This window comes from Chiloscyllium punctatum, chromosome 11 (assembly GCF_047496795.1).
Source record: "Chiloscyllium punctatum isolate Juve2018m chromosome 11, sChiPun1.3, whole genome shotgun sequence".
In the NCBI taxonomy this organism is placed as follows: Eukaryota; Metazoa; Chordata; class Chondrichthyes; order Orectolobiformes; family Hemiscylliidae; genus Chiloscyllium; species Chiloscyllium punctatum.
Window position 1 is genome coordinate 11,300,844 of NC_092749.1, and position 72,089 is coordinate 11,372,932.

At 43.9% G+C, this 72,089-nt stretch overlaps 1 long non-coding RNA gene across 1 annotated transcript; it reads right to left on the minus strand.

The window, feature by feature from the left end:
- Positions 1 to 5,536: 5,536 nt before the first annotated feature.
- Positions 5,537 to 21,188, minus strand: LOC140482732 (uncharacterized). The gene is made up of 4 exons (XR_011961782.1): positions 20,943 to 21,188; positions 16,999 to 17,071; positions 13,069 to 13,497; positions 5,537 to 6,729 (listed from the first exon to the last, which is right to left on the minus strand). It is a non-coding gene; the product is annotated as an uncharacterized lncRNA (long non-coding RNA).
- Positions 21,189 to 72,089: the final 50,901 nt, after the last annotated feature.

Genomic DNA, 72,089 nt, shown 5'->3' on the forward strand with positions numbered 1-72,089 from the left:
ACTCCTTGCTCCCTGCAGATTATGCTCCCTATTACAGGTACGTTTTACCTTTTACCCGTCAAAATATACATAAGAACAGAGGTTAAAGGGAGGGTTGTGGGATAGAGGTTCTTCTGTATACCTACATGTCAAGATACCTGTGTGTTCCAGCCTTTGATGTCACCATCAAAGAACTATCCCAAGTCACCCCTGCACTGCAGGTAAAGTGATTCCATCACTCTGAGTGTTAGAAGCCAACCAACTAGGAACTAGAGTCAAAGAATTTTCATTAGCTCTGAACCAAGCTGTAAAAGTAAAAATCTTGAAATAGCTCTCAATTCCAGACATCAAAGCTACTGCTAACTTCCACTGCAATGACTACAATGTTCAACTGTCTCCTCTTTGTGAACAATTTAGGGCCCAAGCCATATATTGTGCTTTTTCAACTTTTACTTTCTTGGACTCACCTCTCACTTCTCATCTGATTGTATGTCTGTTGCGCTATTAATTCTTCTTTTGTTCAATCGTGAATAAATTCACTCATTGTCAAGTCGAGAAAGTCTGGTTAAATTGATTCTTTTTATTTTGCATGCTTATTTGTACCTAGGAGAATGTTATCCACGAGGCAAAGAATCTGGTTTGAAATTAATCTTGTTACAACCAACTGAGTGGCTGGCTGGATAACGAAGTGGAACCAGTTCACCCTCCTGAGAGATTAATGGTTTGGAATACCCCATTTGAAACCTGTTAAATGGGGAGAATATTGCTTAGGTTCTGATAAAACAAGTATCAGGCCTATCTTCATGTTAAGACTACTTGATCAGCTGATACAGCCATAACCGATTTCCTTTTGGAAAATTCCTATGCATTTGCACTCAATGCTATTTTCTTCAGTTAAGCTGTCTCCCTGAGACCCGTAAAAACAGCTGTTAAATTAGTTCACATATTATATAACATGATGCCTTAAATGCATAGCTTCAATAGCCTGAATAATGTCCCTTCTACCTCCAGCCTTCTGTTTCTGGACTTAAGACCATAAGACCATAAGAAATAAGAGTGGAAGTAAGGCCATTCAGCCCATCGAGTCCACTCCGCCGTTCAATCATGGCTGATGGGCATTTCAACGCCATTTACCCACACTTACCCACAAGACATTTAGCATCCCAGCTTCCACTGCGTTCCGTGGCAGTGAGTTCTACAGGCCCAACACTTTCTGGTGAAAAAATGCCTCGTCATTTCCATTCAAAATTGACACCCTCTAATTCTAAGGTTGTGCTCACGAGTCCAAGAAGGCCTGCCTGACAGAAACAATTTCCTAGCGCCCACACTTTGTAAACCAAGTTTTCTTTTTACTGACCGCTTCTTTTTCTATTGCAAAAGATTTTTATTTTTTACAAAATTATAAAATTATAATAAAAATAGTATAACAATCTGATACTATAACAACAACAACAATAACTAGCTGCTACTCTATAAAACAAGTCAGAAAAACAGAAAAAAAATCTACCCATACTGTAATTCAATAAATGATTAAGCAAATTAAATTAAATGAGGTTAAATTAAATTACGCCACTCAGTGCCATCCCACCGAAGCTCCCATCATCGGGAGCATCAGTTATCATACCTGTATTTATTCAGGATTCTTCCTCTCAGGCACGCGGCCTGTCAGTGACCCCTCCTAAGTTTCCCAGGGTTTCTCCTCAGCCTTGTCTGTTTGGAGACAATTAATAACAGAACCTCTGCTGTAACGGATCGCTTCTCTCTGTGTGAACATGCTTTTCACCCTGATCTCTGTCTCTGACTCTCAGGTTGGTGTAAAGCTCCAGTCAGTAAACATGCTCGCAACTATCTCTCATTTGGATTGTTGACCATTTAGTTTCTCTCTGTAATGCAGTTTTGAATTCACTGATCAAAACAATTTTCCGATCTTGGAAATGAAAGCTAGACCTTCACAGAACAGCAAATTACAATAAATTTCCCTCCACTTTAGAATCCAAGGTAACAAATAACATTAATTTATTGTGAACCATCATCAAACAACAATGGAGAGATGAGGAGGATTGTGACGTTAATGCTCAGTAGTTGAATGAATTCTGGTTTGAATTCATAGAATCTCTACAGAGTGGAAACAGGCCATTTGGCCCAACAAGTCCACACTGACCCTCTGAAGAGTAACTCTCCCAGACCCATTCCCTATTACTCTACACTTACCCCTGACTAATGAACCTAACCTCCACATCCCTGAGCACTATGTGCAATTTAGTACAGCCAATTCACCTAATCTGCACATCTCTGGGTTGGGGGAGGAAATAGGAGGAAACCAACACAGACACGGGGAGAATGTGCAAACTCCACACAGTCACTTGAGGCGGGAAGCAAACCTGGGTCCCTGGCACAGTGAGACAGCAGTGCTAACCACTGAGCCACCAAGTTAGACAATGATTTGATCACAAAAGGTGTCACGGGTTATGGCAGCCTTGGAAAGTGGATATTAGATCACAATTAGATCAGGCAGATAGACTTGAGGGGCTGAATGGCCTTCATATGTTCTTTATTCCTGTGTTTTTGTATGATGATGTTACTTTCAGCCTCGGAAGCCCCGGCCTCAGCATAGGCCTGGCGTGGTGGCATAGCGATGTCTTGGTCCTGGTGGCAGTGTCTTTGCCTGGCGTGGGAACTCTTGGACTGGCATTGTCGTGTCTTGGCCCAGTTTGTCGGTGTCTTGTCCTGGCATAGTGGTGTCTGGGCCCGGTGTGATGGTGTCTCAGCCGGTGTGATGATTGTCTTGGTCCTGCGTGGCATCCTCTAGGACTGGCATAGTGGTGGCTCGGCCCGATGTGGCGGTATCTTGGCCCAGTGTGGCCATGTCTTTGCCTGGCATAGCAGTGTCTCAGCATGGTATGGCAGTCTGCTGGACTGGCATGGTGATCTCCCAGCAGCCCAGCATGGTGGTCTTCTGGTGCTACATGCCAGTCCCTTCACCTGGCATGACCTCGGCGTGGAGCTCTGGTCTCGAAGTGATACCAGAGCAATTTCTGGGCCTCCTGAACTCCCAGGCGCTTCCGGAGCCAAGACCCAGAGGTTAGGTGGGTCTGGGTCTGGACGACTTTTAGACTGAACCTTTCTTCTCTCCATTTTCTAATCTATTCCTAAAATCTGAAATGCTGGATTTTTTTTTACTTCGCTATTTTGCCAGTAACTGTAACTGAAGAACCTGTCCTTAGGGCCTCTCTACCTAAGTTGGCATCGTAAGCTTTGACCTGTACATTTTCTCACTGCACTCTTTTGAGTACATGTGACAATAAAACTCATCCTAAATCGAATTCTAATTGATGGAATGGATGCAATGTCAAGTGATAACAAAGTGATCAGTCAGACTGTTGCCCAGTTATCTTGTTGATGGGCCTGGTGTGAAACTCTATGCCATGTAACGGGAGAGAATTGTTACTCTCGCAGTCAGCATCATTGCAACTTGAAATGCGACAAAGCACAGGAGAACATACAATAGCTACTACCATCTGGAAACATCATCTCATCCAGCCTTGCAGGGAAAAGAATTTCTATTTTGTTTCTAAGTGATGTCTGAATTCCATCCAATTCCTGACCTGAACTGGAGCAGTGTGGTAGCTCAGTGGTTAACACTGTTGCCTCACAGCACCAGGGACCTGGGTTTGATCCTGGCCTCCGGGGACTGTCTGTGTGGAGTTTGCACATTCTCCCCGTGTCTGGTGGGTTTCCTCCCACAATCCAAAGATGTGTAGGTCAGGTGAATTGGCCGTGCTAAATTGCCCATTGTGTTATGTGCATTAGTTGGGGGTAAATATGGGGGTGGGTTACTCTGCGGAGGGCCGTGTGTGGACTTGTTGGGCCTAAGGGCCTGTTTCTATGCTGTAGGGAATCTAATCTCTGAGTAAGATAGGGGTAAGGAATCATTTAGCAGGTTATTAACCAGGCCAAGCTGGTGCTAGTTCAGTTTCAAAATCTATTCCCGGGTATCAGCCGAGAGCATTAGTCCCTCAATTATATCAACTAGCAGCATGTAACATTAAATGGACCACAATGTGTTTTGCTTCAGTAACATGTTCACTGTTTTCAAATTATCCACTTACAAATTTCCTATTTCCCCTACAGCACCACTTTGCAATTCCGGGGATGATATTTCCTCTCAATTATATTTCACAATTGGTTGCTGTGTTCAGTTTCAGATACTGCCCGTCAGGAATGAAACGTTGGCCTGAGGAGCAGGTGAAATGTTGGTTCACCAGGACCTAAAGCATTGAATGATCTGAACTGAAAGCATGAACCTGGCTGGTGTACATTGTGGCTTACAGGGTTGAGGAGCAATCGAAATCAAGATATTTATAATGATTAATGTATTCAACAAGATAAATGCAGATAATTATTTCCTCTGGTGGGAAATCAAGAATGAAAAGACATCATGATCAATTAAAACCAGAACCAAGAGCAGTTCAGGAATTGGACGGAATTCAGACATCACTTAGAAACAAAGTAGAAATTCTTTTCTCCTACAATTGATGTTTCCAAATTACTGAACAGTCATTAGATATATAGCAAAATAAGTTAGATAAAATGTTATTATAAATATAATTCTATTTTATTATAAACATAAATCTCTATCATCCTATATATTCTATTCATAATTCTATTAAGTTTCACTGGGATGATCCCTAGTATGGAGGGTTTGTCTTCTGAGTTAAGGGTAAACAGGTTAGGATTCTACTCACTGAAGTTTGGAAGAATGTGAGGTAATCTCATTAAAACATACAGGATTCTTCAGGGGCTTGACAGGGTCAATACTGAGAGGGTCTTTCCCCTCATGGGAGAAACTCAGACCAGAGGGTACAGTCTCTGAATAAAGGGGAGTCAATTTAAGACTGAGGTTGGGAGGAATTTCTTCTCTCGGAGGGTTGTGAGTCTTTGGAATTCCTTGTCACAGGGAGAGTCGTGGGGGTACAGTCCTGACGTACGTTTAAAGCTGAGATAGAGAGATTCTTGATCAGTCGGGGAAAGGGCAGGAAAGTGGATGTAAGGAGTGTCGAATCGGCCACAATCCTATAGAAAGACAGATCAGAGTCGATGGGCCAAATGGCCTACTCCTGTTCCAACTTCTTTTGGTTCTTATAAAGAGTCTGACCTGATTTAGTTCATCAGTTCAAGGAAATGAATGACTTTGACCTTTTCTGATTTTCTTACAACCTTCCATTCATTCGACTTCCAGGGATGGCTCCTAGCTCCTGCTTGCATTTTGATCAATTCTGTTTGGTAGTACTTCAGAGACCCTTACAGAGAAAATAGGAGTGGGAATAGGTCATTTGGCCCTTTGAGTCTGCTTTGCCATTCAATATCCTCATGGCTGGTCATCACCCGCTTTCTTCCCATAACATTTGACCTGCTGAGATGTTGTCATTATTTTATAAGTGTCAGCCTCAATACCATGGGACTACGTATCCTGGTATGGGTCCTTACTCAACATGGGCAGTGCCCAACAAAAACAAATTGAGCATTGTCAGCCAAGAGAATATGCTTAATTCACCACTGTGCCAACTTTCTGCTTGGCAAATTTAATTACCAGAAAATCAATAGCAGTAACTTAAACTAGAGTTACTAATGGTTTTGTGAGAAAAAGAGAGAGCAAGAGCATTGTTTGTTTTCCAAATTGTAATTTGGCCAGAAGGTACCCAGGAGTGCACTCTCGATCACAAGTTGAGAAAAATTGGTAGAGTTATGGATCTTACAATTGAATTGATTTAGATTGAATTGAAATTATTGTCATGTGTGCCGAGGCACAGTGAAAAGCTTTGTCTTGCGAGCAATACAGGCAGATCACAGAGTTAAGTAGCTTAAATAGTAAATAATAGATAAACAGAGGCAAAAGCAAAAACACAGGTACAGGCGAATGTTAAGAGTTTGTGAGTCCATTCAGTATTCTAACAAAAGGAGGGTAGAAACTGTTTTGAAACCGGCTGGTGCATGTGTTCAGGCTTCTGTACCTTCTCCCTGATGGTAGAGGTTGTAGAAAAACATTGCCAGGGTGGGATGGATCTTTGAGAATGCTGGCGGCCTTTCCTTGACAGCGGGCCTGGTAGATGGATTCTATAAATGGGAGGTTGGCCTTTGTGATTGTCCAGGCCGAGTTCACCACTCTCTGTAACCGTCTCTGATCTTGAATGGTACAGTTGCCATACCAGGTAGTGATACATCCAGACAGAATGCTCTTGATGGCGCACCTATAAAAGTTGGCAAGGGTACTCACTGCCATGCCAAATGTCCTCAGCTGCCCGAGGAAGAAGAGACATTGTTGGGTCTTTGTAACCAGTGCTGTCCACATGAAGAGTCCAGGAAAGCTTGTTGTGGATGACCACTCCCAGGAGCTTGACACTCTCCACTCGTTCCACCTCTGTGCTGTTAGTGTGTAGGAAGGGGCATGAGTAACATCCTGCTGAAAGTCAGTAATGAGTGCTTTGATTTTCTGACATTGACAGCTCGGTGATTACAAATGGCGATTGCTGGTTATTTAGGATAGTGGAGAGAACAATAAAGGCAATTTAACTACTCAATGATTAGTTGGTATTTCTTCTATCAGTACAGGAAGAAACACAACTTCAGACTCCCCTGGATCTTTGACGTTGATGGTGTGTTGAAGTCACCAAACTGCTTGTGTATGGCAGATTAAGGGTTGATTTGAATGTGGTGTTTTCTCTGTTGGGGTAGTCACAATTGGGGGTGATGCTGAGGATAAAAACACATATTGTGTTTATTGTAAATATGGAATTGTCTCACAAAACATAGATGAATCTGAGGGTTTAATTGAAAATATCAACATTGAGATTGACCGATCTTTAATCAGGTATGAGTGTTAAAGAAAAGAGTTGGTAAAGTAGAATTCAGCTGTGGATTGTCTATGATCTAATAAGGTCGAGAATGGTCTGATTACCCAACCCCTGTTCCAATGTCACTATAAGGAAGGATAGTTACTTTGAAACTCAGCTCTATTTCCATTTAGTTAAGGTCAACAAGATGAGCTCATTCTAGCAGTATCCAGCTGAACTATGCTCCTACAAACAGTTGCCAGCAGACACAATGTACATTAGAATAAATGCTGTAAACTTGAGAAGGATCCCACCATGCAAGCTATTCTGAAAACAAACAATTCAACATTCCTGGGAACATAAAACATTTCATGCATAACGTTACTTCATTAAAAGAACACAAGAAAAGAGAGACTTTGATGACCTGGATTCTGTTTAGAGAAGAACCACAAAGCAAAATCCTTGATGAAAGATACCAGGAAAAAGTGAGTAAGTGTTTCTTTCAGTCTTCTCGCTAGATTTCTGAGCTGCCTAAGCCTGGCTCTGGAAATGAAGAAGCTGTCTTCGGAAGAGAGTTAAGGCCTATACTCACTGTGTTTTGAAGATTGAGGTCTATAAGATGTTAAAGGGGATTGACAAAATAGATGTAGAGACAATGTTTCCTCACGTTGGGCATTCTAGAATGAGAGATCACAGTTTTCGGATAAAGGGTATTAAAAGTAGAGATGAGGAGAAATTATTTCTCTCAAAGGTTTGTAAATCTGTGGAATTCACTCCCCCAGAATATGGCGGATGCTGGGACATTGAGTAAATTTAAAAAGCCGATGGACAGATTTTGAACTAGTAACAGGTTAAAGGGTTATGGAAAGCAGGCAGGAAAGTGAAGTTGAGGCTGAGACAAGATCAGCCATGATTGTAATAAACAGTGGAACAGGCTGGACGGGCTGAATGACACACTCTTGCTCCTAGTTCTTATGTTCTTATGAGCTTTTGAGGTACTTTATGTTCAAATGCAAGTGGGAATATGGGGGATGAGGTTCAAACCAGTTCCAAATTGAGGACCGACATCAGGACATTCTTCATGGCTTGATGGGTAGTTTTAATTTTTACACAATGGCATATTTAAATACAGGGCGAAAGTGAGTACTGCAGATGCTGGAGATTAGAGTCAAGAGAGTGGTGCTGGAAAAGCACAGCAGGTCAGGCAGCATCCAAGGAAGAAAATAATGAAGGGCTTTTGCCCGAAACGTCGATTTCCTGCCCCTCGGAAGCTGCCTGATGTGCCGTGCTTTTCCAGCACCACACTCTTGACTCATACTTAAATATATTTCTATCTCCATTTCTACCACCCCCCATCTTTTCCGCCGCTACATCGATGACTGTACCGGCGCTGCCTCGTGCTCCCACGATGAGATTGAACAGTTCATCCACTTTACCAACACCTTCCACCCTGACCTCAAATTTACCTGGACCATCTAAGACTCCTCCCTCCCCCTCCTAGACCTTTCCATTCTATCTTGGGCGACCGAATCAACACGGATATTTACTATAAACCGACCGACTCCCACAGCTACCTAGACTACACCTCCTCCCACCCTGCCCCCTGTAAAAACGCCATCCCATATTCCCAATTCCTTCGTCTCCACCGCATCTGCTCCCAGGAGGACTAGTTCCAATACCGAACAACCCAGATGGCCTCCATCTTCAAAGACCACAATTTCCCCCCTGACGTGATCGACGATGCTCTCCACCGCATCTCCTCCACTTCCCGCTCCTCCGCCCTTGAACCCCGCCCCTCCAATCGCCACCAGAACAGAACCCCACTGGTCCTCACCTACCACCCCACCAATCTCCATATACATCGTATCATCCGTCGTCATTTCCGCCAACTCCAAACGGACCCCACCACCAGGGATATATTTCCCTCCCCTCCCCTATCAGCATTCCAAAAAGACCACTCCCTCCATGACTCCCTCGAGAGATCCACACCCCCCACCAACCCAACCTCCACTCCCGGCACCTTCCCCTGCAACCGCAAGAAATACAAAATTTGCGCCCACACCTCCCCCCTTACTTCCCTCCAAGACCCCAAGGGATCCTTCCATATCTGCCACAAATTCACCTGCACCTCCACACACATCATCTGTTGCATCCGCTGCACCCGATGTGGCCTCCTCTATATTGGGGAGACAGGCCGCCTACTTGTGGAACATTTCAGGGAACACCTTTGGGACACCCGGACCAACCAACCCAAACCACCCCGTGGCTCAACACTTCAACTCCCCCTCCCACTCCACCAAGGACATGCAGGTCCTTGAACTCCTCTATCGCCAGACCATAGCAACATGACGGCTGGAGGAAGAGCGTCTCATCTTCCGCCTAGGAACCCTCCAACCACAAGGGATGAACTCAGATTTCTCCAGTTTCCTCATTTCCCCTCCCCCCACCTTGTCTCAGTCAAATCCCTCGAACTCAGCACCTCCTTCCTAACCTGCAATCTTCTTCCTGACCTCTCTGCCCCCACCCCCACTCTGGCCTATCACCCTCACCTTGACCTCCTTCCACCTATCACATTTCCAACGCCCCTCCCCCAAGTCCCTCCTCCTTACATTTTATCTTAGCCTGCTGGACACACTTTCCTCATTCCTGAAGAAGGGCTCATGCCCGAAACGTCGATTCTCCTGTTCCTTGGATGCTGCCTGACCTGCTGTGCTTTTCCAACAACACATTTTCAGTTATCTCCACTAAAGTCAATGTAAGAGTGAAATCAGGCAGAGTGAAATCTGGGTAGTTAATTCACATTGCACCATTGTCTAACAGCAAAGTTACCTCAGATCTGTGAGTGACAAATGGAATAACATTCAATAAACATAGTAGAAGCCAAACTGAGAAATATTTAAGGAACAATGGAAAGCTGCAATGAAACAGTAAAGTTTTGGATCTCTCTGGACAGGTGAATGGAAATGAGCTGAATGGTTATTCTTTTCAGTCATTGTTTTGTTGCCATAGATTCATTGAGTCATAGGGCATAGAAATAGGCCGTTCGGCCCACCATGTGTATGTTGACCAAACTACACCAAAGTAGGGCAACGCGGTGGCTCAGTGGTTAACACTGCTGCCTCACAGCACCAGGACACAGGGTCAATTCCAACCTCAGGTGACCATCAGTGTGGAGTTTGCATGGTTTCCTTATGTCTGCGTAGATGTGCTCTGGTTTCCTCCCACAATCCAAAGATGTGTAGATTAAGTGAATTGGCCATGCTAAGTTGCCCATAGTGTTCAAGGATATGTAGGTTCGGGGTAAGTGTAGGGGAATGGGTCTGGATGGGTTACTCTTTGGAGGAGAAAGTGAGGACTGCCGATGCTGGAGATCAGAGCTGAAAATGTGTTGCTGGAAAAGCGCAGTCTGTGTGGACATGTTGGACCCAATAGCCTGTTTCCACACTGCAGGAATTCTAATTCTACACTAATCCCATTTATCTGCACTTGGTCCATAGCCCACTGTGCCCTGACATTTTAAGTGCTTCTTCAATGTTGACAGAATACCTGCCTCCACCACCCTCTCAGGTACTACTTTCCATTTTTCTACCAAATTTTGGGTGAACGTTATTTCTCAGATCCCCGTAAACTTATGGCCTGTGGGTTTAGACACATCTGCCATGGGGAAGAGAGTCTCATAATCTACTTAGTCTATAGCTTTTATAATTTTGTGTATCTCAATCTGATCCACCCACAGGCTCCTCTGCTCCAGGGAAAACAAACCCAACCTATCCAGTTCCACCTCATAACTGAAACCTTTCATCCAGGCAACATCCTGGTGAATCTCCTCTGCATCTTCTTCAGTGCAGTCACATCCTTCCGATAGCATGACCACCAGAACTGCACACAGGATGTTTTAGAATGTTGTAACAAGAATTCCTTGCTCCTACATTCTACATCCATGTTAATGAAGGCAAGCATTCCATATACCTTCTTCCCTGTCTACTTGTGCTGACAACCTTCAGGTGTCTATAGACTTGTATATCAAGGTCCCCTTGTTCCTCAGTACTCCCTCGTGACCTGTCATTCACTGTGTTTATCATGCCCTTTTGGACCTCCTAAAATGCATCACCTCACACTTATCAGGATTAAACTCCATCTACCATTGCTTTGCCCAATTTGCCAGCTGATTAATATGAGACTGCAGGTGAGATCATTCTCCTCATCATTAAAAACAGCACCAACTTTTGTATCCATTCCTGTGGTAACAGCTCTCACAGACTTCCAGTTACAAAAACAACCCTCCACCATCACCCTTACCTCCTGTTTGCCAGCTAAATTGGATTCCATTTGATAACTTGCCATAGATCCCACAAGCTCTTACATATTGGACCAGCCTTCCATGTGGGACCTTGTGAAAGGCCTTCCTGACGTTCATTTACACAACACCAACAGCACTATCCTCATCAATGTAGTTTGTGGCATTTTCTAAAAAAGTAATCATGTCAGCCACTGCACAAATATTGTGCATTGGTTGCTATTTCCAGCATCACGATTTTCCTCACCTAATAATAATTAAAATTCCTTTATCACTACTTTTAAAAAATGTTCGATTTTGGGACATTGTGGTTTTTGAACAGTTGGATTTGAGTCAGTATAAATGTACTCAGATGAGGAAATTTATGACAAGACTCATTCAGTTCTGCCAGGATTGAATAGAAATGTGATTGTTTTTCAAGAAGAAAGTTTAAAAAAAGCATCCGTGGGGTTTATTGCAACACAACTCAAAAAGCAGAAGACTTTTAAATCATCTGAACTGCAGACAGAGTTGTAAACTCCAGAGATAGAAAGGAGGAACTTAATGTCCTAATTGTAATATTTCCCTTATGCAAGCAATCTTGTAGAGAAAATGGGTTATAAGTTCCATTATTTTCGGCAAATGCATGCCCTATACATTACAAGAGGATGTGGGCTAAGTGATTTACTCAAACGAGTGAAAAGATGGAGGATTGAATTCCCAGTGGGAGTAATTGAGTGGAGTATATGAAGTTATTGCATTATGGCTTCACACTCAGACCCAGAAAGCCAGAATTTCACAATTTCTGGCACTGAACACAAAGATATAATTTAATCAAGGTGTTCAGATGCTGTCTATTACTCGGATTCAAACTGAAATAGGTTCCACATTTGAACAACACTTGAATTTTTTTATTTGTGCAGTGTTGCTAATTCCCTGCTTACCTCAGCCAAGTGACATACATGTAGGCATAGCCAGTGAATACAGACTGATAGATAATGTATTGCATCATATGTCACTCACACTCTGTCATTCATCGACCAGCCCACCGAAGAACATCCTTCAACAAAAACAGAAACTCAGCAGGATCTGTGGAGGGATTATAACTAGTATAGTATAGTATAGTATAACTCTTCAAGTCTAGTATAACTCTTTGGAACTCGCTTTCACCGTAAAACATCCGACTATGCTTTATATCCCTTTAGGCAGCCTGGCAAAGTTCATCATTCTATTCACATCACAAAGCTCATCCTTCATTTGCACTTGTCCCGTGCTCACAAAACTGAAAATCCTTTCCTTCAATGGCTCACTAAAGATCATCCAAGTTCATTTTTGCATTCGTCTATCAAACATCAGCCTTCATTAAATTCCATCCTGGTAGCTGGTCGTCAGACCTAGTGCTTTTCCTTTTGCTATCCTACAAGTATGCCTAGGTTTCAGACACACTTATTTGACTGTGGAGCAAGAGAGTATCCTGAAGCCATGAAAGATACTACATAAATCCAGTCTTTTTTAACTGACTACTCATCTTTCTATTTATTATGATAAGGATTTTCCTCTAAGCAACTTAACAAAGCTTGTCCCTCTGTCAGACAGGATAAGGTTTAATTATGAAATTCTAATTTGCCAGCTACTATAGGGACACCATTTTTATAGAATTGTCATTGTCAAATTCTGATTCCTTTCTGGAAGGAAACGAGCCACATTGGTGTTTAGCTCTTGGTAGTGGCAATTCATGTGATCCAATGAGAATACCATTAAGTGTTACTTTTGTAAAGGTATAAATGGAGGCTTACCAAACCACCTTTGGAGAAGTAGTCCCTTCTTAACCATGGACAATTGGGGAAACAGGAACAATTCTCAAACCTCTGAGAGGAATTGTATGGCATGGATAATGGCAAGATATTGCCATTGCCTGTTGGCAACTTCCTGAGAGGAAGATTTGGATTTAAAAAATTTGAAGTTTCTTACAATGTAGATTACCTTAAGCTGAATAGCCTTCGTTTGCTCGCAGTTAATTTTCTGCTGATTCCTGAGATTGCTAATGATTAGATTGTGGTCACCAATGAATTATTAGCGAGTATGATTGCCTGCTGAGGAAATTCCATGTCACTGGCCATGGGTTCTGTGGGACCTTGTGTGGCAGATGAGCCCAATTCTAGAGCCACATTTCCAACCACACATTTAGCAGGTGTTTCTGTGAGGTGAGAATGGCCTTGAGATCGCAGACATTCCTTTCCCCAGTTCGTTTTCCACACTTCATTGGAGCAACTAACAGCGCCAGCATTGGGGTCATGATCATCCAAAACCAATTCGAATGGGTCAGGCATGTGCTGAAGATTGCTGAGTTCTGACTGGCAAAGCAAATTGTACCAGCCCTCCACCACTTCCTCTGACAGCTCAAAGAAGGCCCTGAAACAAGAGGAGGGCAAAGGAAGTGGCTTAAAGACTCCCTGAATGTTACCGTCAAGAAATACAACATAGAAGTCTACATGTGGAAGACCCTCATTCAAGAAACCTTCAGCATGAAGGGACACAATCAGATATTATACACAGAATTGAAAGTAGCTTTTTTTCTTTTTCATAACCACTATTACCATGATATTTGAGTAGAAATAAATTCTAACTTAATAAGTTCTATAAGTGAATGTAACTATTTATTAAATACAGTTTATCAGTTGGCCTGATTGACCGTTACCCTACTGTTAGTTCAATTGTTGCCCAATGTCACATGCTTTGGGAATATCGTGATGAATTTGTCTTCAGTCCTGATCAGTCTCCCAGTTCTAACCTTATAACAACGAGGTCATCGTTAGAAGTTGTCTGTGTTTGAACTTGTGACAAATTCTGTTTAGCCATCACTTCTGTGCTCACTGGCCTACACTGCTTCCAGGTTAAGCAATGTCGATTTTAAAATTCTCTTCCTTGTTTCCACATCTCTTCATGGTGTTTGGTATGCTTTCCTTTATTGGACAGAGCATTAAATATAATAGTTGGGAGGTCATGTTGCGGCACTACAGGACATTGGTTAGGCCACTATTGGAATACTGCGTGAAATTTTGGTCTCCCTCCTGTAGGAAGAATGTTGTGAAACTTGAAAGGGTTCAGAAAAGATTTACAAGGATGCTGACAGAGTTGGAGGGTTTGAGCTATAGGGAGAGGCTGAATAGGCTGGGGCTGTTTTCCCTGGAGTGTCGGAGACTGAGGGGTGACTTCATCGAGGTTTATAAAATCATGAGGGGCATGGATAGGGTAAATAGACAAGGTCTTTTCTCTAGGTTGAGGAGTCCAGAACTAGAGGGCATAGGTTTAAGGTGAGTGGGGAAAGATTTAACAGGGACCTAAGGGGCAGCTTTTTCACACAGAGGGTGGCGCATGTGTGGAATGAGCTGTCAGAGGAAGTGGTGGAGGCTGGTACAATGACAACATTTAAGAGGCCATCTGGATGGGTACATGAATAGGAAGGGTTTAGTGGGATATGGACTAAATGCTGGCAAATGGGACTGCATTAATTAAGGATATCTGGTTGGCATGGACGAGTTGAACCAAAGGGTCTGTTTCTGTGCTGTCCATCTCTGTGACTCTATGACCTCACCCCTCCTGATCTCTGTAATCTTCTCTAGCCACACATCTGTCCAAGATATCTGTGTTCCTCTAATTCTGGCCTTCTAGTTTGAACATCTCCACAATTGGCTATGCCTTTAGTTGCCTGGGTTCCACAGTCATGGAATCACTGCATCCCTACAGTGTGGAAGCAGGCCATTCAGCCCATCGACACCTTGAAGATCATTCCACCAAGACCCAGCTCCCCTACCATATCACTGTAAACCTGCATTTCCCATGGCTAATCCATCTAGCCTGCACACTATTAAACAATTTCGCATGGCCAACCCACCTTACCTGCACATGTTTGGACTGTGGGAGGAAACTGGAGCACCTGGAGGAAACCCACACAGACATGGGGAGAACGTGCAAGTTCCACACAGACAGTCGCCCAAGGCAGGAATTGAACCCAGGTCTCTGGCGCTGTGAGGCAGCAGTGCTAATCACTGAGCCACCGTGCTGCCCCCAATCATGTAGTCCCTCCCTGAAGCTGACCATCTCTGCCTCTTAACTTTCTCTCTTCGCATATTCCTTAAAACCATTTGACTAAGCTAATATTCTTTCAAGTGACTGTGTCTCATATTTTATTTTTTAATTGCGTTTGGGACACCTTATTACATTAGAGGTGCTATATATGAATACAAGTTGTTGTTGTAGCATTTTAATGCAGGGATACTTTGTTAAGATACTTGACAGCAGCCAAGAGTTGACCAGAACTTGGAGTAATGTATTATTCAGACTTGTGGACAGTAGGTTTCATTCCCTAAATGTCATTGGTTAGGATTTTACTGAGTGGCAATTGATTTTTCAAGTTATCAGCTGGTGTAATGGAATTTGAATTCATATTTTTATGAATTTTAAGTCTACTATTCTGGATTACTAATCATATATCATAGCAGCAACTTCACCATTACATTTGGCTTAAGTCTAAGTATCATTTCACTGGTGTATTGAAGAGATTGCAAAACTCAAATTTTGGCTTTACAACAAAAAAGTCATAGTTATTTCAAGCTGGAGACGGCTGCCTTGGACTGGCATCCCGTTTATTTCTCTTGTGTTTTAAGCCACATTGAACTCAGATGAAGCGGGTCATAGCTCTTGCTGTCGACTGGCAAACCTTACCTCGGAAGCTCATAGCTGAATGCAAAGCCCTTGGAAAATTTGATGTAGTGCTGTAACTAAAATTTTAAAAAAACGTAAATGAATACATGGAGATGAAGCAATCAAAAGGCTACACAACCCAATCACAGAGCCAATGTGAAAAAACGTGAGGCGCTGCTCCAGGGTCAACTTCCAACAGAACAATCCACAGAGAAGATGTGGATTGTTTCTTTTGTTCGTGGTATGCGGGTGTCATTGACTGGGCCAGTGTTTATTCCATGCCCCTATTAACTCTAAAGAAGATGGCGGCGGGAACCCATTCAAATACTTAACAGCCATTGAAGTGTGTTCATTACATTCACATTGGTGAATGACCCTTTGGTTTCACTGATAAATTCTATTTCCAATATATCCTCCTTCACGAGCGCTGAAGAAGGAACTGGGCTCCGAGAGGTTGTGTTTTCAAATAAACGATTGGACTATAACCCGGTGTCATGTGATTTTTGACTTTGTTCACCCCAGTCCAACTCTTCCACGTGGCTCTGAAACTGCTGCAGTCCATGTGCTATAAATAGACCCACAATGCTGTTGGGAGGGAATTCTGAGATTTTTGACTCAGTGACAGTGAAGTAACAGTGATATATTTCCAAGTCAGGATGGTGAGTGGCTTGGAGGGAAACTTGCAAGGGGTGGTGCTGCCATGTATCTGCTGCCCTTGTCCTACGAGATGTTAACGGAAAATTGTCAAACCCGTTATCAATGTAAGACCCAGCTCTCATTCGCCTCTTGAACATCTGTATATATTAACATTAATGATTAAAATCACACTGTAGATACTTTCTAATGTGCCTTTCTAAAAAAATCATTCATGGGGGATGAGGGCATTGCTGGCCAGGTCTGCATTTATTGCTCATTCCAGAGGGCAGCTAAGAGTCAATCACACTACTGCAGATCTGGAGTCACATATAAGCCAGACCAAGTAAGGATGGCAGTTTCCTTTCCTAAAGGACATCAGAGATTTAGTTGGGTTTTTCCAATAATGGTCATCATTAGATTCTTAATTCCAGATTTTTATTGAATTCAAATTCCACCATCTGGCATGGCAGGATTCAAACCTGGGTCCCCAACATTAGATGAGTTTCTGGATTTACAGTCCAGTGATAATAACTCTCGGCCATTCCCTCCCCCTTCAGAAATGTTATTACTCACCTCACGAGCAGGTGGGACTTGAATGTTAGTTGAAAAACAAACAAAAGCAGAAACTCTGCAGGTCTGACAGCATCTAAGGAGAGAAAACAGAGTTGACATTTTGAGTTGAGTGACCCTTCTTCTGTACATTGCTAGGGACACCAGCAGTGCTCCACAAGAGCTCTTAAGATAGCATGATATTCACTTGCCACTGGTAATGGCTCTGAAATTGAAGGCCAAATTCCTTACATTGCAGTAATCTAATTTCTGAATGTAGATCAGTTGTAAAATCTCCTCCAAAGAAAAAAAATCTATCAATACTGCAGATGGCAGTGAGAAGCATGTTAGTTCTTCCTGATCAGCTTCTCACACCAATCTGTACTTCCCAAACCAGATGAAACTGGCAATCATTGCACTTTTTTCAGTAGGAATGAAAGTCAATCCTAATAATTATGATTTGGAGGAGCTGACATTGGACTGGGGTGGACAAAGTTAAAAATCACATGACACCAGGTTAGAGTACAACAGATTTACTTGGAAACACTAGCTTTTGGAGCATCGCTCCTTCATCAGGTGGAGCAGCGTATCAAAAGCCTTCACTTCCAAATAAACCTATTGGACTATAACCTGGTGTTGTGTGATTTTTAACTAATAATTATGTTTAGTCATTCATCACAGTTAGTCATGGGGAAGTCAACTGGGTGAGTCTGCTTGTAATTGTAAAGAATCATTTATTATATAGAGTGTAGCACCTATATGCTTTTTCCTTCTGTTTCTGTTTGTTTGTCTGTGTGTGTGTATGTGTAAAGGGGAGTTCATAAGATGTTTAGAGTTTTAATTTGTAAGGTTGCTGAATTTTAGTTAATTGTTTATCAGAATTTAATAACCTGCGATGAATAGTGATTCTTGTTAGATACAGACACCTGATCCGTACTCACAATGAACCTGAGTCTGAAAATCAGCTACTTTGGGGATTTTGAGGATTTCCTTCTAAAAAAAAACTTTGACTTTTGTGACTACTTCGGGACCAGCAGGGCTTGACTTCCAGGTCTGCCCAGTGAATTGTAACACTAACTGCTATCGGAATTCTTTGACAGTGGATCTTATGTGAGAATTGGTCCAGGTTTCTCTCGGATATTATTTGTGGCAGAAGATAATGGAACAAATTGCTGTAAAGAAATAATGCAGAGAAGACCAGCACCTTTGTAAGATGTGAAAGCACAAGGAGAGGAGAGAGTGAATGACAACTGTAGGACAAGAGAAAAAGCATGATTATGGGCGGCACGGTGGCACAGTGGTTAGCACTGCTGCCTCACAGTGCCAGAGACCCGGGTTCAATTCCGCCTCAGGCAACTAACTGTGTGGAGTTTGCATGTCCTCCCTGTGTCTGCGTGGGTTTCCTCCGGGTGCTCCAGCTTCCTCCCACAGTGCCATGTTTCCTCCCATGCTAAAAAATTGCCCGTAGTGTTAAGTAAGGGGTAAATGTTGGGGTATGGGTGGGTTGCCTTCGGCGTGGCGGTGTGGACTTGTTGGGCCGAAGGGCCTGTTTCCACACTGTAAGTAATCTAAAAAAAAAGATACAGAACTGTATATAGACTGCCAAGTGTATCTGTCAAGTAAGTCATTAAACTGTGATGTCTATTTGTTCAATGATAGTTCGAGATTCAATTTGCATTTATCAAAAAACAACAGCAACAGTGATAGAGAAAGGGGAGGAGTGTAGAGAAACCATCACAGTTACACATTTCACCAGCTATGCGATCTTCCAAAAGAAAATCGGATAAATACTTGAAGGAATAAAATGTGCTGTGGGGCAAAGATGGGAGACTGAGCAACACTTCAAAAGTGCAGGCAGAAACATGAGTGGCCAGAGAGAGTTTTTCTGTACCGCAGGATTCAACATTCTGATAAAATGATAAACTCCACTCAGTCAGTTATAAAGATGAAATATGTTATCGCTTGCGTGAGGGGAATTATTTCTGGGCTTCTTGGGCAACACAAAATGAATAATTTGTTAGCTCTCTTTGGCAATTATTACTTTTTTAAAAAAAAATTGATTTGGGATTTCCAAAGTCTGAAACTTCATCATCCATTGTTCGGTCTGAAGTCCACTGATACTTCTATACTTCTGTTGTATTTTGGATTCAATTGAAAGTGACAGTGGAAATGATTTCGATATGCCTATTCGTTCTGCATGCATCCATAAACTGACCAATTAGCAAGGGCTTGCCCATCTGTTGTAGATAATACTTGCCACCCTGGATGAATACAAACCTGATTGACGTATAAATACTTTCAATCTATTCTGTAAACAAAGAACCTGTTATTATAAATATTTGGATACATTTCTGGTTTTCTTTTGCTGTCCCTGTTCCCATAGCAACAATTGCAAAAAGAATCCCCATTGTTTTCTTAGTAATTAACGTTAAAGAGCATTTTTCAGTTGATTCATGGTTTGTTTTTGCTCCAACTGGCATTAAGAAGTAAAACTTTGACCAATTCTGGGACCTCTAGGCTCACATAGTTGATCTAATGGACAAGAGGTTAATTTAGCTAATTGCCCGCTCCCAGTTGAGAGCGCTCATTGGTTGGAGTGACAATCAGTCACCTAGAACCATAGCGTCATAGAAATGTATAGGAAGGAAACAGACCCTTCGGTCCAATTTGTCCATGCCTACCAGATATCCGAAATTAATCTAGTCCTATTTGCCAGCGGTTGGCTCATGTCCCTCTCAACCCTTCTTATTCATCTAGATGACTTTTAAATGTCGTTATTGTTGATCTTTTTCTACACAAGGTTCCAAAATAATGCAACAACTTATAAAACAGTAATGAGTGCTCCTGGAATTCGAGGAAATCGGCTGTGAAAATATCTCAAAAAAAGGAGCAGCTCTTACAGCCGCAATTTTTGCCCGTACTCCATCTTGGATTACCCAAAATCCACTCCACTCAGTCTCCACAGAGATTAGCAGAAAATTAGCAGAAGATGCAAGCTCATAAAAGTTCATCCAATTTGGGTGAAATTCTCAGTCATTATTCAACTTTTAATAAGCATTCTCTGTAAAGTTCATTCTCTGAATGTGGGCATCACCGATGAGGCAGGTTTTGAAAATCAATTCCTACTTGACCTTGAGAAGGTGTTGGTAATGATGGTGGTGATGAACCACCTCCATGAACCAGTGTGTACACACCATAAAAGACCATTAGGAAAAGGAACAAGAGTACGCTGTTCAGGCCATCGAGCCTGCTCTAGCATTCAATGGGATCATGAGTGGTCAGACATTCCTCATGTCCATTTCCCTGCCCTTTTCCCATAACCATTGCTTCCCCGATAGTGCGGTACAGTGGCTCAGTGGTTGGCATTTCCACCTCACGGCATTAAGGTCTCATGTTCGATTCCAACCTTGAGCGACTCTCTGTGTGGAGTTTGCATATTCTCCCCGCGTCTGCGTGGGTTCCTCCGGGTGCTCCGGTTTCCTCCCACATCAAAAGATATGCAGGTTTGGTGGATTGGCCATGGAAAATGCAAGGCTCTGAGGATTGAGTGGGTCTAGGTGGGATACTCTTCAGAGGGTCAGTGTGGACTTGATGGACCGAATGGCTTGCTTCCACACTATAGGGATTCTATGATTGTACGACTGATCAAGAATCTATCTCCCTCAGTCTTAAATATACACAAGAACTCTGCCCCATGGCTCCTGTGGCCAAGAATTCCAAAGAATAACAATCCTTGTGAGAAGACATTCCTCCTCACCTCTGTCTGAAATTGGTGCCCCTTTATGCTGAGACTATACTGTCTGGTCCTGGATGCTCCCATGAGGGTAAACATCCACTCAGTTTTCACCTTGTCAAGCCTTTAGAAATCTTACATGCTCCCACATCTGCTATTAAATAAGAAGCTTCAGGATTCTGACCCTGAAGTTAACTTATCAACAAGGGATTATCATCCCGGTATAGAGCCTTACCTGGTGAGAATTCCAATTAGAGAATGGGGCACATTTTAATGCAGTTGATTTTCTGGTGGATTACATTTGCCTGTTAGAGAATTGGCCCGGTGGCGGATTCAGCATATTCCCTCTGGTCCCAATGCCTGACTTTTCTTTGAGAGCAGTCCACATTGAGTGAGGGCCCAGGCCGAGGCACAGAGTCCCATGCTATTTTACATGAACCATTGAAGGCAGGAGAAATCAGTGCTGTAGCAATACCAGCTCTGTAACTGTTCGCAAACAAAAGAGAGGAAAGAGATACGGACAAACTGTGAAATTGAGAGGGAGCGTCAGCAAATGCATTGACCAGATGTACAGGGATCGAGGGAGTAATTGTAGTCACGGTCATCCCAAGATAATTCCTTAACATCATGAGTCTCTAGAGAGTCAGCATTCTCACATTATGATCTGATGCTTCCTGTGGACTACATTTAGTTTTTCCATGAAGGGGGTTTCTGGAATTCATTTCCTATGTGCTCACTAAAGTGAAAATACATCAGGAAGGGTCTGAGCTCAATGTAAGTGATATATTCTGGTCGCAACAAAGGAATAGAGCAGTTCCAAGTGTCACATTCGCAGTTCAAAACCTGCTCATTCAATTAAAAGCAAACTACTGCGGTTGCTGGAAATCAGAAACGAGATTGCTGGAGAAACTCAGCAGGTCTGGCAACACCTGCAGAGAGAGAAAGAGGAAGAGACTTAACGTCTCAAGTCCAATTGGAATTCTTCAGATTGGAAAAGTGTTGAAAACTGCCCTCAACAGAGAGGACACCTTCTCTCCCTTTCACATTTCACACACTTTTTACATCTATTTCTTCTCTTTCACCACTATTACCAATCACTCTGTCTTTTACACTGGGCCTCAATTTCAGCTTGTTCCTTGTCTGCTTTAGTTTGAAATAATTCCATTCTGCAAACCCTTTCAGTTCTGAGGAAATGTCGTACTGGACTCAACGCTTTATCTCTGTCTCTCTCTCCACAGATGCTGCCAGACCTGTTGAGTTCCTGCAGTGGTCTTTGTATTTCTTTCTGCTCATTCACTGTCTGGCTGTGGAGGATGTAATTTGTGAGTTCCATTTCACAAATTCTGTTAAACCTTGGCTTTAAAATCACCAAAGTCTCTACATATTATTACTCCGAAGTCACATGAGCCAAGCCTGACCTTCATTTTTAGGCAAGTGTTGGATCAAAATGCCTCTCTCCTTCCTGGCCAATCCCATAAATTAACTGCACGTGCACGCTTATTAAATGTTTCTTTAAATAACTTATATGGTGATACAATGACTTTAAGAAATATATTTAGTCTGTTTTTTGTATGAAGAAAGGTTGCGATCAGAGGTGGAAAGCAGTTTCTTCAATGCCTCTAAAGTGAACAGCTTGTGACACCTTGTTTTTTTCCCCTCCTAAGGTTGGAACAATAGAAGCAACCTGAATGGGTGGGGTTAAGCTCCGCTAGAGTACATCTCTCCCTGCTACTCTCTCTCTCTCTGAGTTTTCTTTCAATGTTTTTGTCTCCTGCATTGGAGAATTGCCTGTGATACAACCTATTTTACTGAATTTTGCCAAGGATGTATTTACGGGGTGTTACTATATTGAAACAGCTAATAAGTAGTAATTAATATCTCTATTATTTGCTTAAGCACTTTGATAGAGTTGCAATTAAGTCAATTATTTTATTGCATTTATAAGAGCGGCACGGTGGCACAGTGGTTAGCACTGCTGCCTCATAGCACCAGTGACCCGGGTTCAATTCCCGCCTCAGGCGACTGACTGTGTGGAGTTTGCACGTTCTCCCTGTGTCAGCATGGGTTTCCTCTCACACTCCAGAAAAAATGTGCAGGTTAGGTGAATTGGCCATGCTAAATTGCCTGTAGTGTTAGGTAAAGGGGTAAATGTAGGGGAATGGGTGTGGGTTGGTGTGGACTTGTTGGGCCTAAGGGCCTGTTTCTACACTGCAAGTAATCTAATCTAATCTATTCTAATCCTACAGCGGAGAACTGAACCTATGTCCCCTTGATGTCCAAGGGTGCTATCACCACTGTAACCCCTGCGATTAACACCACAGTCATCATTGACCAGAGTATCCTCCATCACATTATAAGAAAGCTGTGATTGCACTGATGAGGGTGCAGAGGAGATTCATCAGGATGTTGTCTGAGGTGAAAAGCCCTGGTTATAGAACATAGAACATAGAAAAATACAGCGCAGTACAGGCCCTTCGGCCCTCGATGTTCCGCCGACCGAAGCCTACCTAACCTACACTAGCCCAATAACCTCCATATGCTTGTCTAATGCCCGCTTAAATGACCATAAAGAGGGAGAGTCCACTACTGCTACTGGCAGGGTATTCCATGAACTCACAACCCGCTGAGTAAAAAATCTACCCCTAACATCTGTCCTATACCTACCACCCCTTGATTTAAAGGTGTGTCCCCTAGTAACAGCTGACTCCATACGCGGAAAAAGGTTCTCACTGTCAACCCTATCTAAACCCCTAATCATCTTGTACACCTCTATCAAATCTCCCCTAAACCTTCTTTTCTCCAATGAGAAAAGCCCCAAGTGCCTCAGCCTTTCCTCATACGATCTTCCTACCATGCCAGGCAACATCCTGGTAAACCTCCTCTGCACTCGTTCCAATGCCTCCACATCCTTCCTATAGTATGGTGACCAAAACTGCACACAATACTCCAGATGAGGCCGCACTAGAGTCTTATACAACTGCAACATGACCTCAGGACTCCAGAACTCAATTCCTTTACCAATAAAGCCCACTACACCATATGCCTTCTTCACAGCACTATTTACCTGGGTGGCAACTTTCAAAGATCTGTGTACATGGACACCAAGATCCCTCTGCTCATCCACACTACCAAGTAGTCTACCATTAGCCCAGTAATCCATGATGAGGAGAGACTGGGTAAGCTGGGTTTGTTTTCCCTGGAGCGGAGGAGACTGAGGGAGGCTCTGATCGAGGTGTACAAAATTATGAATTGGGGACATTGTTTCTAAATCGCAAACCTTTTTAAAGCTTGTATTGGTTATAATGCAATTCTGACCCCATTAGTTTAAATAGTGCTGCTATTAGGCGACTTTCTTATAACACGGGATTGCACAAGAACGGAACTACCATGTTATAGCAGAACCGACTATATCTCGTTCTGAAAAGGAAAGGATTGATTTCCTCTTGAGCCGAATCTACTCATAGTGATGCCTGTTTATAAACAATACCTAACTCCTTCTTGAAAATGTTCAATATCTTAGCCTCAACCAGTTTTTGTGGCAGAGAATTCCTGCTTCAATTTCCTATGGCATTATGTTTATATACAGTAGTTAACGCACACCTTAACATGGCTTGGTTTAACATCTCATGCCATGGATGGTACCTACAGTGATGAACTGCCTACTCCACCGCTACCATCTCACCCCACGTCCAGCCTCCCAGCCCCATCTCCTTTTCAGTCCCACACTAGAGTATCCAATGATCAGCCTAGACTGTAGTGAAAAAGCAGACCATTCAGAGAGATTTATCTTTGAACTTAGGCACAGAGACATTACCTCGACTCTGCCTGCCCAACTCTTGACCTCGTCCAAGACAATAAACAGGTTTTCCAAATCCATCTCCAACTGATTGAATACTGCATCTCAAAAACACTGTCATCTGCCACCAACTCTGGCCATTTACTCACGTAAGATTTTGATTACATTGTGTGTTTATCATTTCCCTTTCCTACCATGGGGTCTACGCAGGGATGGGGCTATTGGCGTGGAAGTAAAAGATCCCAAGGGAACAGTGACCATAACATGATAAAGTTTAGCATTCAGGTCAAGACTGAGAAACTTGGGTTGGAAACAGCATTGCTAAAGGTTAGTTACAGAGGAATTAGGCTGGAGTGGGCTGGGAAAAGAGTTTAACAAAGAGATAGTTGAGGAATGAGGGCAGACATTTGAAAAAAACTTAATGACTCACAATTAAAGTGCTTCCAAGTGAGGAAGAAGGGCTCCAGAAAGGGAATAAAACAACTGTGGCTAACCAAGGAAGTGAAGTAGCAGAATAAATTGAAAGAAAAAAAATGTGGCAAAGATTGGTGGCAAACCAGAGTTGTGGGAACATTTTAAAAGACAATTAAAGATGACTGAAAAAACAAAGAAAGAAAAAAAACCCACAAAGGTAAACTAATGAGGCATAAAAAAATGTGTTTCTGGAAGTGTGCAGCAGGTCAGGCAGCATCAAAGCAGAAGGCGAATCGACGTTTCGGGCATAAGCCCTTCCTCAGGAAATAAAAAAAATGCATAGAAGGAGTTTCTGTAAACATATATATCAGCATAAGAGGCCAAAGTGAATATATTCCTCCGAGAGAAATGGACAAGGAAAATGATAATGGGGAAGCATTAAATAGAAGGAATGAATAAATACTTTGCATCAGTCTTCATGAGAGAAGACATTAGTAATATTCCAATAATACTAAACAATGAATGGGCTAAATCATGGAATCCCCACATTGTAGACAAGGCCATTCAGCCCATCAAATCCACACCAATGTGCAGCTTACCCAGACCCATCCCATAACTTTGCACTTTCCATGGCTAATCCACCGAACCTGCACACTATCAGTAATTTTGAGTGACCAATCTATTCAACGTATCTTTTAAATGTGGAAGGAAACCAGAGGAAACCCACACTGTTGCCTGAGGGTGAAATTGAACCCAGGTCCCTGGCACTGTGAGACAGCAGTGCTTACCATGGAGCCACCGTGCCAACCCAGGGTGAGGAAATAAATATGAACATCACAAGAGGAAAAGCATTAGTGTACCATTAATCCAGGCGATTCAGTGTTTTCTTATGAGGGGAGGTTGAGTAGATGAGGATTGTATTTTTTAGAGTTGAGAACAGTGAGAGGTTGCCTTATTGGAATACATAATATTATTAAGGAACTTGACAGCATGGATGCATTGAGATGGTTTCCCCTTGTGGGAGAGTCTGTGACCAAAGGGAATAATCTCAGAGTAAGGAGTCACACATTTAAAACAGATGAGGCAGAAACTCTTCTCTCACTACGTCTGTTGAATTCTTTACTGCAGATTCTGGTTAGTTAAACATATTCAAAGCAAAGTTAGATTTTGAATCAGTAAGGGAACAAAGGTTTATGGGATAAGGCAGGAAAATGGAGTTGAGGATTATCAGATCAGACATGATCTCATGAATAGTGAGCACTCGATGGGCTGAATGGTCTACTTCTGTGCCTTCATTTTATGGTCTTATAGCTTTACTTTATTCAATTAAAATTTCACCCTGTTTTTACCCACTTGTTTAACCTGTCCATATCCCGGTACAGACTCTGTGTGTCATCCTCACCACTTGCCTTTCTACCTGTCGTTACGTCAACCACAAACTCAACGATAATACATTCACGTTCCTCATCCAAGTCACTGACATAGATTGTAACTAAATATGGCCTCCTCACTAATCACAGGTTGCCTAACACTGGAAGAATCTGGAATGGCTTTTAATTTTCTGGACACACTTCCAGTCACAGCTGACAATATCAGACTTTGGATGTAGAAAGATCCGATCCTGGACAAACTGAATCAGCTGGAATGAGGAGGGTAACCAAATGGCTGTCACAATCAGATTTGAAACCTTTTCAGACCTGGAGAGACCAGATTAATATAAAGGATGGAATTTTATTGTAGGGAGCAAGAGTGATTGTCCTGAGCAAAAGTTTCCTCAGGTACTGGCTGAACTCCACCAGGAACTTCCAAAATGTACTTGCTGTATGGGGAGGCATCGGATGTCAATACCAGATCTCGCTTGGGATCATAGTGTGCCACCACCTTCAGGAATGATAGCTGTTTCTTCAATTCCCTGAAAGTTATAGCTCAGCTATGTGACCATTTCCAAGGCTGATCCTTTTTGCGGAGTCAATGCAAAGGTACCAGGATGGAGGCCAGGTTATGTATGAACTTTCTGTAATAATTCACCAGCTCGAGGACAGACCTAAACTGTGGTACTGACGTGGGAGCCGGGACACATTTGATTGCCATTGGTTTATCTTCCAATGGGCGTAACCTGGTCTGGTTGACTCTGTAGCCCATGTAGGTCACTTGGGGAGCCTGGAACACACATATTTTCCTTTTAAGACAAATGCCTGCCTCGGAAAAATACCTAAGAACTATGTTCAAGCTCTCGACGTGCTCCTAATTGGTCTTCCCTGTTATCAGAACCTCACCTAGATAAATGGTGACCTGGGGGTAGACCTTGTAAAAGGTTCTCCATTGTCCAATGAAAACTTGCACAGGTTGACGATACCCCAAATGACAATCTCGAATATTGGTACAAACCCTGATGGGCATTAATTGCAGCATACTTCTGGGAATCCTCGTCTAACCACAATTGCAAGTACACATGGCTCATGTTCAGATTCCTGAAGGACAGCTCCCCTTGCCAACTCTGTGTATAAGTCCTCTCTGTGAGGGACTGGGTATTTATCCAGCTGCAAAAGGTCAGTTACTGCTTATGGAAAATCCCCAAAAAGGCAAACCGATCCACCAGGCTTCGCAATTGGCACAACTGGTTCTGCCCAGCCCATAAACTGGCCTGGTTTGATGATTCCTTCACTTTCCAACCTCCTGATTTTTACCCCTTCTTTTGCCTGTAAGGCAAATGACATTGGGTGGGCCTGGCAGAATCGTGGAATTGCTTCCTGGGCAACATGCAAATAACCGCATGATGTTACTCATGCCCCCCTACACATTAACAGCACAGAGGTGGAATGAGTGCAGATTGTCAAGCTCCTGGGAGTGGTCATCCACAACAAGCTTTCTTGGTCTCTCCATGTGGACGCACTGGTTACAAAGGCCCAATAACATCTCTTCTTTCTCAGGTAGCTGAGGAAATTTGGCATGACGGTGAATAACCTTGCCAACTTTTATAGGTGCGCCATTGAGAGCATTCTGTCTGGTATCACTACCTGGTATGGCAACTGTACCAGGAGAAAGTGAGGACTGCAGATGCTGGAGATCAGAGCTGAAAATGTGTTGCTGGAAAAGCGCAGCAGATTATGCAGCATCCAAGGGACAGGAGAATCAATGTCTCAGGCATTCTTCATTCCTGAAGAAGGGCTTATGCCCGAAACATTGATTCTCCTGTTCCTTGGATGCTGCCTGACCTGCTGCGCTTTTCCAGCAACACATTTTCAGCACTGGCAACTGTACTCAAGATTGGAGATGGTTACAGAGAGTAGTGAACTTGGCCCGGACAATCACAAAGGCCAAACTCCCATCTATAGAATCCATCTCCCAGGCCCGCTGTCAAGGAAAGGCCGCCAGCATTCTCAAAGATCCATCCCACCCTGGCAATGTTTTTCTACAACCTCTATCACTGGGGAGAAGGTACAGAAGCCTGAACACACACAAAAGCCGGTTTCATAACAGTTTTTACCCTACTGTTGTTAGAATACTGAATGGACTCACAAACTCTTGACAATCGCCTGTACCTGTGTTTTGTTTTTGCCTATTATTTACTTATCTATTCTATTTAACTCTGTGATCTGCCTGGATTGCTCACAAGACAAAGCTTTTCACTGTGCCTCGGTACACGTGACAATAAATTCAATTCAATTCAATTCAATGATGTCAGAAATGTTTACCCCAAGTCAAAGATGATAGTTGAGAATGAATTTCTTCTGGAGCGTGCTTTTGAGAGTTTGAGTTATAGAGAGAGGTTGAATAGGCTGGGGCGTTTTTCCCTGGAGTTTTGGAGGCTGAGGGGTGACATTATAGAGGTTTATAAAATCATGAGGGGCATGGATAGGGTGAATAGCCAAGGTCTTTTTCCAAGGATAGGGAAGTCCAAGGCTGGAGGTCATAGGTTTAGGGAAATGATTTAAAAAGGACTGGAAAAGTAACTTTTTCTCAAGAGGGTGGTGCGTGTATGGAATGAGCTCCAGAGGAAGTGGCAGAGGCTGGTACAATTACAGCATTTAAGAGGCATCTGAGTGGGTAAATGAATAGAAAGGGTTTAGAGGGATATCGGCCATGTGTTGGCAAATGGGATGAGTCCATTTTCAGATGTCTGGTCGGTATGGACGATTTGGACTGAAGGGTCTGATTCTATGCTGCATGACTGTATGACTGTAGGTCTGAGCTTGTTTCCTGTAACAATTTCTCTCCTAATTCACCTCAACAAACTAGTCAGACCAGGGCATATAAGCACCATGCAGAATAGAACAACAACGTGTCACAGAAGTCACACGGATGATATTACATAGTACGGTGACAAAACATGTGCATAACAACCCACCAGCTCAGCAAACCAACCTGCATCCTCAACGTTAGGCAGGTCAATGATATTTAATTCCTGCTGCCTTGACACTTTTTCTGCTCTACTGATAGTCTTTTTCTTGGTTGGTCAAGGAGTTTAATGATCTTATCAATGTGAAAGAATTAAAAAAAAAACAACATGGCAAAAATTATTGGTAAGCCAGAGAATTGACAACATTCTAAAAACCAACAAAAGATGACCAAAAGCATGAGAAATTAAATTTTGAGGGTAAATGAGACTTTCCACATGTAAATAAAGGGAGACTTGGTGATGGGATTTATTTCACCTGCTATGAGCTGTTCCAGTGCTGTCCTGATTTGCCTTACCAAAACGCAATACATCACATTTATTTAAATTAAACCCCAAATTAAACTCCTTGGCCCATTGGCCCATCTGATCAAGATCCCTTTATACTCTGAGATAATCTTTTTTTCACTGCCAACTAGAACACTTATTTTGGTGTCATCTGCAAACTTGATAACTATGCCTCCTATATTCACATCCAAACTATTTATATAAATGAGGAAAAGCAGTGGACCCAGCATCGATCCTTGTGGCACACCGCTGGTCTCAGGCGTCCAGTCTGGAAAGCAAATCTTGACCACCACCACCCCTTGTCTCCTATTTTCAAGCCAATTATATTTAATTGGTTATCTCCCTCTAAAAGGGCTTATGCCTAAAACATCAACTTGCCTGCTCCTCAGCTGCTGCCTGACCTGTTGTGCTTTTCCAGCACCACACTCTCAACCCCACTATCTCCCTCGGAAACCCATGTGATCCAACCTTACTAACCAATCTAACATGCGGAACCTGATTGAATGCTTGGCTAGTCCACACAGACAATGTCCACCGCTCGGCTTTCATTATCTTGAGGGTTTCATGGGAATGGTGGAACGTATAGGCATCTGAAAGAATGTCTTCAATATTTGATATGGAACCTTATGAGCTCATTACTCCTGTGTGAGGTAATGAGTCAGAAGGAATTGAAATGAATGCCCAGTTGTAATGGGTCAGAGGTGGGAGCAGGCTCAGGTGAATATCTTAAGATGATTTTTGACAATGAGGGAAAAACACTGAAGTTTTTTCTTTTACTCACACGTATGATCCTGGAGTAGTGAGTAGTTTTGGCAAAGGACTCAATTTGTGCTTAACGTCATTCAAGCAGATCTAATGATGGATGGAAATGTTCCCTGCCAGACATATTCAAATCTGTACTCTTTGCGTTGGAGGGAGGAAACATGGAAGTCATACAAGGGAATGGCTGGGATTGGATGGAGTCAATGTTCCACCGGGACTAATGTTCAGCCAAATGACAAGATTGATAGCTGCCAAAATATAATGGAGAGCGGACAGCCAAAAATTGAAAGTTTGGAACTGAAGGCAAGAAGTGACTTGTATTCTAGTTCAAAAGGCCAGGACGCAAAGGGTGGAACTGGAGCTAAAACCTTACTCAATTGTATTTAACTTATAGAGATGCATCTTAAACACATGAATCTCCTGACTAAGTAAGCATAATTTCAGTCTGCCCTTTAATATCACAGCACAAGTGAATTTCCAGTTAATGTCCATTACCCTTACACAAAACTGTTTGACAATTGATGACTTGGGAGCGTGTTTAGGTAAACATTACATCAATTGTGAGTTGAAAAATGTGTTGCTGGAAAAGCGCAGCAGGTCAGGCAGCATCCAAGGAGCAGGAGAATCGATGTTTTGGGCTTAAGCCCTTCTTCAGGAATGGAGATTCCTGAAGAAGGGCTTCTGCCGGAAACATCGATTTTCCTGCTCCTTGGATGCTGCCTGACCTGCTGCGCTTTTCCAGCAACACATTTTTCAGCTCTGATCTCCAGCATCTGCAGTCCTCACTTTCTCCCATTAATCAATTGTATATGTTTAGAGTGAAACTGACTGAATAAATGCTGTTATGTTTCTTCGCTTAGCTGGAAAATGCCCAGCGTTGTCATATTACAATGGCATCAACTATCAGTGACTAGGGGCTCCAACAAAGAGATGTCTTCAAGTTCAAAGGAATTGAAATGGATGCCCAGTTGGAACCTATTTATCAAAACATGGCTAAGAAACTCAGTTGAAAATGGTATAATTTTCAGGCGATAAATAGATTTCTCGCTCACTCCCAGATGACAGAAAATGGAAAGCAATTGCTATTTGGAAAGGCAGCCTCTATCTTGTGACAACAAAAAGGCTTCAGTTCCCTATATCTAAACAAATGTTAAATCATTTTTGTATACAAAGGAAGTTTCTGATGTCTTTTTGAGTTCCTGCTGTAATATTATTTTACTGTGAGGCAACCGACACCAGTGAAGATTGTATTTGTGATACTGTCATCAAACAACTGATGTTTGCATGGCTGCCAGTGACAAGGTAAGGTTGTTAACTATACCTGGCTGCATGAGGAATCAGGGGCACTACAAGTTTTCTTTCTAGTCCTGAAATCACAGCTCCTCTGCCCATCCCTGTAGATATCCTTTAATCATTGCCAGTGATGTCCTTTTCCCAGTGTCTCTGAAGGACTTACCTGAGGACTACTGCCAATCTCAGTGGCTCCTTTCTATGGTAAATGACCCAGGGAAGTCCTTTGGTGTTCACAGCTCCTTCACTCACTAATGATGAAGCTTGGAGTCCAATACAATATGAGCCTCAGAGCTGTCCATTCAGGAGTTCATCTATTTTCACCTGGCTTCAATTTGTAGGTTCCTTCCATTCATATTAGACTCTCAGATCCCATCAGACAAATCGTAGCAAACAGGTAGCAAGAGGAATAACTGGGTAATCTGCTATTGGCTGATGGAAGAAACACAGCCACACTGTAAGCAAACTCCTTCAATGAGTCAAAACTCTGATATTCATCTTTACACTGGCCCTAACGATGCAGCATATCTTTGAGGTGGGGAACGAGCCATGGAAAGGCTTAAGTCTATTCAAAGGAAAAAGTCTGATTTCAATCTGTATCTGTGGCTCTGCTTATTGTCTTGAACCAAATTGCAGTACTTCTGTTTTGATCTTTAATGTGCTTGCAATTAGTTAATGGCATTAGTCACCAGGTGCCAGGGAACCAATGCTCTATTTTTGCCTCAGGGTCTCATGCAGATATTTTGGAATGATTCTGCTGAGGTTGCCGTGGGAATGGGGAATTAGAATGAATCAGATCGAGCAAACTGGGACTAGCCGTGATGCATGCGAAGTCATGATCATTCCCAGCATTGGTCACTGGGTGTGTTTGAGGAATGGAATCTCAAGCGAACTTTTGGATGTTGGTGTGGAAAAGGTGGATTAGAATCAGAGGGTACAAGTTCACATGGCTCACTTCGCTTGGAGCCAGGGTGATGGAAGTCCAAGAGAACAGTGAGGACCTCAGGGGAAGAAGGAAAGAGCTATCCAGCTGGCTGACCCACATGACCTCAACCTGCACATTGGTTTCTTTCACAATGAATTGACTACTTTGATTTTTTGGGCGAGGTGGAGGGTGGAGTTAAGGCATCAGAAGTCTAAGTTATCCCAGAGGATGGTGTGGAATTGAACATTCAGATGTTCGTGGGTGAGGCTCACAAAAACCAATTAACAGCCATTTAAACGGCCATAAGCAAGATATTTGCACCCCACCCCAGCCCCCCACCAACTCCACTTTGCTGCTTTCTCATCGACTTGCACAGGAAAATCCACTCAGTAGGGAAACCCGATCTATAACGATTTTAATCAACCTGATCGCAATGTTATGACACACCTCCAGGGCATTGGAATCCGGATCCTCTGGCCTGGAGGGAGGGACAAAACCACTACAACACAACGGCCTTAAGGCAAAACTTCACCATCATCAATGTGACCCATTTTGAACAGGATGGAAAGTACATATAGGCCACTACAAAATGGGCCAATCCCTTTGATAAACTGTTATCAGGCTATTGATGCTAACCTTTCAGCCAGGATTAACCCAAAAACATTTGTATCACCGCTCGGTGTTGGATATACGTTGTTTTTTTTCTTCTCTTTCCTCCTTACACATGCAGACACAGATGCTTACCCCAGAAGGTAACCGAAAAAGTAAAATAAAGGCAATAATACTTGGAAGTGAAAGAACTGATGGTACCTAAGTTTCCCTTTGACTGGTCAGACCAGTAGGTCTCATTCATAGGTTTAACTGGCTATACTGGCTGTATAATAGGTATTATGTTCACTTGTTACCTTTTTCAGTGATGTACAGTTTCCATATTAACTATTTTTCCTTTCAAAGCCCATGATGACGTGTATCAGGGGAAAAGTTAAGCTATTGCTTTGATCAGCTGTTTTTAGTTTGGCTTGCTGATGCAGGCCTTACACATGTTCATGTTCCAGCATAATATTCAGCCTGGGTGGCATGATTGACAACTGACTTCCCTGGGTCTGCTTTTATTTCACCCAAACGTGACTAGTATTCCATCCAAACATGGCAACGTAAGAGGGAATCATGTCGAATCCCTGCTGTCTCTCTGCATTTTCTCAGTGAATAGTCCACAGAGCAGGGAGGATGTAGGACCTAGCTACTGCTCCATCATCTGACATTAATTTGATTAGAGATCACCCTGGGATTAAGAAGGTGAACAAACACGGAGACTGCTGCAGAAACTTAACAGCTCTGTTAGCATCGGTGCGGAGAGAAAAAACATAGTTAACATTTCAAGTTCTATTTTAATTCAAGGTCAGAAGTCACATGACACTGGGTCATAGGCCAACAGGTCTATTTGAAATCATAAGCTTTCGGAGCACTACCCCTTCATCAGGTAGAGTGAAAGGAAGTACACAGACTCAGAATTTATAGCCAGAGAGATCTAAAGATGGTACTAATGGTTTGAGTGGAGTGTCAATAGGCTGAATAATAGATCTCTGCAGGTGATCAAGAGTGTCAGACCGTGTGAGTAAAGTGTCAACACCTGAATAGCCAGTGAAGGGATAATATATAATCCGATTAATTAAAGCAGAGAGATAATTACACAAAATTAAAAATAAGGTGGTGCTGGAGACAAACCATCAGAATTGATATGGTTTTATGAAGGACCAATCATGCTTGATGAATTTGCTAAAGTTCTTTGAAGAAGTAACAAGCAAAATAGATAATGAAGATCAAATAGATATAATTTATCCAGACTACTGGAAGGCATTTGATAAGGTGCTGCACAAAAGATTAATCCACAAGATTGGATCACATGAGATTATTAGCTTGGGTTAATGACTGGCTGACAAACAGAAGACAGAGAGTTGAGATAAATTTTTTTTCTGGATGGCAAGATATAATTAGTGGGGTGCCACAGGGTTCAGTCCTTGGACCCCATCTACTTGCAATCCACATTAATGGCTTGGACACACGAATAGAAGGCTCTATAGCAGATGCCACAAAACAAGGCAGGATGGCAAATTGCAATGAGGAAATAAGAGCCTTACAAATGGTTATAGATAGGTGAGGAGAGTTTGTCAAAATGTGGCAGATGGAGTTTAACGTGGATAAGTGTGAGGCATGCGTTTGGGTTGGAAAAACGGGAAGGCAACCTATTGTCTAAATGGAGAGAGACTTCGGGGTCCTCTGGTGCAAAGGGATCTGGGTGTCCTCATTCATGAGTCACAGAAAACTAGCATGAAGGTACAACAGATAATACAGAAAGCAAATGGAATGTCGGCTTTTATAGCTAAAGGAATACAATATAAAATAAAGAAGTATTGCTGCAACTATACAAGTTATTGGTGAGAACATGCTGGAGTATTGTGGACAGTTTTGGTCCCCTTATTTGAGGAAAGAACTGCATTGCAGGCAGTTCAGGGGAGATTCACTAGATTGACCCCAGAAATGAGGGTATTGTCATATGAAGAGAGATTGTACAGTTTAGGTCCGTATTCTTGGGAATTTATAAGAATCAGGGGAGATCAAATTGAGGTATTCAAGATGATAAAACGTGTGGACAAAAGAGACATGGAATGGATGCTTCCTCTTGTCGGACATTCTAGAATAAGAGACCATAGCCGTAGGATGAGGGGCAGCAAATTTCAAACAGAGTTGAGGAGAAAATACTTCTCCCAAAAGGATGTGAATTTGTGGGAATTCACTGCCCCAAGGTGCGGTGAATGCTGGGACAGTGAGTACACTTAAGGAGCAGCTGGACTGATTTTTAATTGGCAATGGGTTGAAGGGATATGAGAAGAGGGCAGGAAAATGGCGGTGAGGAGCACATCAGCCATGATTGAATGGTGGAGCAGACTTGATGGGCTGAATGGTCTAATTCTGTTCCTATATCTTATGAACTTAAAAATGGCTGGTAAAACATGATAGGTATAAGAGTCACATGCTGAGGGTCTAACCAAAGTAATAAGTAATCCAAACTGTACAAACAAATCAAGTTAGAGAGATCATAACAATTTATCAAGGTGATGGTGTCAAATCAGGACAGTGAGGAAGATTTTACAGATACAGAATAGTGCACTGGGGTTACATGCAATGGGAAATGAACCCATGATCATAGTTGAGACCTTCATGGGAACAGAACTTGGCTATCAGCTTCTGCTCGGTGATTCGGCGTTGTGTATCTCGAAGGCCGCCTTGGAGGATGCTTACCTGAAGATCGGAGGCTGAAGGTCCTTGAGTGCCGAAGTGCTCCCCCACTGGGAGGGAACATTCCTGACTGGAAATTGTTGGGCAGTGTCCATTCATCCGTAGCGTCTGCTTGGTGTCACCAATGTACCATGCCTTGGGGCATTCTTGCCTGTAGTGTATGAAATAGACAACATTGACCAAGTCCAATTAGCACCTGCCATGCACATGGTGGGTGGTATCCTCACGTGTGATGTTCTTTTGATCTCTCTGCCTATAAATTCAGTGTCTGTGCCCTTCCCTTCACTACCCCTGATGAAGGGGTAGTGCTCCGAAAGCTTGTGATTTCAAATAAACCTGTTGGACTATAACCTGGTGTCATGTGACTCATGACCTCGTCCACCCCAGTCAAACACAGGCACCTCCACATCTATTTTAATTAAATCACAGATGAGGGTGTCGCTGGCTTGGTCGGCATTTATTACCCTTCCTAGACGGTAGTTAAGAGTCAACCCCACTGCTGTGGGTCTGAGTCACATGTAGGCCAGACCAGATAAGGATGGCAGTCTCCTTACCTAAAGGGCATTAGTGAACCAGATGGGTGTTTCCGACAATGGATTCATGGTCATCATTAGACTCTTATTTCCAGGTTTTTATTGAATTCAGGATTTGAACCCAGGCCCCAGAACATCGCCTGTGTCTCTGGATTAACAGTCCATCGATAATCCATCACTTCCACTGCTCAGTTTGACTCTTCTTCAGGGTTCAATCAATTTTCTCTTTTCAAGCTCTAATAAACTGACACTTGTCTTCAATGATCATTGTTTTTTTTAACTTACTTTCAAGAGGTACCGCAATGTCATCCCTTCATCAAGATGGAGGGCAGGCTTGGCACATGTGAATGCAGAACCATGTCGTGAATAAGCTTTGGTGATGTTAAAATCAAGGTTTTACAGCATATATGAAACAAAACTCACAATCCATACCCTCCACAGCCAGGCACTGAATGAGTAGAAGGAAACACAGGGAAATTCAGCAAGTCTGGCAGCGTCTGTGGAGAGGGAAACAAAGTTAACATTTTGAATCTAGTTTGATTCCTCCTCAGAACTGAAGGGGATTAGAACGTTGTTTTAACATGGATAGTTCTTCTACAATGCAATGGTTGTGTTCTTTGTGTAACCCCGCATTGTAGAAAAATCGCATTTTAGAAACAGTGCTTAATGTTAGCAGGTTTTGAGAAGATTTGTAGCTCAGGTTGAGGTTCTGGAACTCTATCAATAAACAGATTGACTTGGACCCCATTTACCACCCCCTGAGAAAAAGAACAGGAAAGGACATCACCATAGGAAATGACATCACCACAGGAAATGACATCACCAACCCAAAGAAACCCAAAAATATAAATAGAAAGCAGGAATCATCAGCAGTGCTTTGTCCAGAAGCTCACTGATGATGGTGATGAAACGTCTGAAAATGAACCTTCCAGTTCAGGGAGCAAACCTACATCCAGTGCTTAATGTATTGACGATGTAATTGCGTTGCAGCCAACACATGCTTTAAAAGTTTGCACTTTCGAAACAGTGTATTCAATTCCTCAATTGTGTTACAGCATTATAGCAGAACGACCTGTACCTTTGACAGGGACACTCGAATTGTTAGTTGTGGAGAAACAGAAAAATAGATGTAAAATTGCTGTTAATGAGGCTCCAAGAGGGAGGAAATGAGTCTATTAAATAAGAGGAAAGTAAACAAGACACAAACAAGTGACAAAGAACTTGAAATGTTGACTCTGTTTCTTTTCCACAGATGCTGTCAGAGCTGCTCAATTTGTCCAACATTTTCTGTGTTTTGTGACAAACAAGAGGAGGTTGTGGTGCCAGGGCAAGAATGGGAGCAAAATGCAGAACAGGCATAACATGGTCTGTTTCTGAAGACAGTGAACTGAATATCTAATTTCCACTTATTGATCTTGCTGTGGCCTACCTGTAATATAGTGCTGACAGTCCCTCCAGGTCTCTGTTTGCTCTATCTGTAGCTGTCACATTTGATGTAATTCACACCTCAACCTGTCACCATGAGCTCAGTTTCACTGAAACTAGGGGTTCTGTCCAATGGCTGTTTCAGAAAGAGGTCAAAAGCTCCACACAAGGGCTGGGTGGGATAGATGGCAGGGGTTTTAGGAACAGGTCCCCCTGGGAGCAGGCATGCAGACAATCAAGGGTGAACACCAACATGGACAAACTCAAGAAACATCCCCATACCGCTGACCCAGTGTACAGTGTAGTGTCGCAGTGAAGAATGATGTGGAGGTGCCAGTGTTGGGAGGGAGTAAAGTCAGAAGTCACACAACACCAGGTTATAGTCCAACAGGTTCATTTGAAATCACGCAAGCTTTCGGAGCGCTGTCCCTTCGTCAGGTGTGCTTTCAAATAAACCTGTTGGACCATAACCTGATGTCATGTGATTTTGGAGGTGAAGAATGGAACAGGGAGGAAAAGTAGAACATATTAAAGTAATGCAGCAAATTTGCCAGTCTGGATGCATCATCAGAATTTTATAAGCCCTTCCTGATGAAAGGCTTTTGCTCAAAACGTCGATTCTCCTGCTCCTCAGATGCTGCCTGACTGGCTGTGCTTTTCCAGCACCACTCTCATCTTGACTCAGATCTCCAACATCTTCAGTCCTCACTTTCACCTGGAATTTTATAAGTATCTCTCAATGAATTTATTTTTGAAATGCACCCACTGATGTTTTGTAGGTCGAATCTGAACGACGCTGAAATCAGCCTTAGTTCAGTTTGTTAAATTTTGTTTCTATTTTAGAAAATTGTGTGTTAACTCTTCGGTCCAAGAATTGCAAAATAAAATCCAGTCTATCGCTGTTGCTAATACAGTATAATATCTTAGATCAGGGTTTAAACTAAGGCCATACCCAGTTGTTCAGGTGAATATAAAAGTCTCCCTTATATTAATCGATGAAGATTAAGGTACTTTTTCTCTGATCTGCTAGCCAACATTTATTCATCAATTTATGCCTCTGAAAAAAGTAGAATTAACTCTTGGCTGTTCTGTGAGATCTTGCTTTGTGACAATTTGTCCATGTTATGCCAATGTCTAGACTTGAAAATTGGTTAGAAGTGCTTTGGGGTGTCTAAGGATCTGAAAGGTAATATAGAAATATAAAATATAAACTTGTAGATAAATACTCTTGGAGCTTCTCCCAATCCACACCATAAATTTGGCAGACATTTGGCAGAGACCCTGGTGAGATGGATTGTGTCAGCCATTTCTTGAGCTTGACCCCAACTCAATTAACCATACATCTGTTACTGTAAATACTGCATTCAGCTGTAAGCTCGAGTATCACAAGAAGATTAAGAATGTTCTGGAACCTGCCCAAAAAAGAGAAAAACCACGATAAACTGCTGGGCTCAAATTCAAGAGCTAGTGGAGAGACAGAGGAAGTCTGCAACTAGTTTCCTTTGAAGGAAAGGTCAAATAGGGATATGTTCAAGCATTTACGTTTGAGTCAGCAATAAGCAAGAAGGAAATTTAGAAGCTCTTTCAGTATGATAGAGGGCGTGAAGCTAGATATGCAAAGAAATGTTTTGTTTTATGTCAAAAAGCATCTGATTTGCAGCCAAAATCTTTGCCAACGATTCATCAAACATGAGGTTGACTTTGTTAGGACATGAATTTCTCTTAATGCTAAAATTGAGGGTTTTATTAAGGCAATGTAAATAGTTAGGGATATAAAATTCTTATAGGCCATCCACAGAAGCATAGTTGGCAGCAGACTATCGGAGTACACTTTAACAGAGTGCCCCTCAGCTTGGCAGATAAGAATGCTCAGGCTTCAATGGAACAGGGAAACCAGGCTACAGGCACAGAAATACAGAAAATAGGAACAGGCCATTCAGCCCTTTGAGCCTTCTCTGCCGTTCAGTTTGACCATGACTGATTATCCAACTCAGTCCCCTATTCCCACTTTCTTCCCATAGCCTTTCATCCCTTTCGTCTTAAGAACTAATTCAAACTCCTTCCTGAAGACATTCAATGTTCAAAGTCTGTGAGAAGATTTGTAGCTCGGGTGCTCGTTGTTGTGGTTCTGTTCGCCGAGCTGGGAATTTGTCTTGCAAACGTTTCGTCTCCTGTCTAGGTGACATCCTCAGTGCTTGGGAGCCTCCTGTGAAGCGCTTCTGTGCTGTTTCCTCCGGCATTTATAGTGGCCTGTCTCTGCCGCTTCCGGTTGTCAGTTCGAGCTGTCCGCTGTAGTGGCCGGTATATTGGGTCCAGGTCAATGTGTTTGTTGATGGAGTCTGTGGATGAGTGCCATGCCTCTAGGAATTCCCTGGCTGTTCTCTGTTTGGCTTGTCCTATAATAGTAGTGTTGTCCCAGTCGAATTCATGTTGCTTGTCATCTGCGTGTGTGGCTACTAAGGATAGCTGGTCATGTTGTTTCGTGGTTAGTTGGTGTTCATGGATACGGATTGTTAGCTGTCTTCCTGTTTGTCCTATGTAGTGTTTTGTGCAGTCTTTGCATGGGATTTTGTACACTACATTGGTTTTGCTCATGCTGGGTATCGGGTCCTTCGTTCTGGTGAGTTGTTGTCTGAGAGTGGCTGTTGGTTTGTGTGCTGTTATGAGTCCTAGTGGTCCCAGTAGTCTGGCTGTCAGTTCAGAAATGCTCCTGATGTATGGTAGTATGGCTAGTCCTTTGGGTTGCGGCATGTCCTCGTTCCGTTGTCTTACCCTTAGACATCTGTTGATGAAATTGCGTGGGTATCCATTTTTGGCGAATACATTGTATAGGTGTTCTTCTTCCTCTTTTTGCAGTTCTGGTGTGCTGCAGTGTGTTGTGGCCCTTTTGAATAGTGTCTTGATGCAACTTCGTTTGTGTGTGTTGGGGTGGGTGCTTTCATAGTTCAGGACTTGGTCTGTGTGTGTGGCTTTCCTGTAAACCTTTGTGGTGAATTCTCCGTTCGGTGTTCTCCATACCATCACGTCTAGGAATGGGAGTTGGTTCTCCTTTTCTTCCTCTCTAGTGAATCGGATTCCTGTGAGTGTGGCATTGATGATCTGGTGTGTGTTCTCTATTTCTGTGTTTTTAATTATTACAAAGGTGTCATCCACATATCTGACCCAGAGTTTGGGTTGAATTTGCGGTATGACTGTTTGTTCTAACCTTTGCATTATTGCTTCTGCTATGAGTCCAGAGATGGGTGAGCCCATGGGTGTTCCGTTGATTTGTTCGTATATTTGGTTGTTGAATGTGAAGTGTGTTGTGAGGCACAGGTCCAGTAGTTTGAGTATGCCATCTTTGTTGATAGGTTCCCTGTCTTGTTGTCTGTTCTGTATGTCCAGCAGGTTGGCTATTGTTTCTCTGGCTAGGGTTTTATCGATAGAGGTGAACAGTGCCGTTACATCGAATGAGACCATAGTTTCTTCATTGTCTATGTGTATATTTCTGATGATGCCCAAGAATTCCTGTGTTGACTGTATAGAGTGTCTGGATCCGCTGATCAGGTGTTTCTGCTGTAGTTCTTTAGCCAGTTTGTGTGATGGTGTCCCTGGTATTGATACTGTGGGTCTGACTGGGATGTCTGGTTTGTGCACTTTAGGTAGTCCATAGAATCTGGGGGTGTTGTTGCTTTCAGGTTTCATTCTTTGTAGGTCAAACCTAGTTATCTGTCTTTTTTTTGTAGGTTCCTCAGTGTGTTGTTTATCCTATTGGTGAGCTGTGGGGTGGGGTCAAACTCCCTCTTTTAGTAGGTGTTGGTATCTGCAAGTAGTTGTTGTACTTTTTGGATGTAGTCTGCTTTGTCCAGGATGACCGTCATTCTGCCTTTGTCTGCTGGTAGTATGATTATGTTCTTATCGTTTCTTAGTGCTTTTAATGCTTCCCTCTCCTTGGTGTTAAGATTATGTGTTTATCAGAGGTATGATACTTTGTCTCACTGTTTGTTGTGTCTCTTCTGACAGTCCATTGTTCCTGAGTGTGCATTCTAGTGCTGCTAGGAAGTCTGCTGTCTTGGCATCCCTGTGGACATAGTTGAGTCCCTTGGCTAGTATTGTTCTTTCCGTGTCTGTGAGCTGTCTGTGAGAGAGGTTTTTAGCCCAGGAGTGTGTTGTGGTGTCCTCTTCATTGTGGGTTAGTTTGGCCATTTTCTCTTTTAGTGCCGTTTTTTTGCTGTTCTGTCCTATGGTGACGGCCTGTTTTATGGTCCGGGTCCATTCCTGATTGGTGGTTTTTGAAATTAACGATTTTTGGCGCGCAATCTCTTGTCTGTATTTGTGAAGTCTGTTTTGAGCATCTGTAATCATTACCTGGATCATCCTGAGTCCATTCTGTCTGGCTGTGTCTCTGGCTTGTGGATTGTTGACTGGTGGTCTGTATCTGACACATGGTGGAAGGATTCGATTCTTTCGGCATTCATGCAGGAACCGGAGTTGTTCAATGTTTTGGTCTCAACTGCTTTCTGTAGCAGAGAATTCCACAGGCTCCCGACTCTCTGGATGAAGAAATTTCTCCTCATCTCAGTCCCTAAATCACTTACCTTGCATCCTTAGGTCATGATCCCAGGTTCTGCACTCACTGGTCCTTCCTGTCTAGTACTGTTAGAACTTTACAGGTTTCGATGACCTATCGCCTTATTTTTTTTTCTAAACCACAGTGAATATAATCCCAGCTGATCCAATTTCTCTTCATACATCAGCCCTGCCATCCCAGGAATCAGTCCCTGATTGCATTCCCTCCATTGCCAGAACAGGCCTCCTCAGATAAGGAGAGCAAAACTGCACACCTTACTCCAGGTGTGGCCTCACTAAGGACCTGTCCAAACTCCCATTGCAGCTTGCCCATGTGGCTGGACTGCCAATGGGACACTTGTGGACCTCAGAAGTATCTTGGAGGATAAGAAAACAGGAGTGCCTCAGTTCAACATAGAGGCAAATTGAAATTCATTGTATAATCTCCAAAGCTTAGAAGCAGGCCACTCAGCCCAACAAGGCCACACCGACTTTCCAAAGAGCATCCCACCCATACCCACACCCCTACCCAATCCCTGTAACCTTGCATTTCCCATGGTTAATCTACCTAGCCTGCCCATCCTTGGGATACTATGGGCAACTTAACATGGCCAACCCATCCAACCTGTACATCGTGGGAGGAAACCGGAGAACCCGGAGGAAACCCATGCAGACACGGGGCAAATGTGCAAATTCCACACAGACAATCACCAGAGGGTGGAATCGAACCCAGATCCCTGGCACTGTGAGGCAGCAGTGCTAACCACTGAGCCATGAATCTTTTGCCTCTGTCAAAAGTATAACATAAAATTATAACAAAGAATGTACTTTCCAACAGTTTTGAAGAAGAGTCATACCAGACTGAAAACCTTAAATCTGTTTCTCTCTCCACAGGTGTTGCCGGACATGATGAGATTCTTCAGCATTCACTGTGTTTATCTCTTTCAAAGAGTTCGTATTATTGGTCAGATGATTGATAACGTTCTTTGTGTGCTGTGGGATTCTGCGATTTTGTAACATGCATTGTGCAACTGCGCATAATCATTTCAGTCGAAAACTCCCAGCGGTTTTTTCCTTGGTAATCACGTCAGATCGATTCTACAAGTTAATGGAAAACAGGCAATTTGAAATGCCAATAGAATAGGCAATATTTGTAAAATGTTGGCTCATCCAGCGATTGTCATCAACTTCAGCGCAATGTGCCAATCCACAGAATGATTGATTAGCACAGTCTTGTTTGATAAACTCTTGAGGAAACACAGCTGCTGTTGCTGGCCTCAGTAGCATGTAAATAAAAGCGCCTGGTGGAGATGATCAACTTCAAGCCAAATTCGCCAAGTACAGCATAAAGGGATACACGACCAGCCAATCAATTCCTCACTGTGTCATACAAGAAGTATTGCTCTCTGGGTGAAGACATTTCTCCTCATCCCTAAGTGGACTATGTGTTATCTTAAAGCAAGACCCCTGGTTGAGGACTCCCAAGTCATCAGGAACATTCTTCCTACATTTAACCTGTCTAATCCTGTTGGAATTTTATAGGTTTCTATGAGATTTCCCCCAATGAACTCCAATGACTATAATCCTAACTGATCCAGTGTCTCTTCATGTTCAGTCCTGATATCCCAGGAATTAGTCTGGTAAATCTTAGTTGCTCTCCCTCCATTGCAAGAACAGTCCTCCTCAGATAAAGAGAGCAAAACTGCACACCTTACTCCAGGTGTGGCCTCACCAAGGCCCTGTGTGAACACTAACAGTGCCTCTAACTGCACCTTGCCCATATGGCTGGACTGCTAATGAGACACTTGTCTCTTGTGTAATAGGCCTCAGAAATGTCGTGCGGTGGGAACAAAACAGGAGGGACCCAGTTCTGGGCCATCATCATCCATGATCATCACATGACCCAGCTCCTCAGGCTAATACCAGGAACACCGCAATGTTGTCAGGCGTATCTCAAGTGTTTGCTTCATTAGCACCAGCAGAACGTTAGAGATGAATGCCTTCTTAATGGGACTCTCTGCCCGCAATCATTACTTCCAAATTTGAACCTTGTGGGCATCGATTTAAGGGAATAAATTTCAAGAAGCTACAATCCCAGCATTGGGTCCAACGAGCAACATGACATGGTAACGGTTGACGGGCCAAAGAGGTCTTCATCTCACCTGGCATTGCCATTGTCAAATGGGGTAACATCAATGACTGCAGGGTTTTAAGACACAAACGATCTGGCTGTCGTAATGCATTAATTGGAAACTGCTAGTATGCAGGCATGGCCACCACGTAGGAAAGCTCATAGAATGTGGGCAGATACAGATTCTTATATCTAGGTTGGATAGGGACCTGAGGAGGTATGAAATTTATCAGAAAGGGGGGAGGATTTGGATCTTTGGGACCATAGTGACATATGAGGGTAGACCCCAGAAATTACTGAGGTAAAAACAATGACTGCAGATGCTGGAAACCAGATTCTGGATTAGTGGTGCTGGAAGAGCACAGCAGTTCAGGCAGCATCCAAGTAGCTGCTTGGATGCTGCCTGAACTGCTGTGCTCTTCCAGCACCACTAATCCAGAACCCAGAAATTACTGTGCAAGGACTGCTCTCTTTCATCCTTCGTTGTCCTGGAATTTGCAACATTGCAACTAGCAAGAAAATGGCCAGCCCCACAACGGGAGTGGGAGGGGAAGGGTCTTCACCTGTGAGGGAGGGAGGGGCCTGCACAACATGACACATAGACTCATTCACTTCATTGGATACACACCCGCAGACTCCCAATTCCTGATGTCTCTCAGATATTTTCGAATCAACCCTGTTCAGATATTTTATGACATACCCCGGGAGCAGGTATAACTTGAACACAAGGCCTTCTGACCCAGAGGTAGTGACACTCCAACTGTGCCATGACAGCCCTACCCTGGCATCACTGTGTGTTATACACCTCTCAGGCCATTGCTGATCATTCCATGCAACAGCAAGACCATGATCCACTGAGGCCAGTGATGCCAGGTAATTGGTCGTGTACCTGAAGCAACGATGTGTTCTTTCCCTTTCTAACGGTGGTGACCATTGCCCACAAAGGATGCAGCAGCTGCATCAGTCAGGCACAGCTCTGTGGAACATGCAAACTGAAGTCTGATTCCATTGTGGGGAGTTTATAGTAGGCACTATGCAGAACATCCAGATTTTGCAACACTGTGAACATGTATTGACAAACATCAGACTGTAATTGCAGTGCAATGTCACCTGAGCCACCAATGTTCCCTCAAGAAGATTCCTTTTGCCTTTCCCTCCAACCATACAGTCCCAGGTTCCAAAGTTAGAGCAGAGGGAGTCTAGTCTACACTGGAGCCCATTGGTCTTGGAGGTTTGGTAGGGCATCTCCAGAAGCATTTGTATCTAGGCCCTGACACCTTGAGTGTGTCCAACTTCCAGGTGTTATGAAGGTATAGGGTTACTGTACCTTTAAGAGAGTTGAAAACTAGCAAGACTGGAGAAGCACAGAGAGCCCAGAATAAGATAATAATGTAACATTTATCCAAAACAGCTAGAATAGCTGCATTGCCATGAGACAAAAACAAATTCAAATTTGGCCAATCGGTTTAAATTATGCCTGAAGGTACCAAACTCCAATCAAGTTTGAATTTAGCAGTTTGATAATATTAAAACCAATGAAATGATCTGATGTTTTGAGATATAAAACTGAACATTTTTGAACAGCTGAAGGAGAACTGCCAAAAGACCAACAGATGTAGGCTGCTACTTTCAGAACTCTCTGAGAGGTACTTGTCTGGAGAAGGAGTGTGCCACAGCACAACATGAAAACCAACCTGGCGAGAGAATCTCCAGAGGAAAATCTACAGGGAAAACTCAGCAAAGCTGACTGGTTTTGAAATATGATTAATTTTTTCCTCAATCTTCACTGGGATTTTTTTAACAGACTAGTATAGTAGAGTGGCAGGTAAAAGTTAGGTTTAAGACAAAGGAATTATAAATAGTTGTTAGTCAATATTCTCTGTTAGACTTAAAGAATAAAGTTGTTAATTTTTGCTTTAAATAGTGACTTTTGGAATAGTTTTTTGCCTCTCAAATTTTAACAGATTACTGCATGGGTGAATCTTTTCTGTGTTGTTAGCTTAAATTAGCAGAGGGGTTTACACAGTGTGGCAACGACGCTGTGGCCCCTCATCAATGTGAATGCCCACAGGTGTGAGGGTGGTAGGTGGAGTGGAAACCAAAGTCTCGCTGACTATGGAGTATCCTTGGAGGGCCAGGTTCTTGCCTGTCATGCCCTAGGAAAGATTAAGGATCATGCAGGGCAGCCTCAGGGAATGCCAGTCCTCATCTGGGTGTAGAACAGCCTCCTCAAGGTAGTATGGGCACTAGGGATGCCAGGGTATTCCCAGTGGGCGGCAAGTTCTTCTGGCTCCATGGCGATGGTAGGATTGAGCTATCATGGACAGGAGGGGCCCCATAGGTGTGCGGTAAGGGGTGAATGTTGTGAATTTGGGGCAGTACAGCGAGAAATCACACCAATCTCCGCAGAGAGAAATTCTCTGTGAAGCTCAATGAAATTGGCAGTTCACCAAGATCCAGCCTTTATGGTTTCCCAGTGCAATGAGCTGTAAATGTCAAAGTGTTACAGACAGGCACATTCCAAGCTCCAGGGCAACTCACTGAGGGATGCCCTATATCTTTGTACAGTTGCTACAAGGACCGAATGAGGTGAGCACAGAACTTCAAGAACTGCAGCCACAGTGCATTGCTGTATTGAAACACAAATGAAATCCCTTGGGCTTTGTGCAGGAGAGAGTGTCTGACATAAATTATAAATGTAGGTTGTAAATATAATCTGTAATGGCACATGTAGTAAGGCACCTCATGTACTGAATTGAAAACAACTGATCTGATTTAGACTTTATGTAATGGCAGGTTTATGTACATTATGAACATTTATGTACCTTTATGTAATAAAGAGTATAACAGTACCCATTATGTAGAGTAACTCTATAAATTTTTGTTGAATATTTTGTTGGAAGAAATCTAAAACTGCTCACAAGAAATAAATGTGTTGGGGAAACAAAACATCCCTTTCACCACATAGACCGGTAATCCTTCAGGAATGTTTTAGCTGTTTTCAATAGAAGGAAGGATGATGCTGACATAAATGCAACTATAAATGCACAGTGACAATTTCTCACATGTGCTTGTATTTTACTTTGTTGTCCAGTTTATCTGGCATTGAATTATTAGCAGACCTCAAGACCAAAAGAGCAAACATACTTTGAAATCCCAGATTATTATTCTGGGGCACTAATGTAACAAGATGGTTCACAGAATCAGAGTATTGATGCAGCACAAAAGGAGGCCATTCTGTCCATTGTACATGTTCTGAACATAGAACATAGATCATTACAGTGCAGTACAGGCCCTTCAGCCCTCGATGATCTGAGGAAAAAGACTCTCACTGTCCACCCTATCTAACCTTCTAATTATCTTATATGTCTCGATTAAGTCACCTCTCGACCTTCTTCTCTCTAATGAAAACAGCCTCAGTTCCCTCAGCCTTTCCTCATAAGACCTTCCTTCCACACCAAGCAACATCCTAATAAATCTCCTCTGAACCCTTTTCAAAGCTTCCATATCCTTCCTATAATGCGGTGACCAGAACTGTACACAATACTCCAGGTACGACTTTACCAGTGTCTTGTACAGCTGAAGCATGAATTTGTGGCTCCAAAACTCAGTTCCCCAACCAATAAACACCAACACACCATATGCCTTCTTTACAACCCTATCAACCTGGGTGGCAACTTTCAGGGATTTGTGCACCTGGACACCGAGATCTCTCTGTTCATCTGCACTGCCAAGAATTTTACCATTAACCCTGCATTCCTGTAACTTTTTCCAAAATAAACTAACTCACACTTTTCCTCATTAAACTCCATTTGCCACATCTCAGCCCAGCTCTGCATCTTATCCCCTCTGTAACCCACAACATCCTTCAGCACTATCTGCAACTCTGCCCATCTTAGTGTCATCTGCAAGTTTACTAACCCATCCTTCTACTCCCACCCCCAGATCATTTATAAAACTGACAAACAGCAGTGGGCCCCAAAACAGATCCTCGTGGCACACCACTGGTAACTGAGCTTCAGGATGAATGTTTCCCATCAGCCACCACCTTCTGTCTTCTTTCAGCTAGCCAATTTCTGATCCAAGTTGCTAAATTCTGAAACTCCATATTTTGTGTAATAGTCTACCATGTGGAACCTTATCAAACATCTTACTGAAGTCCATATATACCACATCAACTGCTTTACCTTCATCCACCTGTTTTATCACCTTCCCAAAGAACTCAGTAAGTTTAGTGAGGCATGATCTACCCTTCACAAAACCATATTGACTATCCCTAATCAAATTATTCCTTTCCAGATGATTATAAATCCTATTTCTGGTTCTACTACCAAGCACCAATCTTCTGCCCTTTGCCCAAATCCATTTCTATTCAAGTAACAATCCAATACGCTCTTGAATGCCTGATTTGAACATCCCTCTGCCAGTTCCCAGATCGTGATTTCCATACTTTAACTAGTCACTGTATGAAAGGATTTTTCCACATCACTCTTATCTTCTTGTTTCTTATATGAGTAGACACAGCTTCACCTTATCTACTCTGTTCAGCCTGCTCATGATTTTGAACCTCTCTAACCAATCTCCTCTCAACCTTCTCTTCCCGAGGGAAAAGTCCCAACTTCTTCGGTCTATCCTCAGAACTGAAGTTCTGGAACCATTCTTGCAAATCTCTCCACATTCTGTCCAATGCATTCACATCCTTCCTGTAACATGGTGCCCAGAACTGTACACAATATGCCTGCTGAGGTCTAACAAGTCTTCAGATGAATTACTGAAAACAACAAATGCTGGAGGTCACAGCGGGTCAGGCAGCATCCATGGAGTGAGAGCGAGTTAACGTTTCAAATCTCAATGACTCTTCATTGGAGCTTGTTTTCAGTACAGATTCCAGCATCTGTGGTATTTTGCTCCTATACCAGTTACATTATTATCGCTTTAGATTCTGAAAATTAACCTGAGTTTAGCAATCATTTTCTTTGACATGAATAAATCACAACTTGTTATCTTATCCTGCTACTTATTTCCTCTTAAGCTCACTTCTTTTTGCACTTTTTTTCCTGTCCCTCTTTTTGCCCGTGAAAAGAGTACAGGAGCAGTAGGAGGGGAAGGTGAATACTTTTGACTTCATCACCATTCAATGAGATGAAGGGCAGAAAGTTTGCTTCAATATGGGGCAAGATCTGAGGTGGGTGCATGGGTAGTTTTGTCTTGGAGGATGGAATTCTCCTGATCTTGTTTAAATAATTCAAAGACCAATTAAGGCAAAATATCAGAGGATTCCTGAGGTGTTCCCGTCAGCTTGTGTTACCCACACCCGTACTGGCAACATGGTGTCTACCTGGAGGTGGCATTCTGGTGGTAGATCAGGGACCAACAGCCTGGAAAGCATCTACAGACCATGCTGTTCCTTATCTGGGCATAACTCTGGTCAAACATCACCCTGCACATGACTGTTCCTCCACAAATGTGATCCAACAGGTTGGATAATCTTTTCTTTTCAAACTTGTTAAAGTTGCTGAGCGGGCCACTAAGTTCGTGCCCTTCTCTCTCCGCCTTCACAGCAACAGTAGGTAACAGCTAATTCTGTGCTTCTCTACTGATGAGCCAGTGTTCACATCTTGCCCACTAGACAGAAGCCTCTAGCCACTAAATGGCCAATTAAGGGAAGATCAGTGCTCGGCGCTACTGTCAAGACCCCCATTTGACCTTGACGTTGGAGTCCTGACCCAAAAACTGAAACCATCCCTGATGGTTCCGCTCTATTAATGAACTTGCCTTTGCCCCAGAACTCCCAATCAGTCTGAAAAGCTCCAATATCCAGCATTTAGATGACTCGTTTCAGCAGAAAACTAATATGAGGAGATCTTAGGTATAGTGACCAAAGTTTTAACAAAGGAGTAATACCGAAAGAATTTGAAATATGTCGGATACAAGTTTAATTTCCTGCTCCATGGACAAACAGTTATTTTGGAATATTCTTTCTGCACCTATTAGAAGATTCAGTCCTGAATTTGGACATGTGGCTCAGAGATAGCTGTAGAAAGAATGTATATATTGAACACAGTAGTCTTGGTCATAAGTTAACTGATAATGGATTCCACTGAGTTCTTTGATGTTACAATACCAGACTGCAGAAAGGAGATCAAAGAAGCTCATTTGGTGAGCAGATTGTTGAGATAGCAATGAAAAATACGGCACAACATAAATTACAAACAGTGTTGACATTAAAAAAAAATTAGGAAGCAATAATATTTTGCTAATATCTGAATCAAAATGACAATCATTAAGTCATAGGGGATGGAAGGATTTTTCATTGCTATCATCACACAGCACCTGCCCATTAGATAGTGAATCATGAAGTAAAGTTCTTTCCATGCATGTTGACAAATGTGGCTGAGAATCACACTTACAAAAGCTACCCTCACTACATCTGTGCGATATCTTCATTTTCTCAATATACTCTTCAAATAGCCTTTCCAAATGAGATTGGCAATTAGTGGTAAGGAATTGGTTTGAGTCTGGCCAAACTCAGTTCATGCAAACCCTAACTCTTGCAGTCAGCAGAAGGAGAATGATTTCATCTCATTGGTTTGGACTGAATTCAAGTGACATAGTAAGAGTTTGTATCAACTACACCATCTAGCGCTCAAGCATTATCTATGTATCTCCTCCTGTCTAACCTCATTCAAATTGGAGCACTCCAAGCAGTGGACTGATTGAGCTCCAAAGATGATAGTTTTTTGATTTTGGGACTACATCGATTGGAACAGTAGGAATTGTGAGCCAGATTTTGGAAATATCTTCCAATTGGAATGCTTCACTATTACACATCATTCTACCTCAGCCAATGAGACAAGAGTAAGAAGATAAGAATCTGAACCTCCTGGTCTCCAAAACTGATCCGCCGTTTAAAATAGATATGGAATAGTTTTCTGGATGAGGCAGTTCCAACAACACTCCTCCGTACATGCTACTTGGTTTGAGTTATAAAGAGAGGTCGGATAGGTTGGAACATGTTTACCTGGAGTGTAGGAGACTAAGGGACGACTTTATAGAAGGATCATAAAATCATGAGAGGCATGTTCGTGGTATAGGAATCGAAAACTAGAGGGCATAGGTTTAAGGTGAAAGGGGAGTCATACAAAAGGGTATAGGGGGCAACTTGTTTTCACAGACGGCAGTGAATGTCTGGAACAGGCCACCTGCGAGTACAAGGAGAAAGCGAGGATGGCAGATGTTGGAGATCCGAGTCGAAGAGTGTGGTACTGAAAAGCACAGCCGGTCAGGCAGCATCTGAGGAGCAGGAAAGTCGACGTTTCAGGCATAAGCTCTTCATCAGGAAGCTTATCATCAGGCTCTTGATCAGGAAGAGCTTACATTTGAAACGTTGACTCTCCTGCTGCATGGATACCACCTGACCAATTGTGCTTTTCCAGCACCACACTTTTGAACTGCCTGCGAGTACAATTTTGCTATTTAAGCAACATTTAGACAGGTACATAATGGGATAAGTATGGAGGGATATAGACCAAACACAGGTAAATGGGACTGGTTCAATTGTAAAAACTGGGTGGCATGGACAAGTTGGGCTGAAGGGCCTGTTTCCATGTTGTAGACCTCTATGACTCAATGATGAATACTCAAGAAATCTAACAGCATCTAGGACAAAGCTCCATTTCCTTAGCACAGTCCACCAATTTAAGTATTCAGTTATTCTAATGCTGATGCACATTGACTGCACTGTGTGCTGCACATAAGGTGCATTGCAGTGACTGGGAGTGGTGGTGTAGCGATAATGTAACCAGAATTCCAAGTTAATATTCTGAGGACATTGGTTTAAAACCAAGCATGGCAGATGGTGAAACTTGAATTCAATATAAATAGGTCTGGAATTTTAGAGAAAAAGTTAGTAACCATGTAACACTACTGGCTGTTATACTTGCTATTTAAGGAAGAAAATCTGCCATCTTTACTTCGTCTGGCCTACATGTGACTCTAGAGCTACAAAGATGTGGTTGAATCTTAGAAATGGGTGATAAATGCTCACCAAGCCAGTGAGACCCACATACCATGAATGAGTAACACTCTTCAACCTTCTTCAGCAATACCTTCCAAACCCAGATCTATTCACGCTAATGACGATAAGATACGGAAGCAGAATAAGGCCTATTGAGTCGATTCCACCATTCAATTATGGTTGATACGACAGTAGTTACATGGGAATATGACCTTCAAATTCCATTCCAAGCCACTCACCATTCTGGCTTAGAAAGATATCACCACTGGTTCAAATTCCAGTAACGTACTCCCTAACATCACTATGGGTCTACTTACACCAAAAGGGCTGCAGTGGGTCGTGAAGGTAGTTCACCAATACCTTCCCAAGCAGAAGAGGGGACGAGTAACAAAGACTGATCTTCCCAGGAATCCCTACCTTTCATAGAAAAGCGAAAACAACTCCACAATATTTCAAGAACTAACCACGGTTCGTCAGTTTGAAATGTGCCACACTTCAACTTAGTTGCTACTTCGATGAAAATATTTTTTAACGTCCTCTTAACTTTGCCAAATAACTATGAGGCAATCCAAGGAGTCATTAAAAAAATTGCAATCTATTTTAAGTAGTGCAAAACTCCAAAAGAATCCTTGAAAGAATTGTCAAAATGCCAAGAGAAGTATAAATTAAACAGTATGCAGCCTGTTTCCCTCCGTCTTTAAACAATACGGTCTGACCAGCAGGTTGTATTGAAGATACAATCAGTTGGGAGGTTAGCACAGGAGATGTCAAACTGTGACAACAGCTGCAGCAATTCATTTTAATAAGTTGTTGTCTGTATTACAACCAGAAAGTCTCAGCTGGAGAAGTTTTCAATGTATAAGCAGATAATTGAGCAAGATGATGTATAATACACGATACAGCTGGCTCAATACAAACAGAAAGATCTATCTCCATGTCGTCTCTGTTTAGTTAAGATTGAGGATGGCACTGAATGAAGAGTATGCCACTTTGCCGCATTTACATCCAAACTGCAATAAATAGCCTTGAATATGAGGACATGGCAGAATCAAAAATGAGGAAACAGAATTACCTTTAATGTGGTGGACAAAATGATCTGAAACAGTAAGAGTGTAATGAAATAACTGAAATAGACAGCAGTAAGTGTTCTGACATGAAATCCTCAAAAGGAAGGAATAAAAGGAGAATCAGGCCATTCGGCCCATCAAATCTGCATTACCAAACAATTAGATAATGATTGTTCTGATAATCCTCAACTCTATTTTCTCCATAACTCTCATACTCTTACTGATTAAAAGGCTGCCTTGGATGTACTTAAATACCAAGCTTCTACAATCCCCTGTGCTAAAGAATTCCACAAATCCATCACTCTCAGACATAAGACATTCCTCCTCATCTCTGTCTTAAAAAGGTGACTCCTTATTCTGAGATTATACCCTCTGATCCTAGATTGTCTCAGAAGGGGCAACAATCTTTCCAAATCTACTCTGTCAAGCCCCCCAAGCATCTTGCATGTTTCAATAGGTCTCTCGTTTTTCTAAATTACAATGAGTACAAGTCCAACTTACTCAAAATCTTCTCATAAGACAGTTCCTCCATATTCATGATTATTTTAATAAACTTTCTCTGGACTGCTTCCAAAGCTCATCTCTAGTTGCCCTTGAGAAGGTGGCGGTGAGTTGCTTTCTTGAACTGCTGCAGTTTCTGTGCTGTAGGTTAACTTACACTGCCCTTGGAGAGGGAATACCAGGATTTTGACCAAGCGACCCTTTGATATATTTCCAGTGATACATTTCCAAGACAGGATGGTAAATGACTTGGAGGGGAACTTGTAGCGGGTGGTGTTCCCATGTGTCTGCTGTCCCCGTTCTTCAAGATGGAAGTGGTCGTGGGTTTGGAGGATGATGTCTAAGGAGACTTGTTAAATTTCTGTGGTGCATCTGGTAGATGGTACTCATTGCTGCCCCTGAGCATCAGTTGGGGAAAAAGCAGACGTTTGTGGATGGGATGCCAATCAAGCAAGCTGCTTTGTCCTGGATGGTGTCAAACTGCTTGAGTGTTGTTGGAGCTACCCCCATCCAGGCAAGTGGGAAACATTCCATCACACTCCTGACTTGTGCATGGTAGATGATGGACAGTCTTTGAGGAGTCAGGAAGTGAGTTACTTGCCATAGTTTTCCAAGCCTCTGACCTGTTGTTGTAGCCACTGCATTGATGTGGTGAGTCCAGTTGAGTTTCTGGTCAATGATAACCCTCAGGGAGTTGATAGTAGGAGATTCAGTGATGTTAACACCATTGAACGTCATTGGGACGGTGGTTAGTTTGTCTCTTATTGCTGATGGTCATTACCTTGCATTCGAGTAGCATGAACATTACTTGCCACTTGTCAGCCCTACCCTGGATACTGTCCAGATCTTGCTGCATTTAAATATATACATCTTTAGTATCTGAGGAATCGTGAATAGTGCAGAACATTGTGCAATCATTGGAGAACATCCCCACTTCTGACCTTATGATGAAGGGAAGGTCATTGATGAAGCAGCTGAAGATGGTTGGGCCTAGAACAATACCCTGAGGAACTCCTGCAGAGATGTTCTGGACCTGAGATGACTGACCTCCAACATTCACAACCGTCTTCCTATGGGCCAAGCATAGAACATAGAACATAGAACATAGAACATAGAACATAGAACAATACAGCACAGAACAGGCCCTTCGGCCCACGATGTTGTGCCGAACTTCTTAACTAGATTAAGCACCCATTCATGTACCTATCCAAATGCCGCTTAAAGGTCGCCAATGATTCTGACTCTACCACTCCCACGGGCAGCGCATTCCATGCCCCCACCACTCTCTGGGTAAAGAACCCACCCCTGACATCTCCCCTATACCTTCCACCCTTCACCTTAAATTTATGTCCCCTTGTAACACTCTGTTGTACCCGGGGAAAAAGTTTCTGACTGTCTACTCTATCTATTCCTCTGATCATCTTATAAACCTCTATCAAGTCACCCCTCATCCTTCACCATTCCAACGAGAAAAGGCCGAGAACTCTCAACCTATCCTCGTACGACCTACTCTCCATTCCAGGCAACATCCTGGTAAATCTTCTCTGCACCCTCTCCAAAGCTTCCACATCTTTCCTAAAGTGAGGCGACCAGAACTGCACACAGTACTCCAACTGTGGCCTAACCAAAGTCCTGTACAGCTGCAACATCACCTCACAACTCTTGAATTCAATCCCTCTGCTAATGAACGATAATACTCCATAGGCCTTCTTACAAACTCTATCCATCTGAGTGGCAACCTTCAAAGATCTATGTACATAGACCCCAAGATCCCTCTGTTCCTCCACCTGACTAAGAACCCTACCATTAACCCTGTATTCCGCATTCTTATTTGTTCTTCCAAAATGGACAACCTCACACTTGGCAGGGTTGAACTCCATCTGCCACTCCTCAGCCCAGCTCTGCATCATATCCAAGTCCCTCTGCAGCCGACAACAGCCCTCCTCACTGTCCACAACTCCACCTATCTTTGTATCATCTGCAAATTTACTGACCCACCCTTCGACTCCCTCATCTAAGTCATTAATAAAAATTACAAACAGCAGAGGACCCAGAACTGAACCCTGCAGAACTCCACTTGTAACTGGGCTCCAGGCTGAATATTTACCATCTACCACCACTCTCTGCCTTTGACCGGTTAGCCAGTTTTCTATCCAATTGGCCAAATTTCCCTCTATCCCATGCCTCCTGACTTTCCGCATAAGCCTACCATGGGGATCCTTATCAAATGCCTTACTAAAATCCATGTACACTACATCTACTGCTCTACCCTCATCCACATGCTTGGTCACCTCCTCGAAGAATTCAATAAGACTTGTAAGGCAAGACCTACCCTTCACAAATCCGTGCTGGCTGTCCCTGATCAAGCAGTGTCTTTCCAGATACTCGTAAATCCTATCCCTCAGTACCCTTTCCATTACTTTGCCTACCACAGAAGTAAGACTAACTGGCCTGTAATTCCCGGGGTTATCCCTATTCCCTTTTTTGAACAGGGGCACAACATTCGCTACTCTCCAGTCCCCTGGTACCACCCCCGTTGCCAGTGAAGACGAGAAGATCATTGCCAACGGTACTGCAATTTCTTCTCTTGCTTCCCACATAATCCTAGGATATATCCCGTCAGGCCCGGGGGACTTGTCTATCCTCAAGTTGTTCAAAATGTCCAACACATCTTCCTTCCTAACAGGTATCTCTTCTAGCTTATCAGTCCGTTTCACACTCTCCTCTTCAACAATACCGTCCCTCTCGTTCGTAAATACTGAAGAGAAGTACTTGTTCAAGACCTCTCCTATCTCTTCCGACTCAATACACAGTCTCCCACTACTGTCCTTGATCGGACCTACCCTCGTTCTCGTCATTCTCAGGTTTCTCACATATGCATAGAATGCCTTGGGGTTATCCTTGATCCTATCCACCAAGGATTTTTCATGCCCTCTCTTAGCTCTCCTAATCCCTTTCTTCAGGTCCCTTCTGGCTATCCTGTATCCCTCCACTGCTCTGTCTGAACCCTGTTTCCTCAACCTTATGTAAGCCTCCTTCTTCCTCTTTACTAGACATTCAACCTCCCTCATCAACCAAGCATGACTCCAACCAGTGGAGAGTTTGCCCCCGATACCCATTAATTCCAGTTTTGCTCAGGGGCCTTAATGTCACACTCGGATGAATGCAGCCTTGCTGTCAAGGGCTGTCACTCTCACCTCCCACTGGAATTCAGCTCTCCCATCCATGTTTGAACCAAGACTGTAATGAGGTCAGGGGCTGAATGGCCCTGGAGGAACCCAAACTGGGCGTCACTGAGCAGGTTATTGCTGAGCAGGTGCTGCTTGTCAGCACTGTTGGTGACATCTTCCATCACGTTACTGATGATCGAGAGTAGAGTGTTCTGACAGTAAGTCATCAGATTTAATTTGTCCTTTTTAGGTACAGGACATACCTGGGCAACTTTCCAAATTGTTGGGTAGTGGAGCAGCTTGGCAAGGGGAGGTGCCAGTTCTAAAGCACAAGTCTCCTGTACTATTGCCTGAATGTTGTCAGGGCCCATTCTCTTTGATATGAATGAATCGAATTGGTTGAAGACTGGTATCTGGGATGGTGGGGACAACTGGCAGAGGCTGAGATGGATCATCCACTTGGAACGTCTGGCTGATTTTGCTGTGAATGTTTCGGCCTTAGCATTTGCACAGATGTGTGGGCTATTCTGTCATTGAGGATGGGGATATTTGTGGAGTCACCTCCACCAGTGATTTGTTTAATTGTCCATCAAATTCACAACTGGATGTGGCAATCAGCCTTATTTCATTGAATGTTCAGAAGTGGATAAACAAAACCCACACAAATGTCAGCAAAGTGAAAGCTCTATGAGTGCAGGTATGATTGACTCAATCAGAAGCGAGTGATAACAATGATTCTGACAACGGATGCACTGTTGAAAATAATTCCAAAGGGTATCAGAGTTGTGCAAATGCACAAGTTGGCTTCTGCTTCATTTCCCTTCACGTTAAGATTTTAAGAAGGCAATAATATTGAGAAAAGATTTAGACATAATTTTTCGATGATTTTCTTCATCTTACTTTTGGTAACAGCCTAAGGAGCTTTCCTGCTTGTTTTGAATTCTATTAATGCGACTCAGTATTTTCATTCATCAGAAAACTATATGATAACGTGGTAAGAATCTTTTACCCATATTTCTTTATTGCTTTATTGCTTTTATATTGGACTGAAATGCCTCAAAAATTGCATGCCAAAGGGAGGCAATGGCTTGGTGGTAATATCACTAGATATTTAACACAGAGACCCAGGCAATGTTCGAGACCCAACACAGCAGATGATGGAATTTTAATTTGATTTTAAAAAAGCATCTAATGATGACCATGAATCCACTGACATTCGTCGGGAAAACCCATCTGGTTCACTAATGCCCTTTAGGGAAGGAAATTGCCATCCTTCCCTGGTCTAGCCTACATGTGACTCCAGACCCACAGCAATGTGGTTGACTTTTAACTGTTCTCTCTCTCTCTCTGTCTCTCTTTCTCCAGCCAGTGATGCCCTTGTCCTGTGAAAGAATACAAAACATTCAATTGCTTCATAATAGCAGGGGAAAATATTAGCACCACTTTCCATGCTTCCATCCTCAGTGTTATTCAAACTTCCTTTGTATACCTGGATGGGGGAAGGAACTCAATTATGTAAATTATATCAAAGGACTAACAAGTCACAGATGGGTTTAAATGTGAGATAATGAACTCTGAAAGAGGAAACATGTGCTTAGAATTGGTCCAACTTTGAAATACGAAGCTCTTATCAATAAGGCTAATTAAGTACAGGAACGCATCTTGAAAATATTTAACCATAACGGAGAGCAGATTGCTTTGTGACTGACCGAACGTTATTCAGGCTATTTTTAGAACACACATTTGAGTCTTCAAAAGGACAATATAAAGGTCAAAGAGGAGTCGGACAAGGGCAAAGCTTCAGGAATGTTACATTGTGAAGAGCAATTCAAGGAACGAAAGCTAGAATTACAAAACCAAGAATGATCAATTTGACACTATGATAGGACTGAGTTAAATGATCACAGCTGATGCTCTTTGCTCTCCATCATCTGTTTTCAGAGGCCCATGTTTGCATTTTGCAATATTTTATATTCAGTTTTGAATTTAGTTGCGGTGACCTTCTGGTACCAGTTCCTAATTTTCAGAAGGAAACATCTTTAGTCGTATCATCATTATGTCTTTGTTAAATAATGAATTGAATAAATAGATATATCAGAGGCAACTGAGTGCACTTATCTGAACGGAACAAATCAACAATGAAGCTTACTCAGGGTATTACGGGTTGAATTTTTCCCATGTTTTTGGCTACTGGGGTGTTTCATTGTTCCCTGATATGGTTCACAATGGCTTTGCTCCCCAGTTAGATGCAAAAATAAACTGCAGGTGCTGGAATCCAAGCAGGAGGGTGGGGGAACACAGCAAGGCAGGCAGTATCAGGAGGTGGAGAAATCAACGTTTTCGGTGTAACCCTTCTTTATGACAGAAACACAGACATTTCCACGGCCTGATGCTGCCTGGCTTGCTGTGTTCCTCCAGCCTCCTGTGTTTGTCTGCCTTGCTATGTTCCCCCACCCTCCTGATGCTGACTGACTTGCTGTGTTCCTCTCCCTCCTGATGTTGCCTGCCTTACTGTGTTCCCCCAGCCTCCTGATGCTGCCTGCTTTGTTGTGTTCCCCAGTCTCCTGATGCTGCCTGCCTTGCTGTGCTCCTCTCCCTCCTGATGCTGCCTGGCTTGCTGTATTCCCCCAGTCTCTGGATGCTGCCTGCCTGGTTTACGATGTTCCCCCAGTCTCCTGATGCTGCCTGCCTGGTTTGCGATGTTCCCCCAGTCTCCTGATGTTGCCTGCCTTGCTGTGTTCCCCCTCCCTCCTGATGCTGCCTGACATGCTGTGATCCCCCACCCTCCTGATGCTGCCTGCCTTGCTGTGTTCCCCCTCCCTCCTGATGCTGCCTGCCTTGCTGTGTTCCCCCTCCCTCCTGATGCTGCCTGCCTTGCTGTGATCCCCCACCCTCCTGATGCTGCCTGCCTTGCTGTGTTCCCTCTCCCTCCTGATACTGCCTGCCTTGCTGTGTTCCCTCTCCCTCCTGATGCTGCCTGCCTTGCTGTGTTCCCCCAGCATCCTGATGCTGCCTGCCTTGCTGTGTTCCCTCAGTCTCCTGATGCTGCCTGAGATGCTGTGTTCCCCCAGTCTCCTGATGCTGCCTGACTTGCTGTGTTCCCTCTTCCTCCTGATGCTGCCTGCCTTGCTGTGCTCCCCCAGTCTCCTGATGCTGCCTGCCTTGCTGTGCTCCCCCAGTCTCCTGATACTGCCTGCCTTGCTGTGTCCCCCCAGACTCCTGATGCTGCCTGCCATGCTGTATTCCCCCATTCTCCTGATACTGCCTGCCTTGCTGTGTTCCCCCAGTCTCCTGATGCTGCCTGCCTTGCTGTGTCCCCCCAGACTCCTGATGCTGCCTGCCTTGCTGTGTTCCCCCAGCCTCCTGATGCTATCGGGCCTGCTGTTTTCCCCCAACCTCCGGAATCTGCCTGCCTTGTTGTGCTCCCCTAACATCCTGATACTGCCTGCCTTGCTGTGTTCCCCCAGCATCCTGATGCTGCCTGCCATGCTGTATTCCCCCATTCTCCTGATACTGCCTGCCTTGCTGTGTTCCCCCAGTCTCCTGATGCTGCCTGCCTTGCTGTGTCCCCCCAGACTCCTGATGCTGCCTGCCTTGCTGTGTCCCCCCAGCCTCCTGATGCTGCCTGCCTTGCTGTGTCCCCCCAGACTCCTGATGCTGCCTGCCTTGCTGTATTCCCCCATTCTCCTGATACTGCCTGCCTTGCTGTGTTCCCCCAGTCTCCTGATGCTGCCTGCCTTGCTGTATTCCCCCATTCTCCTGATACTGCCTGCCTTGCTGTGTTCCCCCAGTCTCCTGATGCTGCCTGCCTTGCTGTGTCCCCCCAGACTCCTGATACTGCCTGCCTTGCTGTGTCCCCCCAGCCTCCTGATGCTGCCTGCCTTGCTGTGTTCCACCAGCCTCCTGATGCTGCCTGCCTTGGTATGTACACCCAATGCCCTGATGTTATCTGGCCTGCTATGTACTCCCTCATCCTGATGCTGCCTGCCTTGCTGTGTTCCCCCAGTCTCCTGATGCTGCCTGGTTTGCTGTGTTCCCCCACCCTCCTGATGCTGCCTGCCTGCTTTGCGATGATCCCCCAACATCCCGATCCTGTCTGGCCTGCTGTGTACTCCCTCATCCTGATGCTGCCTGCCTTGCTGTGTTCCCCCAGTCTGCTGATGCTTCCTGACTTGCTGTGTTCCCTCTACATCCTGATGCTGCCTGCCTTGCTGTGATCTCCCAGCCTCCTGATGCTATCGGGCCTGCTGTTTTCCCCCAACCCCTGGAATCTGCCTGCCTTGGAGTGTGCCCCCAACATCCTGATGCTGTCTTGCCTGCTATGTACTCCCTCATCCTGATGCTGCCTGCCTTGCTGTGTTCCCTCAGCCTCCTGAGTTTGTCTGCCTTGCTTTGTACCCCCAGTCTCCTAATGCTGCCTGACTTGCTGTGTTCCCTCTCCCTCCTGATGCTGCCTGCCTTGATGTGTTCCCCGAGACTGACTCCCGCCCACCTTCCGAGGACCCCTTCGCCCACCTCCAACACACTGCATCCACCTGGACACCCCGCGCTGGCCTATTACCTCCCTCGACCTCTTCATTTCCAACAGCCGCCGGGACATTAACCGCCTCAATCTGTCTACCTCCCTCCCCCACTCCAACCTCTCACCCTCACAACGCGCAGCCCTCCAATCCCTCTGCTCCAATCCCAACCTCACCATCAAGCCAGCGGATAAAGGGAGCACAGTGGTAGTCTGGCGCACTGACCTCTACACCGCTGAAGCCAAACGTCAACTCGAGGACACCTCTTCCTACTGCCCCCTCGACCATGACCCCACCCCCCATCAGCAAACCATCATCTCCCAGACCATACAGAACCTCATCACCTCAGGAGATCTCCCACCCACAGCTTCCAACCTCATAGTCCGGGAACCCCGCACTGCCTGGTTCTACCTCCTTCCCAAGATCCACAAGCCTGACCACCCTGGCCGACCCATTGTCTCAGCATGCTCCTGCCCCACTGAACTCATCTCTACCTACCTCGACACTGTCCTATCCCCCCAGTCCAGAAACTCCCCACATACGTTCGAGACACCACCCACGCCCTCCACCTCCTCCAAGACTTCCGTTTCTCCAGCCCCCAACGCCTCATCTTCACCATGGATATCCAATCCATCTACATCTCCATCCGCCATGTCCAGGGCCTCCAAGCCCTCCGTTTTTTCCTCTCCAGACGTCCCCAACAGTACCCTTCCACTGACACTCTCATTCGTTTGGCCGAACTGGTCCTCATCCTTAACAATTTCTCCTTTGAATCCTCCCATTTCCTCCAGACCAAAGGGGTAGCCATGGGCACACGTATGGGCCCCAGCTATGCCTGTCTCTTTGTTGGCTACGTAGAGCAGTTGATCTTCCGTAATTAGACCGGCACCACTTCCTACCTCTTCCTCCGCTACATTGATGACTGCATTGGCGCCACCTCGTGCTCCCGCGAGGAGGTTGAGCAATTCATCAACTTCACCAACACATTCCACCCTAACCTTAAATTTCCTTGGACCATCTCTGACACCTCCCTCCCCTTCCTGGACCTCTCCATCTCCATTAATGACGACCGACGACCGACTTGACACTGACATTTTTTACAAACCCACCGACTCCCACAGCTACCTGGATTACACCTCTTCCCACCCTACTTCTTGCAAAAATGCCATCCCGTATTCCCAATTCCTCCGCCTCCGCCGGATCTGCTCCCAGGAGGACCAGTTCCACCACAGAACATACCAGATGGCCTCCTTCTTTAGAGATCGCAATTTCCCTTCTCACCTGGTTAAAGATGCCCTCCAACGCATCTCGTCTACATCCCGCACCTCCGCCCTCAGACCCCTCCAACCATAACAAGGACAGAACACCCCTGGTGCTCACCTTCCACCCTACCAACCTATGCATAAACCAAATCATCCGCTGACATTTCCGCCACCTCCAAACAGACCCCACCACCAGGGATATATTTCCCTCCCCTCCCCTTTCCGCCTTCCGCAAAGACCGTTCCCTCTGTGACTACCTGGTCAGGTCCACGTCCCCAAACAACCCACCCTCCAATCCTGACACTTTCCCCTGCCACCGCAGGAACTGTAAAACCTGTGCCCACACCTCCTCCCTCACCTCTATCCAAGGCCCTAAAGGAGCCTTCCACCTCTATCAAAGTTTTACTTGCACATCCACTAATATCATTTATTGTATCCGTTGCTCCCGATGTGGTCTCCTCTACATTGGGGAGACTGCGTGCCTCCTAGCAGAGCGCTTTAGGGAACATCTCCAGGACACCCACACCAATCAACCCATGGCCCAACATTTCAACTCCCCGTCCCACTCTGCTGAGGGAATGGAGGTCCTGGGCCTTGTTCACCGCCGCTCCCTCACCACCAGACGCCTGGAGGAAGAACGCCTCATCTTCCGCCTCGATGGACTTCAACATTTTCCTCATTTCCCCTTACCCCACCTCACCCTAGTTCTAAACTTCCAGCTCAGTAACTGTCCCCATGACTTGTCCGGACTTGTCCTACCTGCCTATCTCCTTTTCCACCTATCCACTCCAGCCTCTACTCACTGACCTATCACCTTCATCCCCTCCCCCACTCACCCATTGTACTCTATGCTACTTTCTCCCCACCCCCACCCTCCTCTGGCTTATCTCTCCACGCTTCAGGCTCACTGCCTTTATTCCTGATGAAGGGCTTTTGCCCGAAACGTCGATTTCGAAGCTACTTGGATGCTGCCTGAACTGCTGTGCTCTTCCAGCACCACTAATACAGAATCTGGCTTGCTGTGTTCCCTCCCTCCTGATGCTGCCTGCCTTGCTGTGTTCCCTCTCCCTCCTGATGCTGCCTGCCTTGCTGTGTTTGCCCAGCCTCCTGATGCTGCCTGCCTTGCTGTGTTCCCCAGCCTCCTGATGCTGCCTGCCTTGCTGTGTTTGCCCAGCCTCCTGATGCTGCCTGCCTTGCTGTGTTCCCCAGCCTCCTGATGCTGCCTGCCTTGCTGTGTTTGCCCAGCCTCCTGATGCTGCCTGCCTTGCTGTGATCCCCTAGCCTCCTGATGCTGCCTGCCTTGCTGTGTTTGCCCAGCCTCCTGATGCTCTCTGTCTTGCTGTGTTTGCCCAGCCTCCTGATGCTCTCTGTCTTGCTGTGTTTGCCCAGCCTCCTGATGCTCTCTGTCTTGCTGTGCTTGCCCAGTCTCCTGATGCTGCCTGCCGAGCTGTCTTCCACCAGACTCCTGATGCTGTCTGCCTTGCTGTGTTCCCTACATCCTCCTGACACTGCCTGACTGGCTGTGTCCCTCTCCCTCCTGATGCTGCCTGCCTTGCTGTGTTCCTCCTCCCTCCTGATGCTGCCTGCCTTGCTGTGTCCCTCTCCCTCCTGATGCTGCCTGCCTTGCTGTGTTCCTTCAGACTCCTGCTTTTCAACCATGCAGTGGTGCAGATGGAAGTTCTCACTATTTCCATAATCTTGTGTCAATTATGACACGGAAACTGTCAAAACATCATCTATATACTACAATAACAACACTTTAAGCCAGGAACTGCCTTTAATAGTTTGCTGTTCCACTGTTTTTAACAACAAGATGTCACAGAAAGGGAAGATGGCATCATTCTCCAACACCCACCCCTCCCTGTGCAGTGCACCATGCCCTTCAATGTCATATCGATCTCACCCATATAGTCCAAGTTGTCCTCAATTACAATCATTGTGCTCTCTGCGTGCTGTTTCCCATCCTGGACTTGCATTTCCCACTTTCCCCAACACTGATCCCTGATGATCTCAGTGGATGTTTACTGCTTAGACCCTCCGATTAACTGTGTTCCCCAAACCCTCACCACCCAAGACTGACTTCATTTGGTAACCCCAACTGAGCCCATTCCAGTCCCTGGACTGATGTCTCTGCAGCTCCGCATCTGACTTACATATGATCCCTGAATGGATTGAACTTGTCCTGCAAGACTGACCATGTCCTCATCTCTGGACTGCAAGGCCATGGATCCCCAGGTCCTATTCATGCTGAGCACCTGACTGACCATAGACAACTCCCTGGACTGGGATTGGATAGTGTCCCTGACTGAGACTTGCAGCAGCACCTGACCGACTGCAGTTCCCCTTCCCTCTACTAGGGACTATTCACTTTCAGACACAGTTAAAGCACAGACCTTGGGGTGCAGAATCTGCTGAGACAGGCTAGAGTTCAGAGATTGAGGAAATGCACCAACCCCTGGAAAGAGCTGGAAACAAGAACAAGCTGCTTCCCTTTCTGTCTGTGTGAAGAGCAGGTCAAACCAGAATCTATAAGTTTTCTTTTTCTTTATATTCATGCATGGGATGAGTGTTGCTGGCTGGACTTTCGTTTACCAATCCCTATGTGCCCTGAGAGCAATGAAAAGTCAACCACATTGCTCTGAGTCTCGAGTCAAATGTAGGCAAGATCAAGTAAGGATAGCTGTGTCCTTCCCTGAAGGATCTGAAATCTGAACAATCTGCAATGGTTTCAAGGTCCTGATCAGACTCTTAATGCCAGATTTTATTTTTTAAAATTGAATTCAAATTTCACCTTCTTTGACAGTAGAATTTGAACCCAGGGCCCCAGAAGATGAGCTAGGTCTCTCGAGTATTAGTTTTGCAGTGCTCAGACCATGAGGCCATCACATTCAAGTGAGCACCCTGTCAGTGAGTGCTAACTAAACACACACTGTTCAGGTTCATAAGGTAGATGTGTGTGTCCCTCTGCACAAAATGACAGGGCAGAAGCATTACATTTTCCATAAACTCCAAAGGGCAATTGTGAAATGCTGAAGTACATTATAAATTAGTCTCAGATCGGGTATGATGATGTGAGAGGCTGGTGATTTCCCAAGGCTGAATAAAAGTGGAGGCTGCCCATAGGCTGTGCCAAGAGATATTGGCAGATGGAACCTTACAGCCACTTGGGAATATCTCACCTGAAATGCATTGAGACTATCGCATTTAGGAACACTACCACCACACATCATCCTCAAGCTATGTCTATCGTTGGGTTAAAATCCAGGAACTCCCTTCCAAACAGCATGTGGATGTTGCTAAACTCCAGGGATTATACAGCTCAGGAAGTCACGTAACCACCACCTCTCCAAGGGGAATTAGCAATAGGCAATAGATGCTGTCCAGCCAGCGATGCCGATATCCCATGAATGACTGAAATTATTCCGAAAGACACTTTTCTTCTTCATTTTGGGATATGGGCATCACTGGCTGGGTCAGCATTTATTGCCCCACCCTAATTGCCCCTTGAGAAGGTGGGGGTGCACTGCCTTCTTGAACTACTGCCGTCCTCCTGCTGTAGGTTGACCCACATTGTCCTTCGCGAGGGAACTTCAGGATTTTGACCCAGCGACAGTGAATATATTTCTAAGTCAGGATAGTGAGTGAATAGGAGGGGAACTTGCAGGGATGGCATTCCCATGTATCTGTCGTCTTTGTCATTCTGGATGGAAGTGGTTGTGGGTGTGGAAGGTCTGTCCCACGATCTTTGGTGAATTTCTGCAATTCATCTTGTAGATAGTACATACTGCTGCTACTGAGCGTCAGTGATGGAGAGAATGGATGTTTGTGGAGGTGAGAATGCCGGCTGTTTTGTGAACATAAAAATGGCACAAAGAATATTGCAGTGGAGTATACACTCCATATACACTGAGGTAATTCTCCCTTTCAAATAGAATCACAGAGTTCCGATGGCACAGCTGGAGACCATTTGTCTCCCCAGCTCTTCAAATGAGCATTGTTACCCAGTGCCAATCTCCTACCCTTGCACACTGTTTCTATCCAAATAATAGACAGAAAGGAGTCTGCAGCATTGATGCAGCTGGCAAGTCTCTCCTAACATGGAATAATATTACAGCCAGGCAGAATGGAAATATATTTCAGGTGCATTGAGTCCCATACCAGGTGTTTTCGACATGAACATTTCCTGCCATGTTGCTTTCCACTTTACTACACAATGGAATTCTGCTTAGGTGATTGCCTGCTCTTCTTCACGTACAAAGAGTTAATGCCCACCTCAACATGCCATAGTGGGACTAGTTTAGTTGGAAAACTTGGTCAGTATGGATGAGTTGGACCGAAGTGTCTGTTTCCATGCTGTATGATGCTATGACTCTGTAAGGTCTTACCCACAGAATGGTACCTGGAATGATTCAGCCCCCACTCTATAATGATCCACTCCCCACCTTCCCGTCACACATCAGAGTACCCGAGAATCATCCAAAATTCTAGTTATAATCTGAACGACAGTTAGGAATAGGGATAGAGTTAGGGTTATGATTAGGGTTAAGTTTAGGGCAAGAGTTAGGATCATGATTAGGTTTAGGGTCAGGGCTAGGGTTAGGGTTAGGGTTACAGTGAGAGCCAAAGTTAGGGCTATGGTTTGGATTAGTATTATGGGTTAGTGTTTGATTTAGGGTTAGGGTTAGGGGTATGGTTACAGTTATGGACAGAAGTCACACAACACCAGGTTATAGTCCAACACAATTACTTGGAAACACAAACTTGCAGAGCATTGCTCCTTGAAAGTTTGTTATTTCCAATAAACCTATTGGACTATGACCTGGTGTCATCTGACCTCTGACCTTGTCCACCCTAGTCCAACACTGGCATCTCCACATCATGATTACTGTTATGGCTTTGGTTAAGGTTAGGGTTATGGTGGAAGTTAGAGTAAGGGTTAGGGTAGGATAAGGTTAAGACTATAGTCAGGAGATGCTTGTAGATGTGGTGTCAGTCAAGTGGGCTGCTTTGCCTTGGATGGTGTCAAGCTTCTTACATAGAGTCATAGAGTCATAGAGATGTACAGCATGGAAGCAGACCCTTCGGTCCAACCTGTCCATGCCGACCAGGTACCCCAACCCAATCTAGTCCTACTTGCCAGCACCCGGCCTATATCCCTCCAAACCCTTCCTAATCATATACCCATCCAGATGCCTTTTAAATGTTGCAATTGTACCAGCCTCAACCACTTCCTCTGGTAGCTCATTCCAGACACGTACCACATTCTGCATGAAAAAGTTGCCCCTTAGGTCTCTTTTATATCTTTCCCCTCTCACCCTAAACCAATGCCCTCCAGTTCTGGACTCCCCAATCCCCAGGGAAAAGACTGTCTATTTATCCTATCCATGCACCTCATGATTACATAAACCTCGATAAGGTCACCTGCCAGCCTCTGACGGTCCAGGGAAGACAGTCCCAGCTTATTCAACCTCTCCCTCCAGTTAAAATCCTTCAACCCTGGCATAATCCTTGCAAATCTTTTCTGAACCCTTTCAAATTTCACAACATCTTTCTGATAGGAAGGTGACCAGAATTGCACCCAATATTCCAACAGTGGCCTAACCAATGTCTTGTCCAGCCGCAACATGACCTCCCAAATCCTGTACTCAATACTGTGACCAATAAAGGAAAGCATACCAAAAGCCTTCTTCACTATCCTATCTACCTGCAACTCCACTTTCATGGAGCTATGAACCTGCACTCCAAGGTCTCTTTGTTCAGCAACACTCCCTTGGACCTTACCATAAGTCCTGCTAAGATTTTCTTTTCCTTGTTCTTGGAGCTGCTCCCATCCAGGCAAGTGAAGAATATTACCTCACTCTCTTGACTTGTGCCTTGTCGCCTTGGGACAGGTTCTGGGGAGTCAGGAGGTGAGTTACTCGGTAGGTGACAATGTTTAGCAACAGGAGAGGATTCCTAGCAGCCTATCGTCCTTCAATCCATACAGATCCTAACCACCCACTCAACTCAGACTAAGTCCCACAATGATGATAACAGAGCTAATGTTGTTAATGGCATGTCAGCCATGACTCAATAGGTTATATTGTTCTCTCTGAATTACACTTTTCAAATTTAAAAATTAAAACCTGTTGGGCCAAAGGGTCTGCTTCCACACTGGAGGGAAGCTAATCTAATCTAATTTAATTTGAAACAGTCCCTGAACACAAAAATTACTGTGAAACAGCCCAGTGTGGTGTTGAGTGTGAACTGCACTGTTCAAGGTGCTATGTTTTGTTTGGATATGATGGTAAATTTCCATCTGCCTGCTCAGTTGGATGCAACTAGTCTCACGGCCCTATTTTGAAGGTTGCAGAAGGTGCCTTCAGGGTCCTGGCCAATGTTCTGAGGAAGGGTCACTGGACCTGAAACGTTAGCTCTGATTTCTGCTCACAGATGCTGCCAGACCTGACCTGCTGAGCTCTTCCAGCAACTTCTGTTTTTGAAGGTGTTAAGGAATATAGGCCAAAGGCAGGTATATAGAGTCAGGCCACAAATCAGCCATGATCTCATCGAATGGTGGTTCAGGCCTGAGGGGCTGAATGGCCTGTGGTGTCCTGATATTCATTGAACAGTGTTAAAGGATGTAGCCACACCCCAGTGTCAAGTGGGAGATGGGGGGGGAACAGTCACCAACTGCTCACTTGCCAAGTCCAAAGAGCTACTGACAAAAAAAAAGCTTTTCTCAAAAGTGAGGGGTGAATTTTGAAATAGGGCAGGAGGAACAGCTAGATCCATGCACAAAGGTAATAGATTTACTACAGTCAAGGAAATTTAAAAACATCAATGTATTTTTCATATGTGGAAAACTTGGAAGAACCAGTCTAATAAATCAGTGACATGGGGAAGAACTTGATCATGCACCGACAGAGAAGTCACTCGTGAGCAATGATCGCCTCAAGTTTCTAAGATCCCTGCACGAAACCATCCAGTCGAACTTTAAATCAACAAAAGTCTAGGCCCGTCAAGTGCTGTGGAACATGGCAGGTGGTGAACGCATCACATGAGACAACCACCCATGTTCTTTCAAAATAAACCACATTTTTCCAACCACAAAGCAAGCTTGAATGCCAGATTCCCCCTTCACCGATGGGAAATCCTACTGCCTTTAATCCAGCCATCACTCATGTGCAGACAGAGAGACATTTGGGGTTTTATTTCAAGAACAGACTGGCTAAAGAAGGAAGAAGACGAGAGAGAAAAAAAATCAAACACAAGGGGCAAGTTTTCACACCGCTCCTTTGCATCTTCCAGACCATTAAAGCTCAGTTTATGGCGTCTTTCTCTCAATCCCCTTTCTCATATACTTTCTTTTGTTCATTTGCCTGAAAGTTAAGAACTCCCCCAGTCAATCCCTGCTACAACGTCCGATCCCAGATATTGTACAGTAGCCAAAACCTGAGCAATGGGCTGCACACGCATGTTACCTCCATTCGCCAGAGCGATTAGTTTATCAGCAAACTCGGCGATGAGAAAGGATCAAGGGATTTACTGTTGCACAATTGTCTTGCATATTTCCGACCGTAATGGGTTTTCCAGGGAGCTGTTGAAATTCCTGGAAACGAAACCGACAATTTGTCCTCCCTGCAAGATAGATGAACACACGTATGCTTTTCTTTCAAAATAAGTTGGTTTGAAGAAAGTTGCTGAGTGTAGATTTGCAGTCCCATTCCCTATGGTCAGATTTGGAGCAAATTTCATCAACAAACTGGACTGAGTATAGGGAGCAACATTTTCAACTTTGCATATGATATGAAAGCTTGTGTAATGGTAGATCATGAAGAGAATGTCTCTGGGATTTTCAAATATTCACTCATGAGATGTGGGCATGGCAGGCTGGGCCCAGCATTTATTGCCCATCCCTAGTTGCCCTTGAGAAGGTGGGGGTGAGCTGCCTTCTCGAATCACTGCAGTCCATGTGCTGTGGGGAGAAGCTGAAATTAAAATGGAACAGTGGTAATATCACTACTTCATTATAATGCTCTGGGAATGTGGGTTCAAATTCTAAAATTTGACCTCAATCAATAAATTTTCAATTCAGAAAATCAAATAAGGAACTGTAATTAGACAAACAGGAGGCTGGAAGAATACAGCATCAGGAGGTGGAGAAGTCAACATTTCGGGCATAACTCTGTCTGAATCTTTGACTTCTCCACCTCCTGATGTTGCCTGGCTTGCTGTGTTCTTCCAGCCCTCTGCTTGTCTCATTTGGATTTCAGCACCTGCAGTTTTATTTTTAATCTCTGAACAAGGAACTGTGGCTGTTGGAAATTGGAAACAAAAGCAGAAATTACTGGAGGTAATTTAGCAGGTCTGGCAGCATCTGTGGAGCGAACATAGAGTTAAAACTTTATGACAGTGACCTGTCATCAGAACATGTGAGGCCTGAAACATTGACTCTGCTTTCTTCAGTAATCTCTGTTTTCATAACGTCTTTGTGGGGATTGGTTGGAGGTGATTGGGAGCGTGTGAGGTGCGTGTGTGGGTAGGAGAAATCTGCCATTGACTTCCGGTCAGGCCTATGTGTGGCTGCAGACACACAATAAGGTTCTTATCTTGTAACTGCCTTTGGAAAATAAATCAATTAGTGGGCAATAAATAACGGTTTTGTTGGAGTCACCCACATCCAGTGAAAAAATACAGGAGAAATAATTGACATAATTAAGATAGGAAAATGAACAATGAACAATGATCTAATGGGAAGAACAATAAAGCAATGCAAACTGAGTGGTCTTGGAAACACACCTTGTTGCAAAATGGTCTGATTTTGAAATATGTCAATGAATAGAGGGACATTGGGTCGAATATTTCCATGATAAAATTCAGAGACAGGTCTAAAAGGGAGAAGAATCCCACTTGAGGGAGACTCATGTTTTCTCGTGCTCTCAGCTCATTGGATATTTGTAAGTGAGCAAAGTAACAAATGGAATGAGGAGGAATTTCTAAACTCTGCAGGAGTCTTCCCTGCTCCAACTTCTGAGTCCGACAGCTCTTCACTCTCTGC